The 58,984-nt window shown below is 47.4% G+C and overlaps 3 protein-coding genes across 4 annotated transcripts; 2 read left to right on the plus strand and 1 right to left on the minus strand.

Annotated features, from left to right (window-relative positions):
* Window positions 1-18,273: 18,273 nt before the first annotated feature.
* Window positions 18,274-32,423, plus strand: TMEM220 (transmembrane protein 220). 2 transcript variants are annotated; one of them, XM_041001230.1, is made up of 6 exons: window positions 18,274-18,366; window positions 18,751-18,780; window positions 21,585-21,645; window positions 24,683-24,806; window positions 25,893-25,952; window positions 31,204-32,423. In XM_041001230.1, the coding sequence occupies exons 1-6, from the start codon at window positions 18,274-18,276 to the stop codon at window positions 31,337-31,339; spliced, it is 504 nt and encodes a 167-aa protein (XP_040857164.1). In that variant the 3' UTR covers window positions 31,340-32,423. The 2 variants fall into 2 exon arrangements, with proteins under 2 accessions (XP_040857164.1, XP_040857165.1); XM_041001231.1 differs by lacking the exon at window positions 31,204-32,423 and having other exon boundaries at window positions 25,893-26,063.
* Window positions 32,424-34,982: 2,559 nt separating this feature from the next.
* On the minus strand, window positions 34,983-45,260 carry ADPRM (ADP-ribose/CDP-alcohol diphosphatase, manganese dependent). The gene is made up of 4 exons (XM_041000974.1): window positions 45,160-45,260; window positions 39,254-39,870; window positions 38,260-38,376; window positions 34,983-35,390 (listed from the first exon to the last, which is right to left on the minus strand). Exons 2-4 carry the CDS (start codon window positions 39,852-39,854, stop codon window positions 35,080-35,082), a joined length of 1,029 nt encoding a protein of 342 aa, XP_040856908.1. The 5' UTR covers window positions 39,855-39,870; window positions 45,160-45,260; the 3' UTR covers window positions 34,983-35,079.
* Window positions 45,261-45,349: 89 nt separating this feature from the next.
* LOC121169953 (protein SCO1 homolog, mitochondrial) lies at window positions 45,350-57,671 on the plus strand. Its single transcript, XM_041000792.1, has 6 exons — window positions 45,350-45,637; window positions 46,662-46,752; window positions 48,369-48,566; window positions 49,177-49,269; window positions 51,319-51,434; window positions 56,891-57,671. Exons 1-6 carry the CDS (start codon window positions 45,350-45,352, stop codon window positions 57,023-57,025), a joined length of 921 nt encoding a protein of 306 aa, XP_040856726.1. The 3' UTR covers window positions 57,026-57,671.
* Window positions 57,672-58,984: the final 1,313 nt, after the last annotated feature.

Genomic DNA, 58,984 nt, shown 5'->3' on the forward strand with positions numbered 1-58,984 from the left:
AGAGTTGAAATTCAGAAAAAGTGCATGGTCTACATACAACTGTCTCAGATTTGTCTCCCTGGAGCTGCCCTTCTGGCTACTGTATCTGACAGCCACAGAATATCCTAAGATCCTCCACATCCAGCCTGCCTCTGTTCTCGCTACTGCAGAGAAAACACAGCCACCCATGAGACTGTTGGTGTCTTCTGCAGGGAATTATGGGACAACAGGGTGTCCAGCTCTACAGAACTGTGCATCCTTCCATTCCCTGAAAGAGTGGCTGTCCCCCTTCTCTCTGCTGTCCAGTGGGATGGCCGCTAGCCACATGGAGAGCATGAGCATTTGCGCCAGGCTTTGTGGACTTGAGGGGTTGTTGGTGTGATTTAATTCCTAGTTAAAGAGCTGCATGTAGCTTACAGCTAGCTTCCTGGGTGGTTTAGTCTAGTGGTCAAGAATGTAGACTGTATGCTTTAGACAGAGATAGTGTCAAAGACCAAGAAAAAGGCTTCTGCCCCTCTCAAGGCAGAGACTTCAGAGGCCGAGAGGGCAGTGCTGGGAGCTCTGCAATCACACACACACACACACACACAGATTCGACTCTCACATCACCTTATTCCAGCACTCCAAGACATTTCACCTCCAATGACAGCCCAAACATCCCTGAAAGAGTTGAGCTTGACTTCAGTCTCATCATCAGAATCTTCCCAATCACTGAGTCCAGCATGAAGAACACAGAAGACAACACCACGGCCTTGTTCAGTGTGGATGTCAAGGTCAGCAAGCCCCAGGTCCATCGGGCTGTGAAGACACTCTCGAACACGAATGTGGCCAAGGTCCACATTCTGGACAGGCCCAATGGGGAAAACAAGGTGTGTCTTCCCCTGGCTCCTGATTGTGAAGCTTTGGCACTGACCAAACGTAGGCCACCTGGCTAAGGTGCGATATGTTTCTCACCATTTCACTGTTAAGAGAAAAAAGAAGAATGCAAGTTCTTGACTCAGAGTGCCTGGGTTTGGATCCATAGCTTCTCTTTTAGACTTTTTCCAGGTGAGTTAGGGAATTCCCTGTGCTTTGCTTGTCTCAGTCTGTGAAATGGTAATAATGCTGGTGCCTCAGTTTCCTCCAACGGCTGCCCAGGACAGTTCACAGGAAGTATATGAATGTGATGCTAGCATGCTAGATTTTCTGTTCACCCTGCAGCCCACACCTGGCTCTGCATGATAGGAAGACGGCCTTGCTAGATGGCCTTATCAAAGGCTCTGGGGCCCTTAGGCCTCCAGCTGGTGCAGCCATGAGAATCACTAACAGGAAACAGAGAGACAAAGAAAGGAGAGGTCAGGGTATTCACCTCTCCACTTCTTCTATGCCTGGATGCTTTGTCGTGTCCCTCACAGTCCATGTCCTCTGATTGCCTTGTTCAGATTCCAGTGTCAGCTCCACCCTTTCGTTCTGGGGACCTAGACATGGTAGGGACTGGCTTGTCAACCATGGGCCTCTCTGGCTGTCATGCCCAATTTCTCTTCATCCAGCCGCTATCTAGATAAGCAGCCCCTTCTCTGGGTGCTCCTGTGTGACTCCATAGCCAGGGCCTTTCCATTTCCCACCGGCCCCTGGCAGAAGTTGTTGTCATGGGCACTGCTGCCCCTACCACAGTTCCATTCCCACCATCATCATCAGACAAGGAGATGCTGGGTATAAGGATTCAAATTTGGAGGCACTGACTTTCTGTTTTTGAGGGACCCCTGGATCTTATTCACCCTCAGCTAGTTGGCCTGAAACCACTGGAAAAATGGGAAAAAAATGATCATCTTTGAGAAGAAAATGTGTTTTCCCTACAAGAAATCCCTGCCCCTGGAGATCAGACACACTTTGTCAGCCAGCCAAAGCCAAAGAAGGCACTAATTGCTGTCTTTCTGTACTCTGCATGAACATATAAAAGCCTCGATCCATTTTCCTTATTTCAGTGGGAGCAGAACACCCCCACTCCTATCAGCTGGCCTACATGTCACACCCATGGAAGACACTCAGGGATTGACTATGTCCCCCTAGGGAAAGAAATCCCAAACTGTGTGTCCATCTCTATGGCACCCCCTTGGTGGCCTGAGGTGGCCAAGATCAAGGGTCAGGCACAAGGTGGGACTCAAAAGAGATGGTAGATGTAGGCAGAAAGTAACTGATAGGGCAGACACTGGAGGAGTCCCAGTGCGGTCCACACCATGAAGACAGAGAGCTGACGGGAAGCCTTAACGCCAAGCCAAGTCACCATGCTGCCCTTGTCACGTGAAGATGGGCAGCCCGCTCCTGCCCGGGGTCTGGATCCTGAAGATGCCACCACCCAAAGCATCCCTTCCCTGTGCCTGGGTTGTTTCGGGGCGCTAATTCCTAACACAAAGCCCCAGGAAGATGATAGAACAGGGAGAAAAAAAAAAAAGCATTTTGGACAGTCTGAATTCTCACGGCAGCCCCCAAAGGTAGGGTTGACTAGCAAGTGCTTTTCTGAATCAGGATGCCGAGATTCAGAGAGGTTGGTACCATTCCCCTTGTCACACAGCAAGGACATAGCAAAGTCAAGAATTCTAACTCTTCCAGGAGGACCAGTGGCCCCTGTTGGAAGCAAGGACATGCCTAGAAACCAGCAGGGAGGTTGGCATCCACCACAGGAGCCTACAAAAGGGCCCATGGAGTCCATAGTGCCCATTGAGGCATGGCCATTACCGCATCTCCAACACCTTCTCTGCTCAGTCACTGCCTTGGTTTTTTCCCCATCATAACTCTATAACTTCTGTCTGAGCGGACGATCAGCCAACTGAGATTACACATGATAATTCCATGTTTCAAATAAACCTGACCTGAGGAAGTGACAATCTTTCATGTCTTTTCATTGCAAGAGATTTAGCAAGAGACACCAACTGCATTTGTTCTCCTGCCTGCTGCTGCCAGCTCCTGCTGATTCTCTAAACCAGAAAACGCTTCCTTTTCAAACATTCTCCCTGTGTAACTTCCTGGCATACTTTTTGCTTGTCTGCAAGTAGAAATTGTGCCTTTTTTCATCTTTGCAATTTAATTATAATGTGTTTGTTCCGCCAGTTAATAGAGGCAAACTTTACTGTCACACTTTGTCCTGTGTTCTTTTCCAGCCTTAAAAAAGAAGAAGATGATGATGAAGAAGAAAAGAGATTGGTTGGTTTCGGCCCAGTGTGGTAGCCTAGCAGCTAAAGTCTTCACCTTGCACTCACCGGGATCCCAAATGAGCGCCAGTTCATATCCCAGGGGCCCTGCTTCCCATTCTGCTCCCTGCTTGTGACCTGAGAAAGCAGTCAAGAACGGCCCAAGGCAATGAGACACTGCACCCACATGGGAGAGACATGGAAGAGGTTCTGGGCTCCTGGCTTCAGATCAGCACAACTCCTGCCATTTGAGGAGTGAATCAGCAGATGAAGGATCTTCCTCTCTGTACATTTGACTTTCCGATAATAATAAGAAGAAGATTGATTGGTTTGAGGGCCAGCGTTACAAAGAGGGAGAGGAGGAGAGAGACAGACAGAGATCTTCCACCTGATGGTTTATCCTCCATATGGCCGCCAACAGTCAAGGCTGAGCTAAACTGATGCTAGGAGCTTCTAGAAGCTTTCCCACTTGAGTGCAGGGGTCCAAGTACTTGGGCCATACTCAGCTGCTTTCCCAGGTGCATTAGCTGGGAGCCAGATTGGAGGCAGAACACCTGAAATATGAACCACCAATCATATAGGGTGCCAGCTCACAGGTGACAGCTTAACTCACTATACCATAACAGCAACCACTTTTCCAGCCTTTTGCCCTCCACTGCCCAGACCCAGTGGTCCAGGAGTAAGAGCTCCCATAGCCTCCCACTACCTGAATAATCGCAGAATAACTGATCTTTGTTGAAACCAAATTAACCCAAAAGGAGGCTGTTCTGGGCAGATCAGAAAAGCAGATTGGGAAGAAACCGCTCGCCGTCAAGTGGAAGGAAATGGCCAGCACAGCAGATGGTGGTCCTCAGGGTTGGCTTTGTGCTCAAGGGGCCAGGAAGGAGAAAGATGAAGAGTGACTGCCTTGCCTTGTATGCAGCCCTTGATGACCCATGCCTGGACGGCGGAGCAAAGCACACGCTGAGGAACGCAGCTAAAGTCTGAGAAATTTGTATAACTACCTAGGATAAAGAGGGTGAGAGAGGAGACTCCTGGTCAATGTCCTCCACAGATGCAGTGTGGGCTGTTGTGATGGTCTCAGTGGCGCATACACCCTCATCTAGCTACACCCCTGCCCCACCCAGCACAAACCGGCAAGTGCTATGTATACTCCTCCCAGTGCAGGTGCCAGGAATCTGAGGCTCAATGGTGCAACCAGGCCCATGTTTAACTACAATACATGCAGTTCTCAATAAAACCAAACTTTCCAGGAAAGTGAGGGAGGCAGGACTTGGAGGAGGTGCTGCAGTCAGTCCTTGGAGGTCAGGATCGGCGAAGGCTCCGAGGCAGGCAGCTCCTCGAGTTGTGGCAGTGAACACAGGCTTCCCTCTGTCTGTCCTCATTCACAGAGACACTTGAGCGCCAATGGGGGTCCTTCAAAAAGTTCATGGAAAATAGAATTCAAGTGTAAGTTTATTTTGGCACAATGTTGAAGACCATGCATAGTTTTGTTCATAATATGTACTTGTAGAAAGTTTTGAACACCCCTGTTATGTATGAATTTCAATTTTATTTTTCCCCACCAACAGAGATGTGTCTTCTGATTCCATTTCCCAGGAGCCTTTTGAAGCCCCCCGGTGCTTCAACTTTCTGAGCGCCACATTTCTAACCTGTGAAATAGGTGGTGTGATGAAATGGGTGCTCAGACTGCCTGAGCACTAAGGGACTGCCACCAAGAACTCAGGGTAAGGGCCACAACGGCTCCCCACCACAAGAGACCTGGAAATCTGCCATTTGGGATCACTCTTGGTGGTCCCTCTAGTGGGGACCAGGACTCGAGGTTTGATGTCCGCACTGAGAAGAATTTTGGGACACAAAGGGTGCACAGGCGAGATGAACCACTGCACACACATTATTGAATGTGGGGGCGGGCGGCTTTCTATACCAACTTTTTGCAGGGCAAGTGGGTTGGTAAAAGCTACGAGTTAACTGAACAATGATACGCAAACTATTACAACAATAGATCACAATCAGAGGCTCCGAGCAGCCGGATAGATAAACATGAGTTACAGGAATCAACACCAGTGAATAAAGAGATCTTACTAGAAAAGGAATCTAACAGAACTCTGTACTCCGATACATTTAGGCCACAATCACTAAAGGAAGAGAGAGAGAATGAAGATGCCTCACACCTCCCCAGACATGTTAGCCAGTGTGGCTTATCCACAATCCCAGCAGAGTCTGCCCCCTGCAGTATTCTCAGTCTGCTGAGAATGTTTGAGATTTGGAGTCTTCGGGCATTGCATTCTGGTTTTTTGGTGGGGGCAACAGAGCTCCATAATTAATAAATCTCCATCAATCACCCCACGATTCGTTAGCTCCCCTGTGAGTGCACAGTCTTCCCCAATCAGATCTGAGATTCTTGGAGGTCAAGATCTGTGCTTTACCTGCCCCACTGTGGCACTGTAAAGCCGACCTGTGTCTCGGCCAGCAGACTATTTCCAGAGATACGCACAAGCTTGCACTACACTGCTCCCCAGTTCTCTCACCAGTTCTTCACTGCAGTTGTGCCCAATGTCTCTGAGGCACTTAATGAGACTTGGGCAACTCTTGGGTCCTTCACCTCTATTCCCACCTCTCCAGTGCCCTGTCCAACACCGAGTGCACTGAGTGGCCCCAAGTGGCTAACCAATAGCAGTGTGTGGATTGATTGACAGTTAACAAGCGGAGGATTCTCGTGCTTGTGTCTCTTATGGACTGGCAGAAGCCTAAGATTCATCTGGCCTTGGACGCCCAGGCAGCAAGGACGGACTTCACCGAGATCACGTTAGCAGGGTTCTCAGGAAACGACTGCTGAATGCGAGGTTCCTGCCACAGCAGCAGCCTCTTCTTAATAGGACATTAATGCTCATTCTGAGCAATTACTGTCTTTGCAAAGGTTTCTTAATGTTTAGCTTCTGGAGCCTGCAGAGGAAAGAGCCTTGTGTTTTCCAGTAACCAGCTCTCCCTTGGCGAGGCAGAGGATTGGGCTGGGGCGGGCAGAAAGCCTGCCCTTCCTGGTTGGAACAGGGAGCTAGCAGCATCCTAGACATCCTGGGCAAGGGGTCGGTGCTGGTATGGTCTGTATCAGGCTTCTGTGTCCCCCTGGACAAGCCAAGCTCCCAGCAGCAATTCTGCATCTCTCCCAGCATAACACTTAGCACCCTCACCAGGTCAGCTTTAATAACATTTCCCCCCTCTCGATTATCAGAGTAATTAAAGCTCCTTGCAATAATAAAGCAAAATATGGAAAAAGCAAACAGATCACATTGCACCGTAAAGGCCTGGGCTCTGAACATTTCCCTAGCACACTTAGACAAATGCAAATGGCCCTTCCATCTGTGAGCGCCACATCCTCCTGATTCAAACAGCTTCTGATCATGGATACCAGGAAAAGCGATTGTGTCTGAACAGACTTCGTTTTCTTGTGGTTACTCCCTAAGCAATTAAGTATAACAACTATTTGCATTGCATTTGCACCGTACTACCAGGCATTGTGTAAGTTGTTCAGAGGTAGTTTCAAGTCTAGGAGACTGTGTGTGGAGGTTCTATGCAAAGACGACATTATTTTATAGGAAGGATTAGAGCAGCGATGGATCTGGGTGTCCTCAATGAGTTCTGAGGTCAATCTCCCTCGGGTACAAAGGGTCAGCTACCTCATTTTTTAAAACTGGAGCCGATCACACTATCCACCCTCTTCTGTGACTACTGCGTGATTCAAATTCTGGTAATCTGCTTATGAAATTATCTGTCCAGAATGATGAACTTGTGACTGTTGCTGAAGGACTATATTATTATAACAATATAGGGAAAACCAGTGCGGAGAAGAGGAAATGGGGAGGATGGAAGAGAAACCCCTAAACCTGCAGAACTATATCATAAAAAATTAAAATTAAAAAATAAAAAAGAAATGATCTGCCACTCCCAGTGAGCAGAGACTTTGAGGTGGGCCACCCACTGCTGTGGGGCAGAACATCGCGCCCTTGGCAGCCATCCCATCAATGTTAGCTGGCCAGATGGTGAGTCAGGTGGGATTGTTTGAGTCACAAGCAACTCAATAAAAATCCCCAGTTCTAACCAGCTCAAGGAACATAATAGTCTTTAAAAAAAAAAAAAACAAAAAGCTCAGATGTTCAGAGTGAAAATTGCCCTCAATATCCATTGGGATATTGGCCCCAGGAACTCCCACTCCCAACCCACCAAGATTAGCAGAATCTTCAGATGTCAAGTTCTTCCCATCCTTGTAGAGAACCTAGGCACTTCCTCCCACACACATGCAAACTCTTCTGCACACCTCCCAAGGCCTCGTGCCACGCAAACACCAATGGTTCCACTGCATTGTGTAGGCAATAATAAGAAAACACTGCATACATGATCAGTACAGAAGCAGTACAGACACACTTCTGCCTTTCTAACCCATGCCACTCTTGCCCCGTTTTCTTTGTTCCTTGAACCTCTACAATCTTTTCCCTTCCTTGCAATCCAAGGGCTCATTAGATAGAGCATCTGAATTCATTCAGCCAGTGTCAATGTAATGAACAAAGCCGTTAGATTATTGGAACTAGATACTGAGGGAAAGCTTGTCCTCTCTATCTCAATTCATCAGCAGCAACTGCTTAACCTAACCAGGGTTTCCCCAGAGGAGTTAAGTCAACATTTAGTTGAGTGTAGACCTGAAAGTGTGCATTTTCTGAATGCTTTACACAAAACACACTGGCCTAATGCCTTCAATCCCTGAGGGCACTACCACTTTGACATATCCATTTTTATGAAGTAAGAAATCAAAATGGGGGTGGCCACTTAGCCTAGGACTTAAGTGCCCAAATCCCACAACAGAGTGTCTGGGTCTCCCCTGGTCCTGGCTCCTTGCCCTATCCTAGGTTTCTGCCATTGTAGACCCTGGGAGAAAACAGATGCTGGCTCAGGCAACTGGGTACTTGGCCACTCATGAGGCAGACCTGAACTGACCCAGCATAGAAGCATATTCTCTCTCTCTCTCTCTCTTTCTCCCTGGGCATCTGTTTTAAAATAGATTATTTTGAAAACAAAAACAGTGCAGCTGAAAGTGAGCCCCTTGTCTACAGTTCCAGAATCTGAAACTCAGTTATTATGGAGAGATCACACTTCCCAATATAGCCTAAGTTTGCTACAGATCTCTCTCATCAAGAATCTTTTTAAAAATGTATTTTTACTCATTTGAAAGGAGTCACTGAGAGAGAGACAGAGGCAGAGAGAACTCTTCTGTTTTCTGTTTCACTCCCCAAATGGCCACAATGCTAGGGTTAACCCAGGAGTCAGGAACTCCATCTGGGTCCCCCATGTGGGTGCAGGAGCCCAAGAACTTGAAGCATCTTCCACTGCCTTCCCAGGCACACTAACAAGCAGCTGGCCAGGGAGTAGATTAGCTGAGATTCAAACTGGTACTCTGCTATGGGCATTCAGTGTCACATCTTACCCACTGAGCCACATCACAAGCCCCTGGTACAAGGGACCTTGCATACAGATACCAAACTGGGGTGAAACTGCACTGAATGGGGATGGAGCCCCTGGGACCACACCATCTATCCCTTTCCACCTGCTGCTCCCTATGCAAACAGCCCTAAGGAACCACAGAATCTTTACTCCTGTGCCACAGGGTGTGTGGTTAGAAATTCTCTGGAAGGAGAGCTGAGCATCTGGACAAGAGCTGCTGGGTGCAGGTGGGAGGATACTGTCCCCAAGTTGGCTCTGGGACCTTGGTGAGTCATCTCACCTGTCAGACTTCAGGTTGTCTCCAGGGAAGGGAAGGGAAGGGAAGGGATAGGCAAAAAGCAATCCTTTCGCTGTGCCCAGCTCCTAGCTCACCAACTAGGTACAGAGGAAAGCACAGGAAGACTACACCATCAGCTCTCTCCAGGTGTACATGCGTGCACTTCCCAGTGCCTCTCTCTCTCTCTCTCTCTTTTCTTATCGGGTTATTTCAACTTTATCAAACAAAGCTGCCGTTTTCTCAGCCAAGTAGGCACTCGATATTTGTTGTGTGATTGCAGCCACTTACAACCTCTTTTCTGATAAAGGAACCCTGCTTCTTTGCATCAACTGCAACATCTTACAAACACACTTAAAAGGATCATAACTCAGTTTTTTAAGAGAGCTATAGAGCCGTTTGTCCCCACGGAGATCAAAGGCCTTGTGTTCTGTGGGTGGCACAGGAGGCCACATCTGTTTGTCTGCAGAGATAAGAAGGAAGGATCAGCGTTTGAGCAGAACTCATCTCAGAGCTTGTCCGGCAGACTTCCGATGAATGTGTTTTAATCACCTCTATTCCAACACACAGTCCCATTGTCTTGCAGTCCCATGGCCTTGTGCTCTGGGTGTAATCTGGGCAGAGCTTTATTGCAAGGAGATGCACCTCTGATCAGGTAGAAACCTGTGATCGAGAACCAATCCACCCAGGAGCTATGGCAGAAGAACAAATACTGACCAGGGAATAGGGCAGCAACTTCTGGGTCATGTGGCATGCTGGCTCCCAAGGTAGAAAAGCACCTGCCCCAGGGAGTACATTTTCCACCCATGATCCACGCTAAGACCACACTCAGAGTTGCCACCTCGGCTCCTGCCCTTTTTCCTCAGGAAGGATGTTATTGTGGTTGTGGTAGTCACACATGGTGGGTGCATTTTCTAATACAGCCATAGAGTAGGGAATGTTTTAACTCATTCGTCCATGTGCCAATCTCTTACTTTATCTGTTTGTTATTTGAGGAAGGGAGGGAGAGAGGGAGGGAGGGAAAGAGGGAAGGAGGAAAGGAGGGAAGGAAGGAAGGGAGGAAGGAAGGGAGGGGAGTGGAGAGGACAGGACAGGAGGGGGGGAAGAGTGTAAGGAAGGGATGGGAGGAGAGAAATAGGGAGGGGAGGAGAGAGGAGGGAGGGAAGAGAAGGGGAAAGGAGGCAAGGGAAGGAAGGCAGGGATGGAGGGAAGGAGAGGGTGAGGTGAGAAGGGAAGGAGGGAAGAAAGAGGAAGAAAAAAAAGAGAAAGAAAGGGAAGAAATAAGAAGGAAGAAGGAAGGGTGAATGGATTTGGCTTTGGACACAGAGAGGCAGGTTGCTAGGAGAGCCAAAAGAGAGGGCTGAGTGCTGGGTCCAACGTGTGATCGGGCAGATGAGGAGGATCTGACAAAGAGCAGCCGGTAAGGGGGCAGGGAGTACCATCCTCATGGCTGGGAGAAGCAAGTACACTCCCTCCCCTCCTCCCCTCCCCAGGGAGGACCTGGTCACCTGTGCCCAAGGCCACTGGTCAACGCAGTAACAGGATACGAAGGCTGTGATAGGACACAACGCACCATGACACACACCGTCATGATGCCAACCCCACCAGGGCAAAGTCAACACCTCCATTTCACAGATAAGGCAAGATAGCACTGTGTGCAAGCCCTGCTTTCTCTCTGCTTCCTTCATAAATGTTCCAACGAAGGGAAAGTGGGGTTGTTTGTTTTTCCTTCAGAGCTAATCACAGCAAGTTTTCAAAGACTCTGTGAACTGCTGGGCTTGTGCTTTGAGCCAGACCAAGCCGCTTTCTGGAGAGCCAGCCTGCTGTAGGTGAGCATATGTTTGGAGCTGAGGGATGGGGGCTTGGGTGGTGGGTGATGCCGGAGGCTGCTGCGGTCTAACCCAGGCCCCTGCTCTGTCAGGGTGGAGTTGGCCAGCACCTGGGGTCCACAGGGTGCAGGGCGCAGCTTACTCTCCTGCTCTCATCTCACGTCTTCCATGCTTCCTCCAGACGCTGTGAGCCCATTTTAGTTTTCAGTTTGCAGACATCAGCACCCTTCACCTCTAAACACTTCAGCTTGAGCATTCTTCCCTACAGTTCAATATTTGCTAGAAGATTTATCTTTCTAAAAGATAGGTTTTGCAAACAGAGAAATTAGTTAATGCCGTGTGTGAGGATGATGCGATTGGACAAACACACACACACGGGCATATGTTATCTCCCTCAAGATAAAGAACAGCACCCTTTCCCAATCAGTCCTCGCTCCCACCTCCATAGAGGACCACTGATGTGACTTATCTTCCACTTTATGTTTCACTTATTTTTTTGAGATCGTATTCCCAATGTACATTGGAGTCAAACGTTTAATGTTTTGATCAACCAAAGAGCTCAGCAAATAAAAAATAAAAAGATCATAGTTGAGCAGGAAAACAATCAAGGACTATAAACATTTATTCCGCTGACAAAACACGGGGGAAATTGTCACAAGATCATTCAAATTATACTAGTCTATAATTCCTTCCCACTTGTTTGACAGAGATTTAAAGCAAAGCGACGTGGCAGCTTTCACTACCAAGATGCTGCCTGTTTTAGAACTCCGTGCCAACCTACCCACACAGTGTAGACTGCACTATGTGTGGCCTCCCTGGCGTGGTCTGTTTATGCCACTCTTGCTTGCGGCTGTGCATGACCCAAGGTGCCTCCTTTCGCTTCTCTTGCATTCTACTCTAAGGGTACAGCATAGCTGTTGACTCCATTTTCCTAAGGAGAATGTCTCAAGAAATACTAGTATTATTACAGCTTCACTCAACTGTGTTTATTTCAGAGTTGACTGTACACGAGAGAAATGGGTATCTCTTCATTTGACTGCTGTTTCCAGTCCTTGCCTACATTCCGGCCGAGTGATGGTTTTTGTTTTTGTGTATCTCTTTATTTCCTGGAGCGTCTTTGACTATAATGCAAAATTAAAAATATGCTATGTCAAAAAAACTGTTTGAAGTCTTTACTCCCTCAGGGATTGCTAGCTAGGGTGCTGGTTCTGCCTTCCTGCCAAGAAGTCTGTCATTTTCTAAAGCATACTGGACTAAGAGGCATGAGAGGCAAGATGGCCAAGCTGAGCCTCCAGGCAGAAGGGGACACTGTGCCCCCAAGCTCCGGGCAAAGAAGCCCTGCATGCTGGCAGAACTCAGAGGGCTGTGTTTCTAGGGTACCATGTGCAGGTGCATGTGAACTGATGGGAAGGGTACAAGGCAGCGAGCAAGTGAGGATTTGGCTGCTCACAGTTCTGGAGGCTGGTGGTCCAAAGTCAAGGTGCCATGAGGATCGGCAACCTCATGGGTTTCTTCTTCTGACCTTGCCCTCCTGCAGAGAGAGAGAAAAAAAGCCCTGGGGGACAGACTTCCTCCTCCAGTAAGCCCACCAACCACCCTGTGCTTAGGACTCACAGAACTGGAATCTTCACCCTAAGGGGCTTCATTTCCAAAGCATTGACACTTTTGAAGGATCACAATTGAGGTCCTAGGGAATCCAGGATTATTGCAGTCTTGGGGAGCGGGGATGGCTGATGGGCTGATCTGGGTATTAGTTAAGAAAGATGGGGGACACCGAACAGAGAAGCCCACTGGCAGGCTGAGCAGGGAAGAGGGGGAAAGGCATCTAGCAGGTTGAGTGACACAGCCAAGAGGAGCCACCAGCAGCTGGAAAAGACAGGACAAGATTATACCCTCAAGGCCTTGCCCAGAAGTTCTACTCTTCCTCACTCCCCCCCGCCCGGCGCAACAAAATGGTAAAAACTTTAAAGTTTCAGGTTGACGATTGCTAAGACAGCAGCAGGTAACTAACAGCTGGATAGCAGACGGCACCATTCCCATAAAGAGGAGAGTCAGAGAGGCAGCAGGAAATGTGTAAGCTTAGATTTGGAAATCCAGAAGTTGTGGAGGCTTCAAGAAGTCAAGGAGTGGGCAGGCATGGCCATACAGCTGGTCAAGCCACCTCTTGCAATGCCAGCATCTCCTTTCCAAGTGTCTACTCAGGTTCCAGCTGCTTCGCTTCGGATCTGGCTTCCTGCTGCTGCAATAGGTGATGGCTCAAGTATGTGGGCCCCTACCACCCTCATAGGAGGCCCAGATGGAGTTCCTGGCTCCTGGCTTCAGCCTGGCCCAGGTTTGTCTGTTACAAGCCATTTGGGGGAGTGAACCCTCTATCTCTCTCTCTATCTCCCTCCTTCCCTTCTTCCCTCCCTCTTTTTTCAAGTAGAAAATAAGCTTTAAAAACATTTATATCTGATATTGTGGCTCAACAGGCTAATGCTCCACCTTCAAGCGCTGGCATCCAATGTAGACACTGGTTCATGGCCTGTCTGCTCCATCCAGCAACCTGTTTCTGGTCTGGGAAGGCAGCAGAGAATGGCCCAGGTCCTTGGACCTTGCACCAATGTGGGAGATGATGAGGAATCTCCCAGCTCCTGGCTTTGGATCATCTCAGTTCTGACCATTGCAGCCATTCAGGGAGTGAACCAGCGGATGGAGGATCTTTCAGTCTCTCTGTTCTATAAAAATCTGCCTTTCCAATAAATAATTAAATTAATTTAACATATGTCTTAAGAAAAAGACGTTAAAGAGATGAAAGGGTAGCACATGAGGTTTCCAGTAAATCTCCAGCAATAGATAGCGTCATTGTTGACTGCTGTAATAATCCTGAGTTGGAACTGATTGCCTCGTGAGCTCCTCTGATGTTTCTGGAACCTCGGGAAAGCAAACCGCGCCAAGTGCTGCCAGCTCTGCCAGCGAGGCAGGGCTCACTCTCTGACACCTCTGTTTGAACCTAAAAGTTTCCTGGTACAAAGTTCTGTTTGTGTTTCTTCTCCCGGGTGCTGATAACCAACTTCACACCCACCCAGAAAGTCTACCTGGGACCGACGCGCGGGAGCCAGCCGCGGGGACGCAGGCGCTCCTCCAGGGGCTCCTTCCTGCCAGGCCTGTTTGGGTAGTAGAAATCCGCTATCGCCATCTTGTGGACACACAGCAGAAAGTCGAGATTGGACCAAAAAAAAAAAAAAAAAAAAAAAAAAGACAGCTTCAAAGGCTCTAAACCGCTGGTCCTGGCTGGCATCGTGCCTGTCCTTGGCCAGTCCCTGTTCCCTCTTCTCCACACCTCCCAACCCTGAGTTCCCGGAACACTCAGTGTGAAGGCCCAAGTCCTCACCTGTGGCTTTCCAGTCCGCTGTCTTTCTCCACTTAACACCCCTTGCTCACTCGCTGCCCTGCCACCGAGCTTCAGCATTCAGTAGCTTCTCACGTGGCCTTCTCTCTCCCATGTTGTCTTCATCCAGTCATCTTTCATGGTACACCTGTGGCTCATCTCCCCCAGAAGAGGCCGGTCCCCCTATCTGCACACATTTCCCCACCTCCCAGCAGCCCTCCCTCTTGCACAATGCAATCAGCTGCTTCTTGGTGAGATCATTGCGTGGTCTGCAAGCTCCACCAAGGTGAAGGCTGTGTTGGCTGTGTCTGTGGCCCTGGACACATCGTGAGTACAGAACTAACCTTGGAAGGATGGACTGCATGGCTTGGCGCGTGCTTCAGAGAGAGTGAGGACTGAGGGGTACATGGAACAGAATTCTTCAAATGGGTGGCACAAGAGGAGGTGTGAGGACCATTCTTGGAGCCAGTGCCTTCCTTGGTCAGTCAGCACAAGCAGGTGTGAAGACTTTTTTTAAAAAAGATTTTTATTATTGTTATTATTGTTGGAAAGACACATTTCCAGAGAGAAGAAGAGACAGAGCAAGGAAGGTCTTCCATCTCTTGGTTTACTCCCAAGTGGTTGCAATGAAGCTGAGCTGATCTGAAGCCTGGAGCTTCTTCCAGTTCTCCCACGTGGGTGAAAGGACCCAAGGCTTTGGTCCATCCTCTACTGCTTTCCCAGGCCAGGGAGTTAGAAGGGAAGTGGAGCAGCTGGGATTCAAACCAGTGGCCATATGGGATCCCCGCACTTGCAAGGGGAGGATTTTGCCCCTGAGTCATCATGTCGGACCCAGGTGGTAAGACTTTTGCCGTCCTACTCCAAACCCATCCCTCACCCAGTGCTTCACTCCCATGGTTCCTTAGTACTGCCCGTCCGGCCCTCGTTCCTCTCAGGCCCTCCTCAGCTCCACAGCAGCACCAACATCGACTCCCAGGGAGGAGGAGAAAGTACATGGTGGCTCCTCCAGTAGAGCTGTGTGTAACAGGGACACACTGGTTTCAGTTAAACCCGTTTCTCATGACCTCTCAGGCTAAGCGTTCTCCTCTGCTCTGGCCGATGGACGGTGGTCCTGCAGCTAAGGCTGCTGTAGATTCCAGAGTGCTGGCTTAGCTGCCGCATCGAGACTTGACCAGTCGTCATTCTTTGCACTGAGTGACAAAAGCCTAATTCAGACAGGTTTATCTCCAGAGGACACTCGGTCAGCCTGCAGAGCTGAAGCCGGCGAGGCAAGTTGCAGACACATCTGGATCCAGGGCCTCTGTCCACCTCACAGCTCTGATGTCACCTCTAGGAGGCCTTTCTCATGCTGAGGCCTTCTCAGGAAGGTTCCAGGCTCACATCTGAACCAGCTCAGCACACTCAGCCGCAAAGGGAAGCTTAACTAGAATCACCAGGTTTTGCAAATATTTGGAACATGCTCATACTGATCAAACACACAAACAAAATGTTCATTGATGCTCGATCTGAAGCTCAGATATAACTGGAGTTCCTATGGATTACTGGCTGCCCCAAGTCCAGTACAGATCCTGGGACTAAAACTGGACAATGTGGAGCAGGTGCCCACCCCAGGACCTAATCATGGTTACCAGAGGAATAGGCTATGCCAGTTGGCAGACCCCTGGAGCAGCAGAAGCAGAGCCAGCCCCTGTAGACCACAGGTGCTGGCCATGGGAGAAGGGAGGGGCCACTCAGCAGTGATCAAGACACTGACCCTAGAACAGAGACAAATAAATCCTACACAGTGAGAATTAGACGCCTCCACAGTGGCTGCCCGGTACACAAGAGCTGGCCGGCATTTTCAGTTTGTTTCTTCTTTTCTGATATTATAACCATGCTCAACAGGAGTTTAGTGGGAATGCCATAACCAGAGACTGGGTGGCTCGAACAACCGGAAAGAACTTTGTCACGAATCTGGAGACTATAAGTTCAAGGTCAAGGTACGGGCAGGGTCAGCTTCCTCTGAAGACTCTGTTCCTTGGCCAACAGATGGGCACTTTCTCCCATGCCCTCCCAGGTCCTACTGCTGCAACTGGCTGTGCACTAATATGCTCTTCTAAGGTCACACTGCCCAGCGTCCTGCACCAACCTCCTTCCCACCATCCCCTCCAAGACCACACTGAAACCCAATCACCTCTTTAAAGGCTCTGACTTTGTTACTGCAATAAAACATCTGGGACTGGTGGTTTGGAAGACTAAACGGCCAAGGTCAGACAGCTCCACCTCTTTGCCCTCTGGTAACAGCTTCCTGGTGGATAGCAATGCAAGGCCAGAGGATGGGTCAGCCAGGAAGTCAAAGAGATTCCCAGGGACAGCGCTGCCGTGCACACAGCAGGCTAAGCCACCACTTCCAACACCATAGAGTCCCAGCTGCTCTGCTTCCAATCCAGCTTCCAGTGAGTCCAACCCCTGGAAAGGTAGACTACGATCCTACTTACCCTGTCCCTTGCGCGGGACAGCTCTGGAAAGTGAACAAGCAGATGGAGAATCTCTCTCTCTCTCCTTTTAACAAGGCTAACTTAAACAACAATTCCCTGCCACAGAAACTCTGGGTTCCATGAGAATGCTGAAGGACCTCATCTTTTTCCACTGTGCCCCACCTCTGAGCCACCTCCTACCATCACCGCCCTGGGGACCGAGCTTCTAGCACACGCACCCCCGGGAGTCACCCTCCACCCACAGCCACACCACAGCTGACCTCTCTGCACCTGCTGTCCCAAGCGAAGGAACGAGAGGAGCCCGAGTTGCAACACGCGACCTCAGGGGCACCCACGTGAGCCTATTACATTATAGACCAGAACGGTGGCCGTCTAGCTTGTCCCAGCCCCAAGGCTAATGCAGCAGTGACACCCAAAGGAGCCTAGTCAGACTGCAGGTGGTAGAGGGCCCCTGCCGCCCCCACCACACCTCCACTGATGTGTCTCTCCCCTTGCCAAGTCAATCACCTGGAGAGCCTACAGCCAATCCACCTCCAAGGTCCTGGCACCAACTATAGGCCAAGCACTTGGGTGCACCATTGAACAGTGTGTCTTGAAAGAGGAAAAAATCAAACAAACAAACAAAATAAAACACACCCTCCTAACATTTGTTCTGGACATGTCCCTGAAATGAAGGGGACAGGGGCCAGCACTGTGGTAAAGTTGCGACATGTAGTGCTGGCATCCTATACCGACTCCAGTGTGAGACCCAGCTGCTCCACTTCCCATCCAGCTTCCTGCTAAAGCTTCCTGGGAAAGCAGCAGAGAGAATGGCCCAAGAGTTTGGGCTCTACAGCCACCGGGAAGACCCAGAAGAAGCTCCTGGCTTCAGCATGGCACTCCCCTGGCTGATGTGATCATTTGGGGAGTGACTCAGGGGATGGAAGATTTCCCCCCTCTGTCTCCCTCCCTCCTCCCTTTTCATTGCAATTCTGCCTTTCAAATAAATAAAGCTCTAAGGAGGAAGGAGGTGTGAGAGATACGCACTGGAGCAGCAGAAATGAGGCTCCTAGATGTATAAATGAAGCCTTAGCGAGAACTCATCAGAAAGGTAAAATTACAGAAAGTGGAAAAAGAGGACAACGCGAGTGTTTCAATGTCTTCAGTCCCTAAGGCATTAATGATGGGGGGCGAGGCAGGGGTATGGAAAACCGTTGTTGGTTTTCGTGATGGAAGAGAAATGTAAATATGTATGATATGTAAATACCTTTCCATGATAAAAGCCCCAGGGAGATGGCTGGGCTGTCTGCGAAATCGGCCAGGCGTGGAGGACGCTAATGGGAACAGTCCTCACTCCAGCAATGACCATAATGCTTATGGGGCTTTGGAGAAGTCACCCACACACGCTGATCAGGAAACACACACGCACAACTGTCTGAGCTCCTGTCTCCTCTGCTTTTACCGTGTGGGAGATGAACAGGCTCCTGGAGCTGGAACTGCGAGTCTAGGAGTGCCCCAGCCGCCACAGAAGAGCCCCAGGGCCTCTGGACAAAGTTCTCTGTTCCCTGCCACCTGACCTCAGCCACACCCGGAGCGCGGCTGCCCGCCGACAGCGGCCCCTGGCGGCCACTGTGCTGGACCTGGGAGGCGGAAGGGAAGGCCCCGGGCCTGGCACGGCCTCCTTGCGCTCCGGAGACCCCCGGGGATGGTGCCCGCGTCCGCGCCCTGGGCGCGCGCCCTGTGGCGGGCCTGCAACGCGCTCATGGCCGCCTTCTTCGCGCTCGCCGCCTTCGTGCAGGTCAGGCGGCGCGGGGAGGGGCTGGGGAACCCGCCAGTGTGCGTCAGGCTCCGGCCCTCGTCCCTGGGGCCGGCTGCAGGGTAAACGGACTCCCTAACCAGAGGCAGTCAGTCCGGTGTCCCGGAAGCACGCATGGGCATGCGATGGGACCGGCAGAGCCGGCCCAGCAGCTTCCCTGACGCTCCTTGTTGGCCTGGCCCTCCCCCACCTGTTATGGGCAGCCCCAAGTCCTCTTCCACCACCATCCCGGGGATGTGTTATGGTTCACTCAGCCAGGATGATTAAGCCAGGAGGCCATGTGTAGCCCGGGGGCGGGGTGGGGACAGGAACAACCGTGGATGGGTTTACAGGACCCTCTAATGTCTGACCCTCTTGTCCTTGCAGACCAATGATCCTGATGCAGAAGTGTGGGTGGTGAGTACGCTCTGGCTTGCAGGAATTGTGTTAACCGTACCCTTTTCTGTATTTGCCATTCCTATATTGACATCTAAACTTTAGTATTCAACTCCTTTGTAAGGTTTTCTTTTCCTTTTTTTTTTTCCCATGTGCTTTAAAGTTGGGGGTTGGTGCAGAATTACAGAGACAATGCAAGCTGTGTGTGTAAATTCTTAACTTTCTAGAGACACAGAGGCCTTTCTAGGAGAGAGATTATACCAGCAGTTCTTGTACCATGATGACATCAGCAGCAGCATAAGTATTTTATTATTATAAAATAACAATATTTATTATTATTATTATTATTATTATTATATTTCAAGGAGTTGCAGAAAGGAAAGTTCACCCTGTAGTGTTTCGCTGTCCAAGTGCACTCAACAACAAAGCTTCATCCGAGTCTGTTTGGCAGGTGCAAGGTCCAAGGACCAGGGCCATCTTCTGCTGCTTTTTTTTTTACTGCAAGGACTAGCACACCCTCGGATGTTGCTGTCTCCTGGAGAAGAGAGGGAGGCCACTGTGTTCATTGGAGCTGATGACCCAGCTGAGGGCACTTTTGTGGGCCTTTGCATGGTCGTCTGAGTCGGCTGTCGGGGGACTCCAGCAACCTTGAGCAGGGCCTCTGCTAGCTCGGTGAGGTACAGTCGTAGAAAGTTGCTGGAGCCATAACCACTAAACCTGTGCTCGGAAGGGAACTACAGCAGGATTAGAGTGACCCCTGAGCATTTTCTGCAATTTTCCCCAGTTTCCTTCCTCGCATATACACGAGGCTGTGTGACATCGCCAGCTAGGAGATATATAGGCTTTGGAACAATGTCAGCCACGTATGGATGAGGAACTAGGGGGAGCCTGGGGGAGTATCTGGGGAAACCCTAGCCAGTCTGTGGCCTGGCATTTTCCCAGTGCATTCTGATTCACATATCCCTGATGGATGTCAAACCGTCCCTTCCTCAGCACCAGGGCCCTGAGTTTCAAAAACTGGTTCCCTGAAGATAAATCTCAAATATCCAGCTTAATGCTGAATTTCTCAGGCCGGCCTTGTGGCACCGCGGGTTAAGTCGCTGCCTATGACGCCTTCCACAGCTCATTTGAGTGCATTCAGCTAATGCACCTGGGAAGGTAGCCCAAGTGCTTGGGCCCCTGCTGCCCTGGTGGAGCACCCAGCTGGAGCTCTAGGCTCCTGGTGCTGGCCTGGACCAGCCCTGGCCACTGCAACCATTTAGGAAGGGAGTCAGTGGACGGAAGATCTTTCTGTTTATCTCCCCCTCTTTCTTCCTATCCTTCTGCCTTTCACATAAATAAGTCAATTTTTAAATTTATTTTTTGTTTGTTTTTTTGATACAATTTAGTTAGCACTGGCTCTTCCCTCCCTCAAGTTCCCTCCCCTCCCCTCTGTTCTCCCCTCCAGGTTCATAATGTGTGTCCTTCGTGAATTTTCCCAAGTCCATCATGTTTCCACTGGAATGTCTCCCAACCATGTAGGAGACTATCATTTCATTGTGAGTTCATTCTTGTATCCTGGGGCCCTAATGTAGGTACAATGAGGATTAGATCTTCGTTATTTATGGGCAGTACCAATAACAGTGACGAAGGGGACATTGGCCATCTCAGGTGATTGTAAACAATCAGCCTCTATGGATGGTTGATTAATGAATTACATCGCAAGATCTTGTTACAGGAGATACAGGTAAGTATGAAGTGACATAGAGTAAGATTCACCTATGCTATCTCCAGATTTGACATCATATTGTCTTATATTAGAGTAAACATATGATATCATTATCAGTCTTTTAGAAGATTCTTAGAGGCATCAGGAGACCTCAGATCCACCCTCCACCTCCTGACTCGCCCATTTCAGTTGGCAGCAGAATCAAGTGCTGAGTCATCCTGGCTCAACGCCTTGGTTGTCTTCAACATCTCTCTGCCTTACTCTGGCATCTTTTAAAACAAAACAATCAAATAATGAAATGAAAATCAACTCCGCAAGGAGCCACCCCAGTCTAATTTGCTGATTCATGTCCTATCTAAATGTATTGCCTTTTACTCCACGTTCAGATGACTGACAAACCCCACATCAGCACAGACACATGGCCCTCATTCCCAGTCAACCTTTCCTTCTCCTATATGGACTTGTACATGAACTTGTGCGACAGCCAGCACCTCCCCACTCTCTCTCTCTCTCTCCATTTTTTTTTTTTATTAAATATGTGTGTATTTTTTGGAAAAAGTTACAGAGAGGAAGGAAGAGACAAAACTTATACTTGCTAGTTCACTCCTTAAGTGGTTCACAGCTAGGGTTGGGCCAGGCCAAAGCCAGGAGCCATCCAGGTCTCCCTTGTGAGTGGCAGGGACCCAGGTGCTTGGGCTATCTACTGTTGCTTTCCCCAGCTCACTAACAGGGAGCTGGATCCAAAGTGGAGCGATGGAAACTTGAACTGGTGCTCATATGGGATCCCAGCATCACAGGCTAAAGCTTCCCCTTGCTGCCTGTAACCCAGCTAATGTGTCTGGGGAGGCAGTGGATGACAGTGTTCACAACAGCCAGGGCTGGGCCGAGTGGAAGCTCACAGCCAGGGACTCCAGCGGAACGGTAGGGGCTCCATGCTTGAGCCGTCACTGCTGCCTCCCAGACGTATTAGCAGGAAGCTGGATTGGAGACAGGACTTGATCCCAGAATCGCCAGTATGGGATGTGGCCATCACAAGTGACAGCTTAGCCCATTGCACCCCAACACCTGCTCCAGGGTGTACTTCATAACCCATGTTATTCCCTCTTTTGGCTCACAGGTGGTGTATGCAATACCTGCAGTACTGACCCTGCTGGTTGGATTTAACCCTCTTGTCACAGGTATGAAGTCTGGATTTGGAATGGAGATGTGGCCAATCAAATTTACTTGTACTGTTCCCTGCAATGACTTTCTCATTTGGAATGTAGCTAACACCTATACACCTGAAGTTATGTGTAGACATTGTCTGAAACAAGTCTTGAATTTTGCATTCACACATGTAGCAGATTTTGCATTAATTTGGGTATTGGCTTTGGTGTCCTCCAAGGATCTGGTGTTGAAGACATGGCCCTAGTGTGGCTTTATTAAGAGACAGTAGAGGGCCCAGCGTGGTGGGCTAGTGGCTAAAGTCCTCGCCTTGAACACACCAGGATCCCATATGGGCGCCGATTTTAATCCCAGCAGTCCTGCTTCCCATCTAGCTCCCTGCTTGTGGCCTGGAAAAGCAGTCGAGAGCAGCTCAAAGCCTTGGGTCCCTGCACCCACGTGGGAGACCTGGAGGAAATTCCTGGATCCTGGCTTCAGATCGGTGCAGCACCAGCCGTTTTGGTCACTAGGGGAGTGAATCAGCGGATCAAAGATCTTCCTCTCTGTCTCTCCTCCTCTCTGTATATCCGACTTTCCAATAAAAATAAATAAATCTTAAAAAAAGAGAGACAGGGCCCGGCGCGGTGGTGCAGTGGTTAAGGTCCTCGCCTTGCACGCCCGGGATCCCATGTGGGCGCCGGTTCTAATCCCGGCAGCCCCTCTTCCCATCCAGCTCCCTGCTTGTGGCCTGAGAAAGCAGTCGAGGACGGCCCAAAGCTTTGGGAACCTGCACCTGCGTGGGAGACCCAGAAGAGGCTCCTGGCTTCGGATCGGCATAGCATCGACCGTTGCGCTCACTTGGGGAGTGAAACATCGGACAGAAGATCTTCCTCTCTGTTTCTCCTCTCTGTATATCCGCCTTTCCAATAAAAATAAATAAATAAATAAATTTTTAAAAAAAGAGAGACAAAGAGACAATAGAGGCTTGATCCAGTTACACCCATGTCTAGGATATGGGTGGGGAACCATATATTTTTTTGCCAAGGGCCGTTTTGGTATTTATACCATTGTTCACAGGCCACACAAAATTATAAGCTTAGAAATTAACCTACTATATATTTACTGAATTTTGAGTCCCGCATACAGTTGCCTTGGCAAGGCCAGATCAGATGATTTTGTGGGGTGAATACACCTCACCTCTGATCTAGGAGGTAGGGCTAGTTGGAAGTCCTTTGGTCACCAAGGACATGCCCTTGGGAGTTGTTTGTTACCTAAAGGCTGGTTCTCCAAGCCTGAGTTGGTTCTCCAGCCACTCTCCTCTGCTTCCTGGTTCGCCTTTACTTGTTCCTCCACCCACCACACTCATCAAAGGTCAGGCCTGGCTGATATGTTGCACTGCGGTTTTTCAAAACTACAAGCCAAAATAAACTTTCTGCTTTCACAATTGGCTTCTCTCGGGTATCTGTGATAACAATGAAAGTTGCCCTCTATCTTATCTCCCTGTGTCCCGCCAAGGCACCTATGACCGGATATTACATATTTGCATGTTTCCCTTGCTAAGCTGTGGCTGCCTTAGACGCAAGATGATGTTTTAGGTGTTTCTGCTTAAGATTGGCCCATGCATGTGTCTTAATCTGCTTGGACTTCAAAAAGACCATAGGCAGGGTGGCTTAGAAACCATTTAGATTTCTTTCTCCCAGCTTTAGAGGGTGGGAAGTCCCAAATTAAGGTACTACTTAATGCTTGTTGAATGGATGAATGTTTAAAATAAAGAATAGTGTCATATTTATTGTGTAGCCTGCTTTTTGAACTTTCAGGTAAGTGAAGACTATATAATTGGTAATTGGTTTGTATTGTTTAATTGGCTGTGGAACTCAGTGCTAGGCAAAATAGCTCCTTGACCTTTGGCAGCCATAAAAAAACCCTCAAGAAATCTTAATTGGATGGTTCTGAACTATTAAACAGTATCTTAATAACAGAAAAGAATCCATCTGATGGTAGTTATTAAGATTTCTTAATCACTGGGGACCATTAAACGTTAACATATTATTCTCTCTAAGTCAGTTTTTGAGAGAGGGGCTTGACACTTCTGAGCGACCTCAGAAGGAAGCTTGATTCTCACCTTGATTCTCACCTTGATGGGGACAATTCTAGTTCCTTAAATGCCTGGGCTCCTTGTTCAGGCCTGAAGAAGTCTACATCTTGAAGCTGGATCTTCCACTTGGAGCTCCTCTAGTTAAAAGCTAGAAAAATACTCAACAACTCACAGGTGCTGGGAGGGAAGAAGAAAATGTACTAGCATGAGAGGGCCCTTCCCTAGCTCCTGGAACTACAAAATGAAAGCATAAGTTTATTTGGGCGTGAAAAGTTTTTGAAACCTATGCAGAATTTGTTCATAATATGCATTTTTATGAACTTCATGAAGACCCCGCCTCATCTGCATAGATTTCAGAATTTCCTTGCACAAAAATAATCTTTTAATTCCATTTTTCATGAGCTTATGTTAACTGAAACAGATGGGGTGGCATTGACTTAAGACATTTGTCTATTCAGGATTTAAATTTCTCTCCACCTCTCCGTGGTTGGCTGCCCTGACTTTGCTCTTGCGTTCCACCTGATAATCCCACATCTTCCCATCCATGTCTAACAGACTGAATTTCGAGAGGATGTAGACTGTGTTTCTTTACCAAGACGTCAGAATTGAGTTACGGGTCCTGACTTACCGTCTGTTTGTTCTCAGCCAAATCCCTATGGCTAAGTACATACAATGTATTGCTTCATCTAGTGTGGTCCAGTTCACTGGACACATGGACTGGCGGACCCCCACCAAAAAATAAGGGTTGGCTGTCACACGAAGGAGGAGTTTGCTAGACCCCTAAAACAAGAAATGACTACTTCAGTTCATAAGCAAGCCTGTGGCTTCCATATTTGTTATTCCCAGAAAAAAAAAATTCAAGTTTTTTCTGAAGGTATTCCCTGAAAGCAGAGTATAACAAAACACACAATGCCATCATTTTTCTCTGAGATGCGTTAATCTAGCGTCATTAACAACATCAGGATATCTCTTTGCAGGTAACTTTATTTGGAAGAGTGTGTCTGCGATCCACACATTCGTTTGCATGGTATGGGCTCTCGGCCTGGCTTACCACTTCTTGCTTCATGCACAGGAGAACATCTTACACGAAGAAGAAGGCAGGTAAGCAGTGACTTTTGCTCTTTGAAAGGCTGGGATAGTTCTGAGAAATCTCACATCCCTTACCTGTGCATGATGCTGACTTAATCCCCTCACTCTACCATGTCCGCATTACACGTGGGAGAAACGGAAGAAGTGAGGAAAGGCAAGGTTCAAACCCAGCAGTGTCTATCAGACTCTGTTCTTTCTACTGTAGCACAGACATTCTGTAGTGGGGCAGATAGGCCTTGGCTTCCTTACAACTAGCAAGCGTGCCATGCAGTAATCCTCCACCTACTCTAAGAGGGTCATTCCTCTGTCTGCATGCCAATGTATCTATGATTCAAGACGAATCTTACCAAGTGGGATTGGCCACCTCTGTGAGACTTGTTCTGGAATGTCTCATGACTGTTTGCTAACTTGTAAATGGACCCTTCCAAAAATTAAGTACCTATTAAGAAAAAAAAAAACATATGAGCTACATCCATGATTTCAGGTCATGGGAGGAACAGTACAACTAAGAAACCCAGGTCAGATTTATCCATCGTTTTCAACATTATTTTAGATGCTTCAGTGTTGGGCAGGATGAGATCAAACCAATACATGGAGTCCAAATGCAGGAGAGGAAGTCAATGGGTAGGGAAGAAAAATGAACCAGGCTAATAATAATTGCAGGATGGGTAGCTGCTTACCAGATGTGTGAGCTAAAAGCACTTATGTTACCCATCAGATGAGGCTAGTAACACTGAAAATCCCACCTTGCAATCACCATAATTGGTAGGCATCAAGCTGGAACCAACTCAACCCATCTGATTTACTTTCCAGTCTCCCTGATTTGTTCACCAGTCTTTCTAAAGAGGAGAATGTTTCGCAAAGCTGGTGACGCTTAACTTCCTTATCTCTGAATCTTGATGCGGTACTGGCCCATCTCAGCAGTGGGATAGAAAATAGAGTTCGCAAACAGTCGTGGTCTCCTTTCCACCTCTTTACATGAAATTAATTTTCATCAGGAAAAAACATTATGCGTGCTCTGTAGGTGTGCTATGTGAGAAGTGGTCCTGGTGAGAAGGTGACGATGCATGCCTCCCTGGCATGTGTGCTGTTTTCTAGGGAGCTGTCTGGCTTGGTGATCATCTCTGCCTGGATGGGCCTATGCTGCAGCTCATCAGAGTAAGTTCTTCCACTCCTTTCTCAATCTGGACAAGTCCTTAAGGTTTGTGGAGTCAAGCAGCAGTGAACATGTTGACGCACAAATAAAAGCAGGGGTCCTTGGAGAGAAATCTGTCCTCTTTTTCCACGGGAAGCAAATCATAGTTGATTTGGCATCTCCTGACACCCCACCTGTTCATGATTGCCATGGTCTTCTCTGTGATCCAGTGGTTGTAGAGAGTGACTGGCCCAAGGGAAGGAAGGAAGGGCAAAGAAGATAGAAATGTGCAGGTACATATTAATGAACATTTGTTATAAAGCAACATTGATGTTTTGTGGGGTTGAAACATGCATAGAACAGAAAAAAATTCATGACGAGTAGCATATGAGTTAGGAGGGGAAGAAATGGAATTAGAGTGTTTCTGAAGGCACTCGATTGCTTTGGAGGGGGTGAAACTATTGATTTACAACTGGACTTTGGTAAGTCATGAGTTCATGTTATAATCCCTGGGGTGAACAGAAAATATGTAAGGCAGAGAGAGTCAGAGGAAAGACATAATACAAGTAGGACAAATGGAAAGCTGACGCTAAGACAAATTCAAACCCAAACACATCAGAAAGTATATTAAATGGAAACGGAACCCTGAAGAGCCCAAGATTTTCAAAGCATACAACTAGTATACAACTAGCGGTAAACTGCTTATAAAGCATAATCCTTAAATACATAGATACAGACCGAAGACTAAAGTATGGAAAAACTAAACAAGCACCAACCACAACTAGCTGAACTTCTGGGCCAAACACTCACCCTTATGTTCACATGTTTTATGTCCCAAACCCTTTATCAAATATTTTTCTAAGTATGTAAATGTATATGTGTCATAAATATTTATGCAAAATACATGTGTTATATATTTATATATTACATATTTAATTTATGAATATTTATTAATTTATATATTTATATATTTAATATTTAATATTTAATGTTATATATTTAAATATATATTATATATTTAAAGCTAAAGTAATGTTATGTATTATACCAGTTTTCATTTAACCTCATACCTATATTTCCTTTTAATGGTGATAAAGTCTGTAGTCTCAGGGACCTTACCATAATAATTAATTTGATTTATCACACAGTACGGAAACAATCTCAAAATATCAATAGGATTTCTAAAAATGGGGTTTTTTTCTTTGTCATTAGAGTAAATGCCATTAAGGGATATATACTGAAATGACTTGCAATAGTTAACTCTGTGTGTTATGCCACCAGAAGTGAAATGGCTAGGCTCATTTATTTCTAGGGATAATCTTTCTAAAAATACATTCATTATTTTAGAATTTTGTGAAATGTGTACAAAATTCTGAAGTCAAATCCATAAAACGAGATAGATTCAAATAAACCTAACTTGTAGTCACAAGAATACTGTCCTCCCTCCTACCCAGCAAAGTAATTTCCCTAACTTTTCTTCTAATACATATATATTTCATCTTTTCAATTTATCCTGGTATAATGGAATGAAGAAGAGATCCACTCTTACCATCTTTCATATAGCCAATAGTTCTCTCTCAACATCACTTCGTAAAGAGCGGGCTTACGATGCCAAAGGAAGACACTTCTTTAATAAAAAAAGGTACAGTTTATCAAGAAGAAATAACAAGTCAAAGTTTGTATTACCTAATAACATTCTTTAAAATATAAACAGAAATTGACAGAACAACAACAAAAAAGGTGAAAAATCCAAAGTATCTTGCAAGAATTGAACACACTTCTTTTAGTCACTAATGGGTCAAACAGACATAAGAATAAACCAATGAAGCTTCAGAATACTTAATCACAAAATAAGAAACCTGGCCTATGAACATATATTTACAACACCTGAACCATCAGAGGCAGAATCCCCATTCACTTACATGGTGCAAAGGTATAAAATAATGGCTTGTATATTAGGCCATGAAATAAGTCTGAACAAATTTCAAAAGGCTGGACCCCTACAGACTGTTCTATGATCGCAGTTCAGTTAAGCTAGAAATCATTAACTAAAGATAATGAGGCAATCACTATATTTTTGGAAGTTAGGAAATACACTTTTAAATAACATTTGATTCTAAGAAATAAATCACAATGGAAATTAGAAAATATTTTTGAGTTGAATAAGAACTCTAAATATCAAAATTTGTGGCTAATAAAATTTGGAATATGGCTAAAAATCATATTTGGGAAGGCCCAATGTGATGGTTCAATTGGCTAATCCTCCCCTTGCAAGTGCTGGGATCCCATATAGGACCCAGTTCGTGTCCCAGCTGCTCCACTTCCCATCCAGCTCCCTGTTTGTGGCCTGGGAAAACAACAGGGGATGGCCCAAAGCTTTGGGAAATTCCACCCACATAGGAGACCTGGAAAAGGCTCCTGGCTTCCGATCAGCTCAGTTCTGGCCATTGTGGCCACTTGCGGAGTGAACCAGCAGATGGAAGATCTTTGTTTCTCCCTCTCTCTGTAAATCTGCCTGTCCAATAAAAACGGATAAATCTTTTTTTTAAAAAAAATCACATTTGGGAAATTGGTCAACTTAAGAATATACAATGAAAAAGAAAAAAAGAAAAAGCAGAAAGACCAAAAATTAATGAGCTAAGCTTCCAAAAAGTTAGAAATTCCTTAGTTTAAAAAGTTAGGGAAATAGCAGTAAGCTAATACCCTGCCACAGGAGATTAAGAGGAGAAATAAAGGAGATTAAAGAAAAATAAAATTATAAGAGAATCCAATCACACAAAAAACACAGATTTTAAAAACTGTAAGATAGTATTATAGACAACTTAATGCCAATACATTTCAAACAGATTAACTGGGGCCCAGCATGGTGGCCTAGTGGCTAAAGTCCTCACCTTGAATGCACCAGGATCCCATATAGTCACCGGTTCTAATCCCGGCAGCTCCACTTCCCATCCAGCTCCCTGCTTGTGGCCTGGGAAAGCAGTCGAGGACAACCCAAGGCCTTGGGACCCTGCACCCATGTGGGAAACCTGGAGGAGGTTCCTGGTTCCCGGCTTCGGATCGGTGCAGTACCGGCCATTGCAGTCACTTGGGGAGTGAATCATCAGACGGAAGATCTTCCTCTCTGTCTCTCCTCCTCTCTGTGTATTTGACTTTGTAATAAAAATAAATAAATCTTAAAAAAAAAAACACAGATTAAGTACACAATCTTAGAAAAAACACAATGTACCAAAACTTGCACAGGAATAGTCTCGTAACTATTAAGGAAATTACGTCCATTTTTTAAGTTTTCTCTAAAGGGAAATTCTTAGTACAGCTGGAGAAGTCTAACATTTAAGGAAGAAATAATGATGACCTTGAGCCAAAAATGTAGAAACTGTCCAACTCACAAAGGAAAAACAAACATGAGAGTAAAACTTGGCAAGACACTTCAGCCGAAGGAAATTGCACAGCCATCTCACAACTACAGATGGAAAAACACTACTCAAACAGGTCAGATCCTGCCATGTCTAACCCAACCACCTAGGTGGGCTTATTACAGGAACACCAAGCTCACGAAGCATTCAAAAACCCGTCATTGTTTCCCATGTCAGCAAAGAAACAGAAAACCTTCTTTATTTCTTTTTATTAGAAAGTCAGATATACAGAGAGGAAGACAGAGAGGAAGATCTTCCGTCCGATGATCCACACCCCAGGTGGCCTCAACGGTCAGAGCTGAGCTGATCCGAAGCCAGGAGCCTCCTCTAGGTCTCCCACACAGGTACAGGGTCCCAAGGCTTTGGGCCGTCTTCGGCTGCTTTCTCAGGCCACAAGCAGGGAGCTGGATGGGAAGCAGGGCCCCTATGGGATCCTGGCGTGTATCACTAGGCCTTAGCCACTAAGCTGCCATACCAGGCCTCTGTTTATTATTTATTTATTTATTTAAAGTTCTTATAAAATAGGTGTAGGAAGGAACTAGCTACTAGACAGCATCAACAGTAAGGCATGATAGTGAATGGCAGACAGGTCCCTCTGATGCCAGAAATGAAATCAGAATTCCACACTGTTTTAGGCACTGTGCTGACCAGGCCATAATGAAGAGAAGGCAATTAAAAGGCCCAGAAGTTGAAAAGGAAGAAATAAAGTTTCCATTATTTGTGGATGGCCTGGCTGATTATGTAGAGGAATATTCAACATTATTAGAATTGATCATGAAGTTTGGCATGATTCCTGGATTCAGGATAGAAGAAAAAACAAACAAACAAACAAAAAAAGCCTGTATTCCAAACAGCAGCAACAGCAAGTGATTCAAGCAAGAAGGTGGCACGGATCAGAGCATCAAGTCAACCACTTAGGAATACAGTTAGCAGAGACTGCGAAATGCTGACGTAAAAAACACTGAGAAATTATGATTACAATTAGAAAATACCTTTGTAACTGGAGACACAAACATATTCTGGTGAAAGGATAAATGAGTGAAAACAGCAGAGTTGAGAAACAGATTCATGCATATGGTAGAACCTTGATGATTTGCGACAAAGATGGTTTTGCAGGGTAGCAAAGAATGGTGTCTTTTCAATAACTAGTGCCTGGAAAAACTGAGTAGCCATATGGGAAAAAAAAGTGAAATAGCCCCTACCTCACAACTTTCCTAAATCAGGTGGGCTGCGGATCTAATGTCAGATAAATAAATTAGAGATGGCAACTTAAGATCTTTAAAAACTTGAGGAAGCAAAATTTGGCAACATATGTTAACATCAGGATTTCTGTAAAAAATATATAAAGAATTCCTACAAAATAATGAGTTACATCTCAGAGCGGGTAGGAGTTTGTCACAGCGGCTCAATGCCGTCTGGGCTGCCTGCATCCCTTACTGAAAGCGCCTGAGTTTGAGTTCCAGCTCCACTTGTGTTCCAGCTTCCTGCTAATTTGCACCATGGGAGGCAGCAAGTAATGGCTGATCTCTGAGTCCCCTGCTCCTGGTAGAGACCCGGTTGATAGCTAGGACCTGTCCCAGCCCCAGCTATTAAGGATATTCAAAATGAGCCAGCAACTGAGAGACTTCTCTGTCCTGCTGGCCTCCATTCAATTTTTTTTTTAAATGTCAAAAAGATATTAAGACAGGTATAGTAACAAATATAAATACAACTGTGTTCATTGGAGTCAGCTTTTGCACATACACACACACAAGCTAAACTAAAATGTAATGACATTTTACCAACTCCATTTTGTTTCCAGGCAACCTATCCTTCTATTGAGTTATTATTTATATATGCTTTTTTTTCTTATTTCTAGGAATCCAGTTGGTGGAAGAATTCAGTTGGCTCTTGCCATTATAATTGTTCTTTTCCCATTTATCTCATGGATCTATGTGTACACAAACAAGGAGTTGCAGTCCTCATGGCCAAGTCACTGCAAGACAGCAATTTAAATGCAAAAGTCATCATTTAAAAAAAAATATTTTAGATTTCTTATAAACACAAGGGTAACAGGCCAGTCTCCCAGCTGTCTATTCCAGGCAATGTAAGCTAATACTAAGAGAAATGATTTTTTTTTTTTTTTACAAAGATGGGACAAGAAAATCCTCAGGAACTTTTTAAGGTAATGTGTGATGTCAGATTGGATGAGGCTGATAAGAGATGGGGTCCAACACTCTCTAGAAAGCTTTCTGAAGGGTATGATGTCAGAGAACAGTGGGAGAAACACTAAAGCAAATGTTAAGAGCCCATTCTAATTGAGTATCACCACTAGCCATGTGACTTGGACAAACAAAAATCCAGCCAGGTATCTCTTTAAAGATTGAAATCCTTACAGTAGGATTGCCATCAGAGCCCCTACTTATTCTGATGCAAGGATCCAGTTAGCAAATGGGAAAGCAATAGGGAGATGGAATGCCTGTGTAAGTCTGTACTTGACTAAAACATCAAGAGAGGGTCGTGGCCCTGAACTGGCACTGTGCCATGGCCTGAGTGAGCACTCGAGATGAGCTGCAAGGACAGGCGTGTCTTGGAAAGATGAGGAAGTTGGATAGAAGCCATCCATTTGGGACCAGGAGATAAGGAAAGAGAGTAGTAACTACATTCTGAGTGATGAGGCCAACATCTACGCATCTGAACTCTGAGAGTCACCCGAGGCAGGGGAGGGTTTGAAAGCTGCATCCTACAGCACAGCAAGCAGCCACTAGCCCCACGCTGCTACGGAGCACTTGAAATGAGGCTGGAGTCACTCAAAAAAAAATCTAGTTCTTCTCTCATGTTTACCTTCATTAAACACTGATTTTCACTTCATACAAAACTTGTGTTTGAAACAACTTGGTTATGTCAATCTGCTTTTGCTGCTACAGATTTCAACTTATCTAAGTCTGTATTTCCAATGAAAATTCAGTGTTCACATGAGTGGGCTATGAGTGTAAAACACCCACTTACACGTTTGTCAGTGTGCAAAATGAATATAAAGTTTTTCATGATGTCAAAAGAATAATTTGGTTAAATATACTATTAAAATTTGCATGTTTCAATTCACTTTTTACACGTGTCTGCTGGAATACTTTGCATCTCATCCTGCATTTCATTTCCGATGGAGTTATTTCTGCTCATGTAGATGGCAGTTACAATTACAGATTTTAATTATACTTTATATATTATTGTACTTTTTTTTTAAGATTTATTTTTTGTTGCAAAGTCAGATATACAGAGAGGAGGAAGAGAGACAGATGATTCACTCCCCAAGTGACTGCAATGGCCAGTGCTGTGCCAATCTGAAGCCACGAGCCAGGAATTTCTTCCAGGTCTCCCACGCGGGTGCAGGGTCCCAAGGCTTTGGGCCATCCTCGACTGCTTTCCCAGGCCACAAGCAGGGAGCTGGATGGGAAGTGGAGCTGCCGGGATTAGAACTGTTGACCATATGGGATCCTGGCGCACTCAAAGTGAGGACTTTAGCCACTAGGCTACTGTGCCGGGCCCTATTATTGTATTTATTAAAGGAGGCATGGTTTTGATTCTTTGTTTTTGACACAGTGGCCAATGAACAGAAATTTTCTAGCAAGATCTGGATAAAGAAAAAGAGGGGAAATAACTAGTTGGTATTATAACACCTATAGTAAAATGTAGAGGCCAACTCACATTGGGGACCTGGGATGGGAGGAAGGCTGGGTAGGGCTTTTCCCTTTATTTCTCCCCTGACCTCAGATACAGGGGGAAAAATGATATTAGTGTTAAAACAATGATATTACCCACTTTCCTGTAGCCCTTGATCCTTTGTACCCTAAGTAAGATTATCAAAACAATAAAAAAAAAAAATTAGAGGCCAATAAAATACATGTAAAGGCTTTGTTTAATGTGTGGCTTCTCCTCTTAAAGTCACACAAAGAGATAGGCACATTAGCACATTTAACCTCAGCCCGTCCTCCCAGGCTTGCTTCATTCTGAGGCCGAGACAGTCATGTCTAAGATATGCATGCATAGGATGTGCTTGTCCCCTGTCAGAGAATCCTGTGAATATTCACGTTCTGCATCCCCGGCTAGGCATGTAAAAGGCACTAACCTTTGGTGGAGTACTGTCTTTTAAACTCGGCTTTCCAACTTGAGCAGTGTAGTAAGCCGTAATGTCTAACTCCCCCCGCCCCGCCAATCTGCCTTCCTCACGGCACAACCTTTTCTGCCTCCATTGATCCTCTTCTACATCCCACCCCTCACTGTCCAGTCACACACACCTGCTCACCTGATGGGAGCTCCCGACTCACGTCTCAAGCATTCTAACATACTCGTCCCCTTCTCTCCTCTATTTCTTGCCAGACCTCCAGCACCCTGGTGAATCCTGGTAGCATTGCCTGGTGTACTGTTAGAACATCCTTTGATGCCTCTGCTTGAGCCATTCTACCTCAATGCTCTTGTTCATTGATTCAACTGGCGTTCCTTTTTCATGTTATCTCTAACCACGTCTTACAAAATTCAACTCCTCTGCGGATCCCCACAGAGCTTGTGGTTGCACATTCTGCCTTCTATGTCTGTCTGTCTCATGGTAAGGTATGAATGCTGGAGCATGTTCCTGGTCACCTCCACAGACAGCCAGGTCCTAATCCTTGGAACCTGTGTGGCACTTAGATGGCGAGGCATGCTACAGACATGATGAAGGATCCAAGATGGGGAAACCATCTGGATAACCCAGGTGGGCCCTACATGTCATTACAAATGTCTTCATCAAATGAAAATGGATGTTTGATGACGTGAAAGTGACAACAAGTCTCAAACACTGAGAATGCTAAGGATGCTGGCCACGAACCGAGGCAAACTCAAGTGCAGCTAGGAACAGTAAGGAAAAGGAGTCCTTCCGGCACCTTGGTTTCTGCCAAGTAAAAATGACCTCAGGCCCCCAGCACCACTGAGAACAAATGCATGCTGTTGTAAGCCACTGACTTCATGATAATTCATTACAGCAGCCTTAGTCACTGCACTTTTATATCCCTGTAGGGCCTAGGGATTCAACAGGCACACTTAGACTAGTATTTTTGTTTCTTAGGCTTTGACTGGAGAATGCCCCATTTGCCATCGAGTGCTCCTCCAGTTGGGTCTAGGTATACACAGTAACTGAGGTAAACACATCTCATTTGCCTATCAGGGCCTCTTGGAGCATTGGCTGATGCCCGTCCCCAGAGCAAGCTAGCAGCTATATATCTGTGTGTGCTCTGGTTAGACTCACAAGAGGACCGCGTGACTTCTCGGGCCCCCTTCTGATACAGAGACTCACACTTATGCGCAACCGTGGATGGCTTCTTGTTTACAAAGTAGGAATACAATGTGGTAACAGTCCAAGACTCATTCACATACTAGGGTAAATAATTAAGTTATCTGAGGGTTTTTGTTTTTTTTTTTCAAATTTTAACTTAACCCAAGATACGTTATTCAATAGAAACGAAACAAAAACTTCAGGGATGGCTAAGCTTGCGAAGACCCTATGCCCGACCCCAGACCCCTCCCTGGTTTCTTTTGTTTCTAACCTTCAACATTGGATATATTATCCAAAATGCACATTAAAACCATGAACACATCTTGTTTTACAAGCAGAGCACTGAACAACAGGGTTGATCATTTTTATTTCTGCTTTCCCTCGTGTTGGGGGAGTAACCACACAGCAGTCATTCTCCTTCTAGCATGGTGAATGAAATGGACAGGGCTAAAAGATTAAAGCTTTCTGCTGGTTGTAATTCAGAACTCTGTCTGGGACTCTGCCCCGCCCTTTCAACATCATTTTGTCGGGATACACATAGACGGTGCCGAACGCTCGGCTGTCGGGAGCCGTCTCGATAACGCCCTCCAGGTTGACGTGGTGCACGCCACAGGGGTCCCTGGCGTAGCCACCGTCATGAGTGTGACCGGCAAAGAAACACACTACACACTGGTGGGACCAGATAACTCTCAGAGCATCTCTGTAGTTCCAGGCCAGGCACACGCTGTCTGAGGCCTCTGGGTAAATGGGAAGATGGCCTGTGAGCGAAAAAAAAAGACTTGTCAGGCAACAAAGAAATAGCTCTTCCTTCCATGTAATTGCTAAAAGCTAGAGCAGAGGGAAAAAAAAAAAAAAAAATATATATATATATATATATACATACATGTGTGTCTTCATACCTCACCATCCCAATGAATGAGAGCACAGAGAATCAACGATACAGGAAGGATTCCATTCATGGCTCCGCACAGAAAGATGGCTAAGAGAGTTCACATGTGAGGTGGGAGAGGGAAAACTCCGAAATCTCTGAGACCTAGTGAGTCTCAGGTCGCACAGACACCACACAGATCAAGGGCAAGCGCTGCGGGGCAGTCTGCCAAGGTGGTCAGAAACCAGGTGGATGCTCTGCTGGGATGCAAGTTCACTGACCTCCTTAAAAAGGAATGTTACACCTAGAGCAAGACGCAAGACTAAATCAAAGAACAGTTCAGGGACAGGCCATGGGTTATGTATTATTTCCACAAACACTCAATGCCTTAGAACTGATACGTGGGACTTTAAACATGCTCATGAGATCAAAGTGGCCATATGCACTTGACAGGTGAGAAAGCTGACAGAAGCGGGGAAGGACCTGACTGGTCCCATGGGCATCATGTGCAAGCAGAGCCAGGAGCATTTTGATGCCAATGTAGCAAAGAGCTCATTCCATCCATCAGGCCACAGAGTTTACTCTGATGTCCTGGCACCAGAGCTCATGGCTCTTTGTTCTTTCCCAACAAGTCACTCTTTCTCCAATTATTCTTCATGTTTATTCTGGAACGTAAACACACCTCTGCCTAATACCTGTTTTAATATGTTACGAGACTTTAAAGGAAAAAAAGAGGTAGGAGGTTAACAGATCCCTAAAGCACAAAAGGAATGTATGTTTTTTCTTTCTTCTCTCTCTCTCTCTCTCTCACACACACACACACACACACACGCACACACACCCTTCAAGCTGTGATAAGGGATACATCTGAGAGCATTAGGTTGTAAAACACCTGCCAAGTCCCTGAGGTGTCTGACCCCATTGGTTCCTCCCTTCTGGAAGGACGCCCCGCTTCCTGGGTGGTATGTGGTTCGTTTTCCTCCAATCTCAAGGGCCGTCAGTTGTCAGTCTCCTTCTCTGGCTTCTCACTTCCCTGACATCACGTGACCGCAAGCCTCTGTGACCTTGGACTTCGCTAACCACACCTATGGCCCTGGAGATCAGAATGATTTTACCCATTTTCGCTATTCTTCCAACTTCCACGCCCACACATCCTGCCCAGGCCTCTGAACAGCCCACTCAACATCCCTGTTAATGTCTGACACCCCGAGCCATGGCCCTCTACACAAGCCCAGGTATCCTGCAGCCTCTGCTGCAGCAGCTGGTCAGCCAGCCACAGGGCCAAAGCTCAGAGTACACTATACGACGCAGGAGTAGCCATAGTGGAAGTTAAAAGCAGACTAAAAAATAACCAAAAACTGTTTCTTTTCCACTTTAATGGTCTACTAAGGAAAGCCTGAGGCACACAAAGATCAGATTCTCTAGTTTCCAAACTTACAGCAAAAGGCAGAAAAAAAAAGTTCCAGAGGTTATCGAAGAACACGGGTGTAGTTCCATCAGCAAAAGGAAATGGCAGGAACACAGCAGAGTAGAGACTGGGATATAAACACAGATTGCAGCCTCGATTTTGTCATTCTCTATCTTTCAAATTAAAAGAGGTGGCTGGATAATTTCTACAAGCCTTTTGGTTCCAGTGCTCTCCAAGAGCTACGGGCTGACAGTGGAAAACTAAGAAGCCGACATTCACCAAGCACTGATGCAAAATCTGATGTGTCACTTCCAATAACAGTAACTCCGGAGGGCACCTTAACCTTCCCAAGTGACAGCTGGCCAATGGAAGACTAGCCAATATAAACTATGCTTATAGATGGGAATATAATTTTCCACATCAGACTACTAGTTTCAAAAAATTTTCCCATCTATAATTTCATCTGATAGAAAGTGACACTTCCGCGTTCCAGATTCTGTGCTGGGCCGCGGGACTAAAAGAAACCTAAGCCAGGTGGCAGCTCTCCCAGTCTCATCTATTGTGCCACACTGATTCTCACACAAGGGCTGGATCTCAGTCCCCAAACCAAGTCCAACAGCCATACATGGCAGATCCAAACTCGGTTCATCCTCTGTGCGTGGGCACACGAGTGCACACAGGTGTTTTACGTACCTCTACATTGCTCTAACCTCAGATGGCGATGCAGGCATGAACAATGACACTAAGTGGAAATGACATGAATCTAATATCCTCGTATGGCTGACTCAGAGAGCCGAACATGCCCACTGCCAGCTGCAGCTGCAACCCCCCAGCCCCTGATCACACCAGCTTTGCTTCGCCTGGGCAGCAGTCACCGCTAGTGGCCACTTCTCTGACAGGGTACTCCTCAACCTGAGAGTGGGACTGAACTTCTTCTCCAAAATCTGCCACAGAGGAGCAGGTGTTTGGCTTTGCAGTTAAGAGGCCAGCGAGGCAGTCCAGGTTGAAGGGAGCCTTCCTTCAACTCCCAAGCCACCAGCTTTTGGCTGTGAGGCAGCAGATGGGGGCTCTGCCTGTTAGTGCAAGCATGGAGCCCATTTATGGAATGGGTCTACCTCGGAAATAAGCCAACAAGTCACAAGCCTAACATGTGAAGAAGTTTCTGTGTATTATAAAATTCTTTCCCGACTCACACTAAAGCATCAATGTTATATTCAAGTATTCCCCCCCACCACCAAAATTAAAAATATCACATTTGAAGTTAAGCATCTGTTTTGTACAGGGAAGGTTGCTAGGAAGCTTTCAGTCTACAACGCTAGTGTACATCAACAGAAACGTGTCGAATACTTACTCACAAGCACCACTTTTTCCTGGTTCGTGTCAGAGAAGGTGAGCACTTCGTTGAGCCAGTCCAGCTGTTCTCGACTGAATCCTCCATTAAACTGCACGAACTGGGGCTCAGAAAGTCCTGAATGAATGCAGCAAGTTAGATCCATTAAATGTCTTGTCCCGCCCACTCCTTAGGGCATTCAAATTTCACTAATAGGATACTTATTCTTCCCTTTGGGAGGATGTGATGAGCAGCAATCAACTTGAACTAGAGAACAATGAATAGATCAGTGATTCACACCGTGTCTGACTCCTGGATGTGACATTCATCTGTTAAGTTACTGGTTCTCTGACACTAAAATCACATTCCATCCCACGCCCACTGAGCAGCCAGCCACACATTCTCATACCTGTCTACTCCCCTGTATCATCTTCTACCCCGCCGGCCTTCCTTGGGTTCAAGAATGCCAGCGCTCTGTGCCACCTGACTGGCACCTTAGCCATCCGTTCTTCCCACCCACCTGCTAATCGCCAGCCTCTATTCTCCCCAAGGAGTCCCCTGGTCTCCCTTAAGCAACTTCTCCCTGAAGAAGTTTGCTCTGATCCCCTGGTCTGTTTCTGCAACATTCCATAGCATCAGCCTCTACTTTCCTGCATTAACTGCTACAGAAATTATTTTCATTTCTCTTTCCCTCATCTATCCTGCCCAAGTAACTTCTTTTGGTCCTTTATTCCATTCACTAAAATAAAGTGCCACTGTCAGCTAGGTTAACAGCTCTGCGCGGAGCCCCATGGAACATGCCCAGCCCAGAACAGGCATTCAAGGATCGGTTTAATAAATGCATCCTGAGACAACTATCACCAAGCTATGTGACATCAGGCTTGTGACAAAGTCTGACCCTGAGTAACAGCAATGGTATACTTTTACCTTAATCGTCCATCTTCCTGCTGAATAAAAGGTAGCTGAAGAATTTAAACACAATGTATTAGATTCTCAGCTCAAAGGAATAATTCACCTTGGGGGCTATTCAATTCCGCATTGGGATTGTGGTCCTGCAGCATCTTCATACTCTGCTGGTATTTCGGGGAAGACTGGTCCACGCCCAGGATGCTTAGGTCATAAGAATCAAGTAAAATGAATCGGAATTTAGGGAATGGTGCAAAATGATATGCATAGTAATCCTCCGATGGTACAGTCTTGGGATGGTGTGCAATGTGATCTTCGAGAAACTTTGAGTTGAGTTTTGAGTGTGTCAGAAAGTCTCTACTGAAGTTGTAGAATTCATGATTTCCCCATGTGTGATGCACTGGGACTTTCAGGGTTTCAAATATGTTCATGACAAGTTCCAGGGACTTCTCGGATGTTCTGTACTGTGCGTTGTAGCCATCGATGACATCTCCAAGCTGAAGGACGCAGGAAGGGCTGACGTGTTCATTATTCCACTCTTGAATGGCGTCCTGTAGATGAAGAAGGCTCTGCCTGTAGTACCGCCGCCTGTTTCCCTGGAAGTTATAGCCGTCTTCCAAGTTAGCGTACTGAATATCTGCTATGACTCCGAAGGAGAAGAGATAGTCGGAACATTCATCCAGAGCTCCAGGATTCGCCTTATTATCCATATCTCCAAATCGGTTCCTAAATAAAGCAAATAAATAAATAAATAATCCAACTTATAAATATCTTAGTTTTTGAAGTAATTTCTTAGAAAAAAAAATTATCTATTTCTTTGAAAGGAAGAGCTACACAGAGAGAGAAACACAAAGACTGATCCTCCATCTGCTAGTTCACCCTCCAAACGGCCACAACAGCCAGGCTGGACCAGGCTGAGACCAGGAGTCAGGAGCTTCTTCTGGATCTCCCAGGGGCCCAAGCGCTTCAGCCATCCTCCGCTGCTTTCCCAGTTGAGTTACCAGGGAACTGGATGCAAAGTGGAGCAGCTGAGACTTGAACTGATGCCCATGTGGAATGCCAGGGTTGCAGGCAGCAGCTTAACCAGCTACCCCACGATGAAGGTCTCTTAATTTTATACGAAGAAAATAATAAAAACACAAAGTTTAACTTAGCAGTGAGTTCACTGAAAAGGTTAGGATAGAAAAAAAGCGAACATATGGTCGTAAGATATTAAAATTCTGGTAACATCAAGCTCAATATAAAATAATTTCTCATTTTTAAGAAATTCATACTTATTTTAAGTACCCACACATATCCTCTCCTAGAAACATCAAATAGTTTTATCAGAATCCAATAGTTTTTTTTCTCTCTTTTTTTTGGTCAGTAACGCATCACTCTTGTTTCTGATTTCCACTGTGGATCTTTTCTTTTTCAGTGGGGACATCACCTGCAATGTTTCTCACAGTTCCTATCTGCAGTGACAGGGGAGGCAGTCAAGATACAAACAGAAATCATGTTAAACAAACCAAAAAACTCACTCAATTCAAAAACTACTCACTGACATGTTTATGATATCTATGAGCAGTGACTGTTAACACTTGGATTCTAATTTGAACCAGGTTCTGTTTAAAAAAAAAAAAAAAATTAACTCCTTCTCCCTCAACCAAAACAGAAAATGTCATCTCCTTGTTGGACTCAAAGTCTCCGCATTCTCTGTCGCTAAGGGCTTTAAACTAGAAAAATATATTATGAGATTACTTATAATCTAAATTTATGAGTTCTTGAAAGCTCCAACAGCATGAACATTTACAACTAAACCCAAAGGTCAGGATTCTAAATGACATCTATCTTTGTTACAAATTTTACAGTAATAAATTATTACTCTGGTATCTGAATCTATTAAAACCTAGCTGTTTCTGAAGACTGCATTTAATTTTCCCACACTGCTTTCAGACTCCGGGTTGCTGATGAGGTGCCCACTCCTTCCACAGAGCTGCCATGTAACCCTCTGCAGACACATGAGCCTCTCTCCCCACCGCACCTCTATATGTAGGGGAGAGGGTTTGCAAAGGAGAGGACGTGATTTCAACAAACCTAAAACTAAATCCAGAGAACTCATCTAAGATTATAACAGAAGCAAAAACTCATCCACAGCAGCTCAAACTCTCTAATTTTGTCAAGTTCCAAATATTTGCAATTGCAAGCGTAAAAAGACTAAGAATCAAATCAGAAGACAATTTGGCAAGCACATCACATGCACATTATTACTGACGCTAAGAGAAAACTATTTCTGAGCCTGCTCTCATCCTCTGCCAAACAAGCTGGTTTATTTTTCATCTCTAGACACGGAGCCTCTTGGGTGGTAAGATGTACCACAGACCCCCAAGGGGCGGATTCAGTCCCAGTTAATTTGATCTTCTCTCCGGTACACAGCTGTTATTTTTGCCCAGCCAGCTTTCATTTCCTGTTCTTTGGGTAAACAGCATCCCAATTTTCCTTTAGGCATCTACCCAATTCCCTACTCTCGGTTCCCGTGGATAAGCAGACAGGAGATGGCAGGCTGACCTCGCAAAGCCCTATTTCTTCCCAGCCAGGTAAGGGTAGGCTTGTAACCCTAGCCCCAGCAATAGGAGACAGTTGTAACCCCAGCCCCAGCCATAGGAGACAGTTGTAACCCCAGCCCCAGCCATAGGAGACAGTTGTAACCCCAGCCCCAGCCATAGGGGACAGCTGCCTGCAACAAAAGCCAACGTGCGGCAACTGGCAAGCTGAAAACAAACACCTAAAAATGATCTAAAGAAGTAAGGAGGAGAATAGTAGTAAGTTTTCAATAAACTTTGTCCTGAAAGTTGTGCCTGCAACCATTAAAACGTGCTGGGTCATCTGTGTTGTAACTGAAGAGTTACTATGACAAACTCCTAAGAACTTGGAGATTCAAGGCCTAGACTGATTTAAAGTCCCACCTTTTCCCAGGGAAAAATAACACTAGGTATTAACATTAGAAAATTTAGAAAAGTATTAAAATATTATATTAATAGTTAATATATTAATATAAAATATCACTTTATTATAAAATTAGAAAAGCTATTATATTAGAAAAACATTAGGTGATTTGAGCCAACTTGAGTTCTAACACACAGCCAACTTCTTTGCAAACTGAAGTCACAAAGCACTATGTGCATGTTAAGAAATTCACTTCCAACTTAGTGATGTGAAAATACATGTGTCTGCCGAGTCTCCAGATAACTGAAATGACAGGAACTTTTTTTTTTTTTAACAGAACAGCATAATGTGGAAAAATCCTCCAATCTTTCCTCTCAAAATGCCTACACAACCTCACGGTAAATCCACACAATCTCAGGATAAATAGTCAGAACTTCGTGAAAACCTGCTTAGGCATAAGAGGTTTTTCACGGAAGAAAAAAATTACATATATATGTATCTATACTTGTATATATATGTATATACATATATGTATTTATATATACATACACATGGTGCTTCGGTAGTGTTTAAGCAGTACTGGCAGAAGGCTCAAGTTCCCCGTGGAATGCCCTTGGCCGTCTGATGAGCAGAAGGCTGCCCCAGACAGGAAAGCACGCTTCCTGCAAACTGTGGTTCAAACGGGACGGCAGTGGGGACGCAGTGCCGCCTGCACACCAGTAAAGCTTCTGTCTTGACAGACAGTGGTCCCAGCAGCTCAGAGCCAGCATCCAAAGTGTCTCAGGAAGGCGGTATGTGAGCAACATGGTATAAGCAGAGAACATGCTAGAGAAAAACAACTTGAAGGCGACAGGAAAGGCTTGAGAGGAAGGAGTGGAAACGGAGGCAGCAAAATTGTCACAGTGCCAGGAGGTTCTGAAACAGCCTAGCCGCCCTGGAGACTGGCCTTCGGCTAGGTCAGACACAAAAGCTCATCAGCCTTGTCACTGCTGACAGAATAGGTATCACAGGACGGTGTCCACCTCCTGTCTATCTCAAGGAAAGAAACCTAAACTGGACAAAAGGAAGGGAGGGATGGGGGGTGGGGGGGGAAGGAATGAAGAAAACACTCATTTGATGACTTCGGAGGTTTAAGAGTAGCAACAAGGGCCAATGCAATGGCTCATAATCCTCCACCTGCAAGCAACAGGATCCCATATGGGCGCCGGTTCACATCCCAGCTGCTCCACTTCCCATCCAGCTCCCTGTTTGTGGCCTGGGAAAGTAGCCGAGGATGGCTCAAAGTCATGGGACCTTGCACCCACATGGGAGACCCAGAACAAGCTCCTGGCTTTGGATCAGCTGTGGCTGTTGTGGCCATTTGGGGAGTGAACCAGCACAGAGAAGTTCTTCGCTTCTCCCCTTCTCTCTGTAAAATCCGTCTTTCCAATATAAAAAAAATAAAATAAATAAATATTGAAAAAAATAGAGTGGCAATAATAGTGCTAGTTTTATGCTGGGCAGCACATAAAAGCAACTTACAATGACAACATTTCAAATGGTAGATGAAATCAGGCTTAGAATATTATCAGCAATTTATCTGACATATAAAATATCCACTTGGAGCCAGGAGCTGTTTTAGAGACAACTAATCCATTTCATGTCATAGGGGCCTAATACGAAAACTTTACAAAGAGCTTTGGTAGACACGTGAATCTATAGTGACTCTGTAGATAGGAGTATGTGCACACTCTCCAATTAAAATACACGTAACATATATATTTATATATATACAATATTTAAAACAAGGAATCATTTTGCTGAATAAAACTGAACAACCAGCTGAAACCATCAAACATTTTCATCGATGTGACATACTAGATCGGTTGACCTACAGCCGAGGGCAATTAAAGTGCTGAATGCTGACTTGGCGCGCCCATTCGTATGAATAAGCAGAAGCGCCTTTTGTTATCTTTGGGTCCACCAAAACTCACTCCACCAACATACTTCACATTTCGAAGTTCAAGAGGGCAGAGGAGACAACGAAAACACGGTCCAGAACCGGGGACCCCAGGAAATAAAATATAAAGGCGAAAAAAAAAAAAGCAGGAGGGTGGGGATGAGATGGGACACAAGTCGGTATCATGCTATGCTTTAGAATAGGGTTATTTTATAAAGCGATTCGAATCAAGAGAAACAAGGGCATTCAGGCCATCCTTAACCTGCCTGTGCCACTCTGGCCACTGATGGGTATGCTTCTCTTCTGGGGAAGGAGAGGAGAGGGTGAAGGGTCAATAATCTTGCAGTTCCCAGATGACAGTGACTGGACAAAAAGAGGGGGCAGGGAAGTGTCCAGTCCAGTCTGTCCAACCTGGGAAAGTCACAGACATCCCAGGCCAACTCCAGGACTCCAGGCCTCTGACACAGCTGCACAGCTGGGACCCCCTCAGTTCCCCCAGATGCCCAGTGAGCTGGGATACCCCTTGACCCAGAGATGCCCAGTGAGCTGGGATCCACCTTGACCCCCGAATGCCCAGTGAGTTGGGATGCCCACTGCCCCACAGATGCCCAGTAAGCTGGGATACCCCTTGACCCAGAGATGCCCAGTGAGTTGGGATACCCCTCTGACCCACAGATGCCCAGTGAGCTGGGATCCTCCCTCACCCCCTCCCCCTAGACGCCCAGTAAGCTGAGATTCTCCCCATTGACCCACAGATGCCCAGTGAGCTGAGATCCACCTTGACCCCCGAATGCCCAGTGAGTTGGGATGCCCACTGCCCCACAGATGCCTAGTGAGCTAAGATCCCCCTTGACCCACAGATGCCCAGTGAGCTGGGATTCTCCCATTGGCCCCCCGGATGCCCAGTGAGCTGAGATCTGCCCTCAGTCCCCCTAGATGCCCAGTGAGCTGAGATTTCCCCTCCATTGGCCCCCCGGATGCCCAGTGAGCTGAGATTTCCCCCCCATTGGCCCCCTAGATGCCCAGTGAGCTGAGATTTCCCCCACTGGCCCCCTGGATGCCCAGTGAGCTGAGATCCGCCCTCAGCCCCCCAGTTGCCCAGTGAGCCCTTGCGCGTCTCGCGGTAACCACCCAGGACATGCGGGACCCACCTCCAGACGCCAAGAACCCCTGAGCACACGCCGGCTCCTCAGCTTTGGATGCTGGTGGCCCCAGGCCGACGCGGCACGGCCATCGAGCGGAGAGGCCAGCGCATCCCCGGCCGGGCCGCTTCCGGGGAGGAAGCGGAAACGCCGACGGGGAGCCAGGGGGCGGATCAGAGGAGGCGCGTTCCCGGAGCTCATGGCGGGGTTTCCTCTCCGAGCCGGTGCGCTCCTCTGGGCTCCGGCGGCCGGGCTCCTGCGGCGTTCGTGGCCCCGAGGCCTCGGGCTTGGGGTCCCGCCGGCCGGGGCCGTGGGAGTCGTGCGGCGGCAGCTGTGCGCGTGGCCTGAAGAGACATGGCGGGCCTCGGGGCCGGCGCGAGGCTGTTCGAGAAGCCGGGCCTTCGGCACGGCCATGCCGCCACCGCCGGGGTCGTCGGGGCCCGAGGCCAGAGGCCGCCAGGACCCCTCACGGCCGTCGCAGCCTGGGGTGAGTGCCTGGCGGGAGTCCTCCCCGCTCCCCGCGCGCCTGGGTCTCTCTCGGTCGTCACCCCCGAACTTCCCGGGTCTTGTCCCGGGGCTGTCACCCGGCGTGACCTGGGTGACCCTGTCAACCCCCTGGGTCTCGTCTGGACCTGCACGGTCTCCGCGACGTTTCTGCTCCTTGAGCCGAGCTTCTGCATCGTCCCTCCCCGGAGTATGCGATAGCATCTCTCTCAGGGTCCAATTCTAGCCCCCAAAATAACTTTTACTAAGTTATGGAGGGGAAAAAATGGATTTTTCATTGCTGGGTTTGTAGGGGTGTCGCAGGGATTGATGAATTGGGCCCCAGTGGACGATTGTAAACTTATTCTCAGGCTAAAAAGGAACACAAAGAAGTGGATGCAATTGGTCAGAAGCCACGCTCTAGAAATTTCTACCATGGCATAGTAAAGAGTCTTGTTTTGTTTTTGTGTTTTTTTGGCGGGGGAGGGGGGATGCTTTTTCACGTGGATGGAAACAGACTAGACAGCTCCCCAGTCCAAATCAATGGATGCTTTTATTGTTCTTCATTGGGTCCAAACTTAACTGCAAGATTTATTTGCTTTTATGTGAAAGACACATTAGAGAAGGAAAGACAGGGAGATCCTTCAGCTGCTGGTTCACTCCCCACATGGTCACCATGGCCAGTGCTGAGCCACAGATCGTGATCTTCCTGGTCTCCCACGTGGGTGCAGGGGCCCAAGGCCTTGAGCCATCATCCTCCAGTGCCTTCCTGGGTCGTAAGCAGGGGGCCAGATGAAAAGCCGAACAGCCAGGACATGGGCCAGTGGTCACAGGACACGGTGCCACTCGGCAGGAGGGTTAGCCGGCTAGTAGTCTCTGTGCCGGCCTCAGAAACAGCATTTTCTTACTCCAGAGTGGCCATGTGGAACAAGATCAGAGCTTATGTATGTGTGTGTTATTACAAACTGCCGTAGTGAGTCTAGCCTGGCGTGTCCCTGAATTGTTTTCCGCTCTGTCTGCCCCAGTAGCCTGTGTCCTGGAAGTCTCTGGCGGTCACGTTTGCTATCGGCGGAGCGCTGCTGGCGGGGATGAAGTACTTCAAGAGGGAGAAGACTGAGAGTGAGTACCTCCCATGCAGGCAGTGCCGCAGAAAACCCCTGTTGTTGTATACATTAAAACTGTGGTCGGAGAAGGATCGCAGGGGTGCCGGGTACCTTTCATCACCCTCTTACATAAACGTGGCACATCTCTCAAAATGAGAAATTAAAAAATGGACACGGAGGTATTATTGAAACGCGAGAGTTTTTCTGGATTTGACCTTGGGTCTTCTCTGTGCCAGGACCCAGTTTAGGATAGCTCTATCCGGAAGAGCTGTCATGGACTAGATGGGGCGAGTATGCGGTCTGGACGAGCCAGAGATGACTGCGAGGCAGCGTAGCCCTGAGATACACCTGGCAGTCAGGGGCATCAGGTGTTTTCGCCATGTGGGGTTCTGCTGTCCTTCACAGTAAAAGGACCCCACACCACTCCTTGTACTCGGTCCTTTAGCCTCCTGTGAAAATGTCTCAGTCTTCAGTTGGCTTCTTGACAGCTAGGCAACTTACAGGCTCACTGTTTTGTGAGCCCTCTCTGAGTTCGGGTTTGCGGGATGTTTGTTCAGGTAGATCCAGGTCACGCACCGTCGGCGGGGACAACATGGGCGGGCTCAGCTGGGACACCGTGTTCTCATTGCATCTCCTCAGACCATCCCTGGTTTTTCATCAGGCTGTTCCTAATCCCGTTGGTATTGTTTAGTTAAGAAGTTGTTTCTCCGGCTTCCTCACTGAAAGCCTCACTCTTCTGTAAATGGGTGTTTTGTGATGTGGGTTTGTGTGTGTGCGCGTGCGTGCGCTGTTTGCTGTCTGACCAAATGTGTTCCTCGCTGTCAGCTGGGATTCATGGTTTCCCATCAGTGCACTGAGCTGTGATCTCCTGCCTTTGGTGTTTCGGTGCTCGGAGTTGGCCCAAGTAGTCAGCAGGTGCCGCTCCCAGCAAGCGTCTGTGTCATCCATTGTTTCCAATGTTCCAGGCTCCCCTCACACTTAACGCCTGATAGAATCCATTTCTCCGAAACGCGGTTTCCCATTTAGTCAGAGGCTGGTCAGGGCTCACTGCTGACAGGTCCTCTCAGTGCACAGAGTGAGGCGACAGGTGCCTATGTTGCTGTCCCTGTCAGATGTACCCGTCCGGGTCTGCGCACCGTGAGCCCATAGCGGTACCTCTGGTTCCTCCCCAGCCTGCGACCCCGTCTCATCTTCCTTTCCCCTAGTTCTGTGTGTCTCTTGTCTGTAGTGTGTCTGTGTCGTCAGCCCCCTCTGTGTAATGAAGGCCCCATCGTGGTAGCCCCCTCCCTTCAGAGCCACCCGCCCGGCACCCTTGGCCTCAAGCTCCTGTGCCAGGCTGCGCCTCAGTACCTAATTCGAGTCTAGGCTCACCAGCAGTGTGGCTTCACCCAGTGGCTTAGGACTGTGTTGTTCTGGAAGAGGAAGAATGATCTTACTACATTCTTGCAGTGCTTACTGTGCACTGCAGGGTTTGAAATCATTTCGTTGTCCCGGGCTTTTTTCTTTTGGTAAAGATGTCGTTTTTTGAAAATTGAAACAGAGTGTTCATTCTGTGCTTCCTGCGGTTATTTAATGCTTAGCAGCTATGGGGTATTTGAATATACTGTTTTTTCTTTCTTGTGTGTGCTTAAGAGCTGGAGAAGGAACGGCAGCGAAGCCTCGGAAAGCCCCTGCTTGGGGGGCCGTTCTCCCTCATAACTCACACTGGGGAGCCCAAAACGGACAAGGACTACCTGGGCCAGTGGGTGCTCATCTACTTCGGTTTCACTCATTGTCCTGACGTCTGTCCAGAAGAACTGGAAAAAATGATGCAAGTCGTGGACGAGATCGGTGAGAAAGCCCTCACTAACCCACCGCGCGTGTGCTTCCTTGATGCTGCTCCCTTCGTTGGCTGGTTTGTAGGAAATTCTGCATTTAGCCTGTTTGGGACTTTGATGGCTGTGACCTTATTTTCTGAGGGAAGCTAGTTTTGTCGCTGAGTGTTAAGTATCAGTGTGGCCAGTGTCATCGTGAGCCCCTTTGCTGTGGCCTTCCCTGTGGCCTCTTAGCTGAGTGTAGGAATTCTGGAAAGGTCTGCATGTGGTATTGTTAGTCCCAGCTAGAAGGAAGGCTGCCACCTTGAGTGAATTGTTTCAAGTGATTTTGTGTTCATTTATAGTTTCCCTTGCTCGTAACGAAAGATGGGGGGAAATAAAGAACTATAGTGGATTGGACACAAAGGTAAGAGAGCCTTGTGCTGTGACCCAAGACAACGTCTGTGCATCAGCAGGTGTAGGATAGGTGGTACATGGGTCCCTTCTAGGGGTGGGTGTCCCTACCCCTTGCCTCCCACCAGGATGTTGGCAGTCCACAGGTGTCCCTCAGCACCTTGCTGCGGAACTAAGGATGCTCCCCTTGTCTGTCTCACTGTAACAAATGACTTACTGGAACTGTTTTCCAGATGATATCCCAAGTCTGCCAAACTTAACTCCGCTTTTCATCACCATTGACCCAGAGAGGGACACAAAAGAAGCCATTGCCAACTACGTGAAAGGTGAGTTTTTATTAATAGCACTTTCCATTTATTTAACGCTTTAAACTTTTTGAGGTGTCAACCCAAACCTTAGACAACCTTGTGAAATAGGATACATTTTATAATTTGTAAAATCTCACCAATTTTACAATAAGAAGATGCTTAGACTTGGAACTGACTAGCCCATCAGTAGCAGCTTTCATGAACGGATGTTGTGAAAGTCTAAAACATTATGTGTTAAAAGTCTAAAATATTTATATATTTAAAGTTTTTTTGTTGTTTAATGTTTTTATTGGAAAGTCAGATACACAGGAGGAGAGACAGAGAGGAAGATCTTCCGTCCATTAAAGTCTTAGTTATTTACCTGCAGGAGTTATAGAGAGAAAGGAGGGAGACAGAGAACCTTGCATTTGCTGGTTGATTCCCTCAATGGTCATAAAGCGAACTAGCAGATGGGACCCCTTTAATTTGCTATTTTGTCTCTCTGCCCCTCAGATGAATGAAATCAGCGACTAAAAATTAAAATAGTTTCAAGTTTTGATGAAGTCCAGATGTATCAGTTTGCTGTTTTCTATGTAGTGCTTTTGGTTTGCTATGTTAAGAAACCTTTGCATAGTCCAAGGTTACCTTGAGTTTATGTTTTTATTGTATGCATTTAAGGAAAACTTATGCTCACAATCTGCAGATTCATTGGAAAGTTGAACATAGTCTAGTTACTTCCTAAAGCAATAAAAACTGGGTGTATATGAACTCATTGTGTAACACAGTCTTCCACTATAATGAGCTACATTGGCTGTGATTTTTATCATGTGCTAATCAAGCCATGGTCTCCCCACACGAGTAAACAGCTGAGTTGCCTTACTTGACTGCAATTCCAAAGCCTGATGGCCGATTTCTTCTGCAGCATACACAGTTATTGATGAGGTAATTATTGCTAGTTGTATTTTAGGGAGAGTCTTCAAAATCACAGTTGGTATTTAGAAAATCATTTTGTAACTTGTGCAATTGAAGCTGAAAGAATAGTTTGGGCACACGGTTAGTGGAAAAGACAAGGCATCCGTCCTCTTCAGAGCCTGGACAATTTCAGAGTTGTATTGTTGTGTTTCCATTAGATCTGAAAGACAGGGTGGCAGAACTTCCACTGCTGTTTGCTCGAGATGCTCACAGTGACCGTGACGGCCAGGTAGAAGTCGGGAACCTAGAACTCAAGTCCAGTTCTCCCGTGTGGTGGTGGTGGGGACTCAGTTCTTGAGCCATCACCCTTGTGTTCTTCCCTGGGTGCATATTAGCAGGAAGCTGGAACAGAAGCGGAAGTCAGGCCTTGAACCAGGCACTCTATTAAGCGATGCTAGTGTCCCAAGCAGCGTCCCAGGTGCTGAGTCAAACACCTGCCCCAGTGTCTCAGTTTAGAATGAATTAGTCCGTGGGCTTCTGTATCAGTTGGAAGAAAGGACTGCTGTTCAAAACTAAGCTATTGTTTCAGTAGTTGATCGATTCAGTTGTCTTGTAACTTCTGCTCACTCATAAAGGTTAACAGCAGTGCTGGTCTGCCCTCAGCCCTGAACTGTGCTGCCCTTGTGGTGGTGGGTATCAGTTGTCTGGTTGTCAGGCATTGAAGAGCAGAACCCGATACCGTGTTGAAGTTGTTGGCTGGCAAATAACCTAGAGCTATTGATTCGTTACGAACTTGATTATAAAGCAAGCTTGTTTCTCATGTGTTGCAATGAAAAACTACAACACTAATTTTTATAAACCTCTTTATAAATGTCAGAACATCTCAGAACTTCATGTGAATATTATTTTAACTAGATTAAATGCCAGTGTGGATCTAAATAATTATAATATGTTCGCTCTGAGTTTTTACCGACTAATCCTAAAATAATTTGACTTCGGAGTATTGACAGAAGAGAATTTTCACTTTTTCCGTCTGTGAATCCTTTCCTTGTGTCTGGTGAAATGTTTGCAGACTCACTACAAGAAAGCCCTGTGGCTGCTTTGCAACTGCTTTTCAAAGAGATGAATGTCTTGCTTGCTCCTGATTTTGTGCTGACAGCCTTGTTTCTTATTTAGAATTTTCTCCCAAGCTGGTTGGCTTGACTGGCACCAAAGAAGCGATTGACCAGGTCGCCAGAGCATACCGAGTGTACTACAGCCCTGGCCCCAAAGACGAGGACGAGGACTACATAGTAAGTGAATGTGCTGGGCCTGAGCTGGCAGGTGGCTCCCATATTTTCTTTCTTTCTTTCCTTTTTCACTTTTAGATAGATTTATTTACTTATTTATTTATTTGAGAGGCAGTTACAGAGAGCCATCTTCCATCCACTGGCTTGCTCCCCAAAAGGCTGCAGTAGCCAGGGCTGGGTCAGACCAAAGCTGAAGGATGGAAGCTCCGCCGGAGCCCAAGCCCCTGCCACCCTCTGCTGCTTTCCCAGGTGCGCCAGCGGGGAGCTGGTTCATAAGTGGGGCAGCTGGAGCTTGCGCTAGCACCCGTATTGGTTGCCAGAACTCCAGGCAAAGCCTAACCTACTGAGCCTCAGTGCTAACCCTGGGTGTATATTTTTCAGAAGATGCTTGTTGAATTCTCATTCACTGTTCTCATGGTTCATTTTTAGAGGCACATGGAACCCTGGGACAGTATAAAATCAGGTACTTGAAAATAAATGGAAAATGTAAGAAACGTGCTTTTTTGGGATCCAGGCCCTGGGAGCTGCACGTAATAGGTTGAGTGAGAATTCTGAATTGCAAGAGAAAGATGAAAGCGACCAGAAGGGAGACTTTGCATTCCTTTGCATACCAACTGTATGACACAGCTCCGTGCTGAATGTGCTTTTGAATGGCAAGGGCGTGGCACTGAGTTAAGGTGGACTCGGGAAGCCCTTAGGGAAGAACTGTCTTCACATTCCTGGTGCCACCTTAGGCTGAGGCCCGAGTTGCTGTGTTCCTTTGCTCACAGTGGTTCCTTGGAACATCAGCAGTGGGTATAAGACTCCTACCCACCCACCCACTTTTCTCGATATAAAATTGGCATATTTTATTGTTACTTCATTTTCCCTCGCAATTGTCGTATTTTATTTTCCTATAGTATATGACTGGACAAAGTGATTAGTTGTGAGAGCCATTTTTAGCAACAAAGCTGGCTTTGTGCCAACATGGCCAGGTCTCTTGACGTCCAGCTCACTGTGGCCCACCCCAGGAGCAGAGTGTGAGAGTCCGCTTCCTGTCGTGTCGTTGCTCTCCTGTCCCCAGGGATGCCCTCTCACCTGTGCCTAGGAACCTGCAGCCACAGCTCAACCCACACGACCACTTAACTGAGCCCCCACAGGAGTCATAACCCTCAGGATCTGGTGCCTAAGAGTTGGGGAAATTAGGATTCATGGGAGGAAAAAGACAAGGGAAATGAAACATTCTCTTTAATCTCCAGCTTGAAGCGACATGCATGGACCGTCTGATATTGCCTGTTGCTGTAGCAGCAAGCCAGTGAAGGAGGAGAGTTGGGGCGGTGCTGTGGCCAATTCGAATGAGCAGCGGGGGCTTAAACCGGTGCTCATACAGGATGCTCATGCCACTATGCTGTGGCATAGTACACTCAACTCTGCCCGTGGCACTGGCGTCTCATATGGGCGGTGGTTTCTGGGCCAACTGCTCCGCTTCCCATCCAGCAACCTGCTTGTGGCCTGGGAAAGCAGCGGAGAATGGCCCAAAGCCTTGGGACCCTGCACCCGCATGGGAAAACCAGAAAAAGGTGCTGGTTCCTGGCTCAGCCATTTGAGAGGTCTCTGTCGTACTCGCTTGCTCTCTCTCCGTCTCTTTGTAAATCTGCCTTTCAAACAAATGTAAGTCTTTAACAAAATGCAGAGTGGAAGGGAGTAGAGACCAAGAGAGGAAGTCATGGAGTAGAAGAAGGTTTTATAATTTGTTTGAGGCTGATTTTATTTTGCTAGAAATAGAGGTACACAGAGGAAAAGAGAGAGATCTATCCGCTGGTTTGCTCCCTAAATGGCTGCAGTGGCAAGAGCCGGGCCACTCTGAAGCGGGGAGCCGGGCGCTTCTTCCAGGTCTCACATGTGGGCACAGGGGCTCAAGAATTTGGACCATCCTCTGCTGCTTTCCCAGGCCATTGGAAGGGAGCTGGGTCGAAAGTAGAGCAGTGGGGGCTTAAACCGGTGCTCATACAGGATGCTCATGCCACAAGCAATGGAGTAGCGTGCTACCACAGTGGTGGCCCCAGAATTGTCATGCTTCCCTTCTTTGTGCAGAGAGGTTTTTGTGGTTTTGAGTTTAGCTCGGCAAGGGTAGGTGAGTCAGTCTGTGAAGGGTGCATAAATATTCATTTATATAAATAATGGAATTTTTAAAAATATGCATGAGGGTAGTTCAAAAATGTGGAGAAATGGATTTTTCCACAGTTATGTTTATTGGTGCAAAAACTCTTTCTAAAAATCGGTGATTTTTTGTAGTAGTCATTTCCCATGGACTTTTTTTTTTTTTTTAAGATTGATTTATTTCTATTGGAAAGGCAGATATAGAGCGAGGGATCTTCTGGTTCACCCCCCAAGTGGCTACTGATCCGGAGCCAGGAGCTTCTTCCAGGTCTCTCACATGGGTACAGGGTCCCAAGGCTTTGGGCTGTCCTTCACTGCTTTCCCAGACCACAGACAGAGAGCTGGATGGGAAGTGAAACAGCCAGGATATGAACCAGTGCCCATATGTGATCCCAGCACATTGCAAGGTGAGGACTTTAGCCACTAGGCCACTGCTCCGGGACCTTCGCATGAACTTTGTGAGAACCCTTCATACAGTCCTAGACTAGGTGACATTCCTTATTGTGTATGATGCTAAAAGAAAAATTGTACCAATAAGACTGAGCAGCTTATGCAACAGAAATTTAGACCATTCATTTAAAGTCATGTGGGTTGTTTTCCTGAAACCAAAGTGTTGCTCACTGTGACACAAGACTGAGGTCAGACTGCGGGTGGGCATCCAGCTGTGCCATCAGCCGCCCCTCCGCCATTTTCTCTTTGCAACACCTTGAGGCTGGCGATGGTGTGCTTGGCCTCGACTGTTGGACTGACTGAGCAGAGGGGCGTTGTTGGGGTCACCTGCGTGCAGTCCGGAGGGACAGCTGGATGCCAGTGAAATCAGACTCAGGTTCAGAGACTCGGTTGTCCTCACACTATAGGTTATCCAGAATACAGATAATGCATTTTTGTGTCTTAAAATTAAAATGCAGGTAGGTCCAATGCAGACTTCTTGAGCACTGCAGTACATCCTAACTACCTTGGGGGAATCTTTGCAAGATTTTGACCTTTTGGTAAGAATCCTTGAGTTGGTTGCTGTCCTTTTGCTGAGTCACCCGTAGGGGGCGACGTAGAGCTTCCTGGGCTGCTCCTGAGCGGGGTGCATTTCCTGAGGTCATGGACCTTCATTCCTGGGATGGTACAGGAAGCTTGGTTAGGATGCGGTGAGCTGCAAAAAGGAGCAAGCCACCTGAGAAGGAGCAGGTGTTCTTAGTAGTAGCAGAAGGCAGGCAGCTGGCCTTTAAATGGATGCTACATGCTGGAGATACGTGTAAGCTGGGCAGGACAAACCAGTGGGATTCTATTCAAAGTAAAGTCAGGACCCGGCGCCGTGGCCTAGCAGCTAAAGTACTCACCTTGCACGCACCAGGATCCCATATGGACACCAGTTCTAAACGAGCAGCCCCGCTCCCCATCCAGCTCCCTGCTTGTAGCCTGGGAAAGCAGTCTAGGATGGCCCGAAACATTGGGTCCCTGCACCCACACGGGAGTCCTGGAAGAGCTCCTGGCTCCTGGCTTCCAATCAGCTCAGCTGCGGCCATTGCAGTCACTTGGGGAGTGAATCATCGGATGGAAGAACTTCCTCTCCATCTCTCCTTCTCTCTATATATCTGGCTTTGCAATTAAAAATAAATAAATCTTTCAAAAAAAAAAAAAAGAGAAGTCAGTGCTGGTAGTGCTAGTATTGCCTGACAACTCTGCACATTATTATATAGGCAGCAGACAGACAATACTTTGGAGGGAACGCAGCTTTAAAACCCAAAATAATCACTTAATAGAGGGAATGTGGATTGTGTAATGAGAAGCCTTTGTTTACTAATTAGTTCAGGCAGTGCTGAGGAAATTTGAAGACACATTGTTAGGCCTCTTCTTGCTTGTCAGTAGGGTTAAACAGAAAAAAAGGGCGACGTGGGGGCAAGAGAGGGCGCCGCACCGGGAGACCCGACATCTCACGTCAGCGTGGGGACGTGCAGAGGCTGTCCCGCTGCTGCAGGGAGCTCCCCGGACACGCCAGCAGCTGTCGGGGCCCTCGGCCTGGTGCATTCCTTCCTCATGCGGGCAGCCAAGCGGCTCTTTGCATTTGCTCTCTCCTTGGGAGAGTACGTATATAAAAAACCAGTAACCTCACAGACCTAGAACGAGAGCTGGGGCCGGCTGGGGCGTCTGCAGGCACGCGTGTGAGGTCAATTCCCGCCTCTTTCTGGCTCCCAGCGGCAGTCAGGCCTGCAGCCAGTCCCAGGGACTCTCAGAGCTGCCCGCCTCAAAAGTGTCCAACCAAAAAAACTGATGACGAACCCAAGCTTAAGTTAGAGCCGAGAGTGTTTCGGGAACCCTGCCAGGAACACGGCTGTTGCCCATCCTAGGGGGTGTGTCGCCACTGCCCCGAGTCGGCCAGGAAGACGTCTGGGGGAGGAACCCCTCTGGTTCTATTTAAGTTACTAAAATCAGAACTAAATCCTGTGCTAACATAGATCATGTGATTGAACTAGCGGTTGGTTTTCTAGTTCTTTCTCGGAGAAGGTAATCACAGAATTAAAGCAGTGAAACAACATCAGTTCTTCCTAAAGCATGAAGGAGTATGGCCATGAACTTAGGAACTTGGTCCCAGCACTTAGTTCCACGTGACCTCCCTCTGTAGTGTGATCGGGGAGTGAGGTGAGTGAGCTCAGTCGAACAGCAGCTGTGTGCAAACGCGTTGCTGCTTCAGAAGCACTGTGACATGCAGGGCCGCAGACCTTGTGCGGGGCCAGTGCTGTGGCATAGCGCGCTAAGCCTCCGCCTATAGCACCTTCATCCCACATAGACACCAGTTTGAATCCCAGCTTCTCCACTTCCAGACTGCTCCCTGCTCATGTGCCAGGGAAAGGAGCAGAAGATGGCCTGTGTGCTTGGGCACCTCTGTCCGCCCAGCAGGCCCAGAAGAAGCTCCTGGCTTGTGGCTTTAGTCTGGCCCAGCTCCAGCCTTTGCAGCCATTTGGGGTGTGAGCCAGTGGATGGAAGATCTCTCCCTCTGCCTGTCCTCCTCCTCCATAACTCTGCCGTTCAAGTAAAAATAAATCTTTTTAAATTTAAAAAAAAAATAGAAAAGGAATGTCACGCTCTAGCTGTTTTGTCGAGCAGTGGCCAGCGCAGATCTCCGTAACGTGGAGGACTTTCTGGACAGTCCATCGCAGCGCATGCGCTGTGATAAGCTCTGGCCCGCTCCGGGAGTCAGGGCGCACGCCTCTTTAAGCCTCAATGTGAAGTTCTTTCATCCACAGCGTTTTTTCATCACTGTAAATTAACACAAGTGGTGTGTTTTCCGAAACGTCCCCTCAGACATGCCCTCTGCCTTTTCTCTGCAGGTGGATCATACAATAATCATGTACTTGGTTGGCCCAGATGGGGAGTTTCTGGATTATTTTGGCCAGAACAAGAAGAACGGAGAGATAGCCGGCTCCATTGCCGCGCACATGAGGGCGCACATGAAGAAGTGCTAGCCTAGCCGGGCAGCCACACCCCACGGGGCCGTGTTCTCGCGTGAAAGAGGATGGCGGATTTGTCTCCCACGGGAGCCGACATGTACAACACCAACGCAAACTGCAGAGCGGCCATCACACCAGGAGAAGGCCTGTAACTGGGAGTGTGTGTGACCCGTGGGTCCAGCCAAGAGAGGCTCCTGGGACCGTGAAGATGAGAGCCAGGTCTCCCCGGCAGCCGCCGTGACACGGGGGACCAAGGTGGAGGGAAGCCCGTGGGGAGAGGACCTCGGGGAGGCCGGCCTCGGAGCCCGGCCCTGGTCTCGCCACTTTGTTCCTGTGGTTATGAGGCTGAATTTACTGAAGGGCGGGTAGGTCTCTGCCACTCAGGTTCCACTCGGGGCCATTCCACGTTAACCTGCACACTTGGAAGCCTGCGTTGGGTTTTCCTTGTTACTGGCTGTGACTGTCCGCCGGGGCATCACATGCTCCCGTCAGCTGGGGTTGTTTGATGAAGTCACCTGCTGTCTGGGGGAAGCCCTGGTTTGTTCTTTGATGTGATGACCACATGCCCCCTCAGGTGGTCAGTGACATTGACTGTGTGCGCTGCCATCGCTGGACTGCGCCGTGTGTGAAATAAAGCCGGTGCCCTCCACTTCGCCACTCAGCTGAGCCTGGCCTTTTGGTGGCAAAGAGCGGGTGGGGCTCAGCTGGCCAAACTCGGCCCCCAGAGCAAGGACCAGCTGGTGGCCGTGGGTGGCCCAGAGGGTGCCCGCTGCACTGTAGGTTTCGCAGCCTAGAGCTGAAATCACTTAAGTCAGGGGTCCAATGCAGAACTGAATTCCTGAGAGAAGTGCTTTGTGTCTGAGATGCCGGCGGTCTGGGGACCGACCGTGCAGGGTCTGGGGGCGGGGGATGATAACCTCTGGCCCAGCTTCCAGCGCGTCAGCCAGCGTTCACACAAAATGGAAGTGGAGTATGGGATGAACGGGCTCGCATGTTGATCTTGGAGTTGACGGTCAGTGCTTTACTCTTAGAGCCGCTGTCTCGGGGCCAGTTCCTCCAGGAGGTCAGTGAGTCGGGTACGGCCACCCAGCCTGGTCGGAAAGCAGGGTCTGTGCCCGCCAGCTGTGTCTGACAGCACATGGCACAGGCCTTTATCTTGGACATTTGTCAGCGTTGCGTTAGACCTCCTGTAAGTGCTTCTCTGGAAGGAAAGCTGTCCGAGGAACTCTGCAGCTACATCCGAATCGTGCCCCCAGGCTCTGTGTGTGGGCCCAGCCCTGGTACTTCAGAATGGAATGTATTCGGTCTTCCAAGAGATGGGAAGGCAGCTTTCCCCAAGCTGAGGGTGGTGGGGAGGGGCGCCTCCAGCCCTGCTCGCAGCCTTGAGATATAGATGTATATATCACAGCCTTTTTTTTAAAGATTTATTTATTTTTGTTGCAAAGTCAGATACACAGAGAAGAGGACCGGCAGAGAGGAAGATCTTCCATCCATTGATTCGCTCCCCAAGCAACCATAGTGGCTGGAGCTGAGCTGATCTGAAGCCAGGAGCCTCTTCCAGGTCTCCCACGCGGGTGCAGGGACCCAAGGCTTTGAGCTGTTCTCGACTGCTTTCCCAGGCCACAAGCAGGAAGCTGGATGGGAAGTGGAGCAGCCAGGATGCTAACTGGTGCCCATATTGGCTCGTGGCACTTAAATGGGGAGGAGTAGCCAATCGAACCATTGCACCAGGCCCAGATGGTCAGTCTTAATCAGTGGCCCACCTGGTCTTCACCTGCCTGGTCCCATGCCAGTTCTAGCCCAGCCCCACTACATGTCCAAAGAGGACAGTTCTTTCAAAAACAACCACAAGACCCAGCGCAGTAGCCTGGTGGCTGAAGTCCTTGCCTTGCATGAGCAGGGATCCCATATGGGCACTGGTTCATATCCCAGCTGCTCCACTTCTCATCCAGCTCCCTGCTTATGGACTGGGAA

This window comes from Ochotona curzoniae, unplaced genomic scaffold (genome assembly GCF_017591425.1).
Source record: "Ochotona curzoniae isolate NIBS_2020 unplaced genomic scaffold, NIBS_Ocur_1.0 scaffold_2453, whole genome shotgun sequence".
NCBI classification, from domain to species: Eukaryota; Metazoa; Chordata; class Mammalia; order Lagomorpha; family Ochotonidae; genus Ochotona; species Ochotona curzoniae.

Coding starts and splice junctions, on each gene's coding strand:
- ADPRM (XM_041000974.1), bottom strand. CDS start 39,854: ATGGATAATAAGGCGAATCCTGGAGCTCTGGATGAATGTTCCGACTAT. Junction 38,377..39,253: donor GGAATTGAATAGCCCCCAAG/GTGAATTATTCC, acceptor GCATTCATTCAG/GACTTTCTGAGCCCCAGTTC. Junction 35,391..38,259: donor GGAAAAAGTGGTGCTTGTGA/GTAAGTATTCGA, acceptor TTTCGCTCACAG/GCCATCTTCCCATTTACCCA.
- LOC121169953 (XM_041000792.1), top strand. CDS start 45,350: ATGGCGGGGTTTCCTCTCCGAGCCGGTGCGCTCCTCTGGGCTCCGGCG. Junction 48,567..49,176: donor GCAAGTCGTGGACGAGATCG/GTGAGAAAGCCC, acceptor ACTGTTTTCCAG/ATGATATCCCAAGTCTGCCA. Junction 49,270..51,318: donor CATTGCCAACTACGTGAAAG/GTGAGTTTTTAT, acceptor TTTCTTATTTAG/AATTTTCTCCCAAGCTGGTT.
- TMEM220 (XM_041001230.1), top strand. CDS start 18,274: ATGGTGCCCGCGTCCGCGCCCTGGGCGCGCGCCCTGTGGCGGGCCTGC. Junction 18,367..18,750: donor CGCTCGCCGCCTTCGTGCAG/GTCAGGCGGCGC, acceptor TTGTCCTTGCAG/ACCAATGATCCTGATGCAGA. Junction 25,953..31,203: donor CTATGCTGCAGCTCATCAGA/GTAAGTTCTTCC, acceptor TCTTATTTCTAG/GAATCCAGTTGGTGGAAGAA.